The sequence below is a fragment of the Triticum aestivum genome, chromosome 4A (assembly GCF_018294505.1).
Source record: "Triticum aestivum cultivar Chinese Spring chromosome 4A, IWGSC CS RefSeq v2.1, whole genome shotgun sequence".
NCBI classification, from domain to species: domain Eukaryota; kingdom Viridiplantae; phylum Streptophyta; class Magnoliopsida; order Poales; family Poaceae; genus Triticum; species Triticum aestivum.
Window position 1 is genome coordinate 236588003 of NC_057803.1, and position 72089 is coordinate 236660091.

Below are 72089 nucleotides of genomic sequence, written 5' to 3' on the forward strand. Positions count from 1 at the left end.
TGTTGGAGGAGCATTGACAAGGACGAAAGACACGACAGTATGTTCATAAGAACCATGGCTTGTTCTGAATGCTGTCTTGGGGATATCTTGTTCACGAATGCGAATCTGATGATAACACATGCGGAGGTCAAGTTTGGAGAATACTTGGGCACCTTTAAGTTGCTCGAAAAGCTCATTGATGTTGGGAAGTGGGTACTTGTTCTTTATTGTCTTCTTGTTCAATGGGCGGTAGTCGACACAAAGTCGGACCGTGCCATCCTTCTTCTGGACAAAAAGAACACCACAACCCCATGGAGATGAACTTGGTCTGATCAGACCCAGACGCTCTTAATCATCGAGTTGTTTCTTCAATTCCTTCAATTCCTTTGGTCCAAGCTTGTAAGGACGCTTGCAACCAGTTTCCGTGCCAGGCTCAAGATCGATGAAGAATTCAACTAGCTGGTGAGGAGGCATTCCTCAAAGCTCTTTTGGAAAGACATGTTGATATTCACAAACGACTAGAATCTGAGAGATGGCATTCAACTCGCCCTTCTCCTTGAGAGAAAACAGCCGAATGGTTTCGTCACGAGCGGCATAAATGATCACATCCTCAGACGAGTGTGTCAACTGAATCTTCCTGGCAGCACAATCAAGCTGAGCCTTGTGCTTAGAAAGCCAGTCCATCCCGAGAATTAGATCAATATCAGAGTCACCAAGAACAATTGGAGAGGACAGAAATTTATAGTCTCCAAACTGGACAGAGACATCGGGAGCAACCAAGCTAGAAGTCATAAGCTTTCCCGGAGAAACAACTTGCATGAATTTGGACAAAACATCTGTGTCAACATTGTGCTCCGATGCAAATGGGAATGACATGAAAGAATGCGATGCACCAGTATCAAAAAGGACTTTTGCAGGAATATCATTAACAGGAAGATTACCCATGATCACTTCTGAAGAGTCCTCTGCCAGAGCTGTGTTCATCATGTTGACCTTTGGAGACTTGGGATTATGCTTGACCACTGCATTGCTGGCAAATCTCATAGGAGGAGGAGGAGGCGTAAGGCGCCTTTGGTTGAAGCATTTGTTTGCATAGTGCCCTTTCTGCTGACACTTGTTGCAAGTAACCTCTTAGAGCAGACGGTGATAAGGAGCACTTGACCTTGGAGTATGAGACTGCGCTTTGTTCTGATAGCCTAGGTTGGGTGGGTAGGAAGATCCATTGCCACCTTTACTCTTCTGCTGGTAAGGCTGACGAAACGGAGGAGGAGGAGGCAACCAGAATTTCTGTTACTTAGCTGCCACTTGAATTGAAGAAGAAGATGGAGTTGCATCCCTGATTCTCTTCTTAGAAGCATCACACTTGAGCTGAGCAGCTTCTTGCTTTAGTGCCATGTTGTAGAATTCATCATACTTAGTCGGCTCAAGAAGCACGAGAGCTAATTACAGATCTTCTCCGAGGCCACCTCTGAATTGATAAATCATGCTCTTTTCATCAGGGACGTCTTGTTTAGCGAAGCGAGCAAGCCTCTGAAATAGGATATTGTATTGGTAAACAGACATGCTGCCTTGCTTGAGATTGCGGAACTCCTCACGCTTACTCTCAGCAACACTTTGTGGAATGTGGTGAGCTTTGAAGTCTCGGCGGAAATCATCCGAGGTAATCACATGACCTCCTCTGGAATCTTTGTATTGTTGATACCACTCAGCAGCTTGGTCTTTGAGTTGAAACAAAGCAAACTTGACAAAGTCCTCAGGCCTGACATTGCTATACTCAAAATGTTTGCAGATATCCACGAGCCAGTCATCGGCGTCTGTGGCCTCGACACAGTTACTAAAGGACTTCGGCTGGTTTGCGAGGAACTGATTGAGGGTAGCAAACTGAGGTTGATTGTTGCCTTGGCCTTGATTTCCTTGGTTGCCTTGCCCTTGGTTGCACTCTTTCAAGAGTTGCAAAAGCATCTGAGTGTTGGCATTGGTGGCTACCATGACAGCTTGCCAAGCCTCCGGAGGTGGAGGTGGTGGCGGAGGGTTCAACTAATCCCCATCATTGCGGTCCGGATTCTGACGTGTTGGGGGAGCCATCCTGAAGAGGTTGACATCCGTTAGAATCTTGAAAGACATATATTCAAGCTGAATCAATGGATCAAAATTGCAACATATAGCCTTAACATTCGAACAAGAATAAACGAATGAATTCCAAAGTAAATCATCACACTTCCATAAGGTTGAGAAGCCACTTAGATAAATGTAGATGAATAAATCAACAAGGTATGGATATGAACAAATAATTGGTAAGGATTACCCAATCTCAAACCAAATATCTGCGGGAAGAAATACTAGAGCTACAAGAATTCCCACCTATAAACTCCCGAAACTTTCCGGTTATGCAATCAGGTGTTGGGGATACAGGGGAAGCATAATATCTCACCCAAAACTAGCAAATTCTACATCCAGTTGTATCCATCCTTCAAAACATAACCAAGAAACCTTCAGAAATCATTTACCTCAACCTTCGAAAAGCATCCATTATACGAGTTATGGCAATACTCCCGAACTCCCACCCCAGTACTGGGTGCCGTCGAGGTTATCTCACCAACAACTGCATAAAGGAGATTTTCGATGTCGGCAAACTCAGGTATTCCAGAACTGCAACGATAAAATTGTGACGACAACACCTTGGAGCTCAACTCCCCGGGACACTGCCACAACCCCTAAATGTCAGGAGGCACCAAGAACAATGTTCTCGTCACAAAACCATCGGAATGGTTCCAAGATACCCGCGTGATCCTAAAAAAATAGTGAAATTTGAGAAGAGAATGGTCAAAACTCTACGTCAGGAGGCCTCACCAGAGAGACAAAGGAACTAAGGAGTAAAAAGAATCCTACTCTCCGATATATATAATCCTAAGACTCAAAACATTTTGTTCTAGACTCAACAACGTCAGCGATTCGATCAAGCAGGGGGCTCCTATGTCAGGGAAGGCTCTGATTACCAACTTGTAACACCCACGATGCGGCTATATCTCCCATGTGTCGCAGCACGACTTAGAGGCTTAACCGCATGGTAGGCATGTCGCAAGAGGGGTAATCTTTACACATCCCATGTACTGAATAAGAAAGGGATAAAGAGTTGGCTTACAATCGCCACTTCACACAATACATAAATATATCATACATCATCCAGAATACAATCAAGGTCCGACTATGGAACCAAAATAAAGAAAGACAACCCCAAATGCTAGATCCCCGATCGACCCAACTGGGCTCCTCTACTGATCATCCAGAAAAGAAACATAGTAATGGCCCGAATCCTTGTGGAACTCCCACTTGAGTTCGGTAGCGTCTCCTGCATTGGCATCATCGGGACCTGCATCTGTTTGGAAGTATCTGTGAGTCAAGGGGACTCAGCAATCTCACACCCTCGTGATCAAGACTATTTAAGCTTAAAGGTAGGAAAGGTAGTGAGGTGGAGCTGTAGCAAGCACTAGCATATATGGTGGCTAACTTACGCAAAAGACAGCGAGAAGAGAAGCAAAGCACAGTCGAGAAGCTAAAACTGATCAAGAAGTGATCCTGAGACTACTTACGTTCAAGCATAACACGAGACCGTGTTATCTTCCTGGACTCCGCCGAAAAGAGACCATCACGGCTACACACGCGGTTGATTCATTCTAATTACATTAAGTGTCAGGTTCTCTACAACCGGACATTAACAAATTCCCATCTGCCCATAATCATGGGCACGGCTTTCGAAAGTTCAAAACCCTGCAGGGGTGTCCCAACTTAGCCCATCACAAGCTCTCATGGTCAACGAATGATGTTCCTTCTTGCGGGAAGACCCAATCAGTCTCGGAATCCCGGTTACAAGACATTCCGACAATGGTAAAATAAGACAAGCAAAGCCGCCCGATGTGCCGACAAATCCCGATAGGAGTCGCACGTATCTCGTTCTCAGAGCACACCGGATGAGACATCCTATGAGTAAAACCAGACCTCAAGTTGCCCCGAGGTGGCCCCGCAGTCTACTCGGTTCGGACCAACACTCAGAGGAGCACTGGCCTGGGGGATATAAATAAGATGACCCTTGAGTCTGCAGAACCCAAGGGAAGGTATATGGTGGTAGGTAGGCAAATGGTAAAACCAAGTTTGGGCCTTGCTGGAGGAGTTTTATTCAAGGCGAACTGTCAAGGGGTTCCCATAACACCCAACCACGTAAGGAACACAAAATCAAGGAACATAAGACCGGTATGACGGAAACTAGGGAGGCAAGAGTGGAACAAAACACCAGGCATAAGGCCGAGCCTTCAACCCTTTACCATGTATATAGGTGCATTAAAGTAAACAAGATATAATAATGATATCCCAACAATATCCATGTTCCAACATGGAACAAACTTCATCTCCACATGCAACTAGCAACGCTATAAGAGGGGTTGAGCAAAGCTGTAACATAGCCCAACAACGGTTTGCTAGGAAAGGTGTGTTAGAGGCTTGACATGGCAATATGGGAGGCATGATAAAGCAAGTGGTAGGTATCGCAGCATAGCAATACAGCAAGCAACTAGCAAGCAAAGATAGAAGTAATTTTGAGGGTATGGTCATCTTGCCTGCAAAGTTCTCCGAGTTGACGAAAGCTTGATCCTCGTTAGCATACTCAACAGGTTCCTCAATCACGTACTCGTCTCCGAGCTCTACCCAAAGCAACAACACAAGCAAATGACCAACAATCAATCACGGTGCAATGCACAAACAACATGATGCAAAACATGGCATGATATGCGAGAAGTGATATGCAATGCATATGCGTGCTTCGGAAGGGAAAGAATGAACACGGCATGAACTTGGCAAACCAAGTGTGGCTATGGAAAGGTGATATTATTTCGGTCGAAATCGATATAAAGAACACCGGAATCGGATGCACGGTTTGCAAATGGCAAGCAAAACAATAATGGCACAAATCTGCGATTAACAGCACGATGCCATCTAGAATGCAACAAGAAACTAAGCTACTGCACTCCAAGATATCAACAAGGCATCTGGAAGTGATCTACTCAAGATGCTTGAAAAAACATGAACACTGAGCTATGGCTAAAACACACAAGAGCAGATTCAAACAAGCATGGCAAAAGTGCAAAAGATATCAGCTTCACAGACTTGGTGAAAATACTAACATGTCAGGAATAACATCAGGAAGCAATGTTTAGAGCAAGCAAACAACATGCTACAGGAACATATCATAGCAAAACAAGGCATGGCATGAATCTACTAAATGCATAGAACAAAAGTCCCTTACTGATCATGAGTCACAAAGGCACAGAAAATATGATGGCACCCATGTAAACATAGCAAGGTTTATTAACAGATTCAGACGTGGCAGAAAAAACAGAGCATAGCATAAACAGAGTTATGAAGGCATCTTTGCGAGCTCGATTCACTCAACACAAGGCATTGAATGACAATATAAGCATAGAATCAGCAAGATGGCATGTTTATGAAGCTAACCAAGGCAAGATCAAGTTCATAGCATGCATGGATCAACTACAACAACCATGGCAAAATTGATTAACATGTAAACAATCTGCCAGGAACATTTTATAGCAAAAGTAGAGCAAGATTGAGACATGCTAGGGCACTCCATAATTGCAAACAATGGCATGAATTGATAGAGCATAACCATATGTCCAAATCATCTTTACTGAAGCAACTCAAAACAAGCATGTATCTCACTGTAGCATCATGTTTACATGGCATAAAAATAACAGCAGAACAGGGACTTCGCAAAATCCTAAGTCCTTGAAATCAGCAATATCACGAAGGCTACTTTGCATGCTTGTGCTAGGCACCACAAAGATCACAAAAATACATGGCAAGCACCCCTGTAAAGATGGCATGGCATAGATCAAAACACATGTAGAGCTGACGCCCATATGCAGTACACAACAAATGTGACAAAAATGACAAATCCTCATATTCTGATAAGAAACAGCACCTAACAATTTATAGCACTCTTGCATCAGTGATTTGTCATCAAGATGGACTCAAACAAGCATGACACAATGGAACAAAATGAAGAGCACATCATGATGAACATTTTGATATATCATGCATGCAAAACGGGGCTATGGTCATGGAGTTATGGCATGATGAACAGGGCATAAAAAGTAGCAGAAGAAAAGGACTTAGAGAAGAACAACCTCTCCAAAATCCGGATCTAGGGTTTTTTCTAGGCACGGAAGTCGAGGTTCGACGGGGAGGCGGCCGGAGTTGCGCCGGAGGAAGCGGACGGTGGTCGGCGTCGTAGGGCTCGCAGGAGAGCAGATCCGGGGAGGAGGAGAGGCGGCCGGCGCGGGACTCCGGGCGGCTAACGCGGCACCGGCGTGGAGGCGCGGGCGGCGAGCGCTGGCCGGCGACGGGGATGGCGCTAGGCGGCAGCGGCGAGGTGGCGGGCGAGGCGGTGGTCAGGCGGAGGAGGCGCAGGACGGGCGGCGGCCCCGGGCGTGGGCCGGGAGGCGCGGTGGTGCAGGCTTCGGGGGACCCGCGCGGGCCCTGGCGGGCCGGCGGGTGAGGTGCAGCAGCGGGGACGTACGACGTGACGTGGCATGCCGCGATTCGCCGGTGGCGGCGGCTCGAACGCGTCCGACTCGGACAGACGTGTCCGCTGGCGCGAGAAGAGGGAGAGCTAGGGTTTCATCTGCGCGAAAAATCCGGGAGGGGCACATATTTATATCTAGGAAGAGGTAGGAGTGTCCAAATGGGGTGTAGTTTTTGACCATGCGATCGTGATCCGGCAGCGGAGGACATGGAGATGGTTTGGAAGGTTTACTGGGCCATTTTGGAAGGTGTTGGGATGCAACATACACGATGCCTTTACGGTTTCCCGGTTAACCATTGGAGTATCAAACGGACTCCAAATGACACGAAATTTGACAGGCGGTCTACCGGTGGTGTACCAAGGCCGCTTGGCAAATCTGGGTCCATTCTGAGAATGTTTAACACCAGCTCACGAAAAGAGACAAAAAGGGAACGCCGATGCACGTGGGAGTGTCGGATTGCAAAACGGACAACGGGGAAAATGCTCGGATGCATGAGACGAACACGTATGCAAATGAGATGCACATGATGACATGATATGAAATGCATGACATGAACAAAATGCAAAATGAAGACAAACCCAACCACGAAGGGAATCTCATAACTTAAATCCGAAATGGCAAGAGTCAGAGTACAAATATGGCAAGTTACATTCGGGCTGTTACACTCTCTCTCAGGTAAAATAGCATAGAACATGTGCAGCAGTCCTGATTCATCATATAAGAGCATGCAGATGAACTTGTCTCCTAATTGTGGGTTGCGCTTCTGATTGCTACCCCCTAGTATTTCTCTGCGATCCTTCACAATTTCGCTCTAGTCTTTCACTATTAAGACTTGATCGGTTTTAGAAATCCTGAATGCACTCATGTTCAATGTAGGATGACTTGGTCATAAGCTAACCATTGCCACGCGACCTTTAGGCTCGATCCAATGAGGCATAACTATCATCGGCAGTCCCTGTTGAAGAACATCGTAGTAACATACTTAGCAATGAACTTATCTTAAAAAATAATGTATGCAAAAGATGCAGTGAGGACAAATAGTAAAAATCGTACCATCTTTCCTAAATAGGTGTGACCGTAGTTCAATACGAACACTATTGGTCGCACGTTTTGAGTACTAAGATTTTCAAGTCCAGGAAAACAATTTATCTTGACAGCATAAAGATCCTCAAGCCATGAAACAAAATGAATTATCTCCTCGCAGTTTAGTTCAGCCTAGAGACAGTAGTAGGTCATGTCTACCAAGCGACGGACATGGTTGCTTGATTGGAAATAAGTTGTCAATAGAAATTAGTTGATGCGGAGCATCCTACGGTCATCCCCATGGACCTACCATCGTCTCACGAACTGCCAAGAGGACCTATGACTACAGCTAGAGCTAGAGCTCTCGAGACCGAGGTGACTTCTCTCCTTAGTGACATTTCATATGATCCCATCGAGACATGGATACTACCTAAGTCCGAGATGTTGTGCATGATTAGGTACCAAGAGGACCCTCCCGAAGATGCACATGAAGACGTACAAGCCGCCAAGTCCACGGATGAAGAGGAACGTCGGAAGGAGAAGAAGACAGCTCTAGGACCCGGACATCCGGCCCCAAGCCCGGACATCCGACCGCTGAAGACTTCAACTATAGCAGCATTCCAGCCGCCGAGCATCTACAGGCCCCGGACATCCGGCTCCAGCCCGGACATCCGGCCTCACACCCAAATATCCGGACAAGCTCCAATAGAGAACAGAAGAGGACCCCCGCCAGCCCAGACATCTGGCCTTCCGTGAACGCCCGGATGTCCGGCCTCCCCTATCTGCGCATAGTGTAAGGGCCCGAGGCCCGTTTACCCCTTTGCCCACCTAGGCTATATATACTCTTATCCTACCTACGTTTTAGGGCCAGCATTGGTTTAGCTCATATTAGAGATAGAGCATTGCTCACCCACATCGTATCTACTCCATGAGAGAGACCGCGGCCCCTCTTCGGAGAAGATCCCTTTGGATTCAAGACCCCTTTAGGGGAAGAACCTCAACACCTCCTCGCGAAGAAGACCCGCTACCTTTGTATCATCCTTAGTTGTCCGTGGATCATGTGATCTCTTATGTACTCGAGGATCTAGCATATGTGTGACTATTTCTTGTTGGTTTAGTGATTTTCTCGTGTTTACTCTCGTTTTTCCCCTCGTGTTTTCCCTTGTGTTCTTCGTGTTCTTCGCGAGATCCGCTCCTTTTGTGAAAGATCGACCGATTAGGGTTCTACCCTACATCATCTTGGTATCTAAAGCCACATTGATCACGATTTCGGAGCCTCCCCGTTGTGTTTCTAGCCTTGTTTTTGTTGATTTTCTCCCTAATTCGAAAATTCCCCACAAAAATAGCCCCAAATTTTTTTTGCGATTTGTTGGTGTGATGAAGTTTTGTTGGATTAGATCCGTTGATTTTGTGTGTTGCAGGTAGATCTAGCTTTCCATCCACTTTTCCCCAATTTCCATCCACAAATTCCTCCTAATTTTGCCCAGATTTGCCACCTTCCACACGGAGTTCGTCTAGATCCAGAGCCCGGACATCTGGCCCGACAGCCCGGACATCCGGCACCCCGGACATCCGGCCTTCAAGCCCGGACATCCGGCCCCTGGCAGCATCACTTCTTCTCCACCGCCCATTTTCCATCCATATTTCGCCCAATTTTTTCCCAGTGCCCACATACACTTCCGCATACCACCACCACTTCCGCATAGCACCACCATATACCACATACACCACCATCGCTTAACACTACCAACTCTGACAATTTTGTCCTGTTTCACTTTGAGAATTTGAGTTGCGAGTCCGTGTCCTATTGTGTTTCCGCTATTTAGGTACGGCTCGACATCAACATCACCGCCGCTCATCTTCGCCATGGAGGCGTCATCAACAACAACCACCTCGACTACATCTTGGTACTCGTACAAACATTTTGACACCATACCGTACGCAAGAAGCGGTAACCTCACCTTGGTATTGAACATATCATTCTTGCCATTACTTTGATAGCCATCATAGCCTTACTCCTTTGTGTCGATTACCCATCTAGACTAGCTTTTGAGTATTGCCGGCAACGAGACTTATGCACATTAGTGATCATACTTCCCATAGCACACATACATCATTGGTGCATATCTTGGTATCATCTCTTGTGTCATAAGGTTGTCATCGCATACACAATTGCTATCTTGGTTCGTGAAGCATTGCATGAGAAAAGAGCTCAAACAACAAAGAGCCAAACAAGCTTTTAAACAAAAGGGAAAGATAAGCAAAGAGGTTTTAAGCAAGAACCATAGAATCATACAACATTAATATTGTCATACTAGATCATCTTGGATCACATCATCGAAACACCATACATAGAGCATACTTAGGATAGAAGTCGTTGCGTTTTTGCTTAGTTGGTTGTGCACAAGTCTTTGTATCCGCCAATTGTGCAATCGTGCTAGCGTCTCTCTAGTTTTATGCAACAAGAGCATTTTTGTGGATTCCACATTTTGGCTCACCCTTGGTTGCACGACCCCACTTATCTTTTTGCGTGTGTGTTTCCGTGTACCATATATTGCTTGGTATACTTGTTGCATTGCAAATTTCCGAATCTTTTCCAACATTATTGAAGCTCACTAACAATTACATCAAATTTTGTGCCACCATCCTAACCAAGCTCCACCATAAGCTTTTACTTGTGTAGGTGTGAGAAACCGACAAGAATTGGTACCAATTGTGTTATTTCCTTGTCCCACATTGGAGTGATCATTGATCCACCTTCAACTTCGGTCAAGGTACATTTGGTATACGTCCTTCCCTTTCTACCACGCACATTTTTCTATTTGAATGATGGATAGGACAAGTACTTCTACCAACCCACTCTTCATTGAGCACGACGACGACATGAACTCATACGTCACCAAGAGCCACCTCTTTGGTGCACAACGTTCTTTGCATCAAGAGCAACAAGCAATGAGTGAGCACATCGACAACCTCGCCGCCGACTTGCGACTCTCTGAACAACGTACAAGGGACAACTTCGACCATAAGCTCGACGATCACAAGCAAGATAATGATGCAAGAATGGACGAGATTCGTGCTTTGTTGCTCAACCGCTCTTCTTCCACTTCGTCCTCTGCAAGACGGGGCCGCTCAAGTCGACAGTCTGACTTCACCATCTCCGGTTCAAGTACTCCGACATCGAACACTCTTTGACGTGTCGCGTGCAATGATCGTCAACCAAGCCTCAATCCTCTACGCGAAACCGACTCTCAAGAGCACCGACAACGTCAAACCCAAGCGGCTTTTGCGCTAGCACGAGAACGGCAACGACAACACCAACATGAAGAGGAAGAGCGAGCGCGTCTACACCAAGATGCACAAGATGCCGAGGCACAACGCCAAGAACAACAACTCCGTGAAGCTCAAGCACTTGAGGTGCAACGCGCCCTCAGAGATTCAAGTCGATCCGTAGCCAACTGAGGCCGACAAGGTCATTAACATGAATAAGCACTTCGTGAAGAAGCTCACGAACGAAGAGTTCAAGCTCACGTGCAACATCAAGCTCGACAAGTACGTCCTCAAGCTCCTCAAGAACCCCAAGTTCACCAAGAGCATGAAGACAATGGAAATCCTCCATGACAAGAGCAACATGAGGTTGACAACCCTCCTCACCAAGAGCAACATGATTTTCCCAATCCTCAACAACATGGGCGTCATCATCCCCGACCCCAACACAATGAAGAGCAACGCCACGACAAGCTAAAGTTCACCATGCCCAAGTTCAATGGAAGCAACGATCCTGTAGAGTACCTTTCATCGGCATTGAAGGTCGACAAAATCTTTCGCTTGCACAACTATGACGAAGAGAAGAAGATCGCGATGGCATCCCTTGAGTTCCAAGACTATGTCCTCATTTGGTGGGAACAAGTTATCGAGCGCCACGAGGCAAGAGGTGAACCACCCATCACTACTTGGGCGCAAATGAAGGATATCATGAGAGCACGCTTCGTGCCTACCTACTACAACCGCGACCTCTTCAAGAAACTCCAACTACTCAAGCAAGGAACCAAGAGCGTTGAAGATTACTACAAGGAGATGGAGATTTCCATGATAAGAGCCAATGTCATGGAAGATGATGAGAAAACAATGGCACATTTCTTGAATGGACTCAATCATCCTATCAAGCAGATCGCCGACTTCCAACCATACTCGAACCTCATCGAGCTAGTGCATCAAGCTACCAAAGCGGAACGCCAAGTACAAGATGATTTCAAGTATGACAAGTTCTCATCCAAGACATACGACTTCTCCAACACCCAAGCTTCAACGACTCCAACACCGCCTTCATCAACAAAGCCGTCTACAACCAACGTCGACAAGTCGAGTTACAAGAAAACTTCGACTACCCCAAGTCATCCTACTACAAGCAACTTCAAGCCGAGAGCTTCATCATCATCAAACCCCACCGATGAGACCGTCAAGACAAGTTCCTTCAAATGTTTCACATGTGGAGGCCGAGGCCACAAGTCCTATGAGTGCACCAACAAGCGGACCATGATCCTCAACGACGACGGCACTTATTATTCAATGAGTGAAGGAGAAATGGAAGCCCTTGAGCAAGTGGCCATACACCGGCAAGTGAACAAAGAAGAAACGGAACAAGTCTTTTGCGATGAAGATCCAAGTCCCACTCTAGTTGTCTCCAAGGTCTTGACTCTTCAACATCACCAAGAAGAAGACCAAAGATGCCATATCTTTCATACCAAGGCTGGCATCAATGGAAGATCCGTCAAGGTCATCATCGATGGAGGGAGTTGTCATAACCTTGCAAGTGATGAACTTTGCTCCAAGCTCCAATTGCCCAAGACGAAGCACCCACATCCCTACAAAGTTCAATGGCTTAGCGACTCCGACACTATCCAAGTCGAGCATCGAGTACAAGTCTCCTTCAAAATTGGTGCCTACGACGACACTTTGGAGTGCGACGTCATAACAATGACCGTTTTCCACCTTCTTCTTGGACGCCCATGGAAATTTGATAGAGGTTTCATCCACAACGGCCGAACGAACCACTACATCTTCAAGATGAAAGGAAAGGAGTACATACTTTGCCCTATGTCTCCAAGCCAGTGATCGCCGACAAGCAAGCTACCCATCATGGAGATAATAGTGAGAGAGTGAGCCACCAAAAAGAGAGTGAGCGCCACAAGCCCAAATCGAGTGCCTCCATGATGAGCGACAAGAAGAACTTAGTTCTTTTGGCCACCAAAAGAGAGATAAGAGGAGTGTGTGAGAACCCATGTAGTGCCCTACACTATGTCCTCTTGTGCAAGGACAATGCAACACAAGCTAACACCTCTCACACTCTACCTTTAGTGTTGTCTTCTCTTTTGCAGGAATTTCAAGATGTTTTCCCCGACGAGCTACCTCCAGGACTACCTCCACTACGAGGCATCAAGCACCGCATCGACCAAATCCCCAGAGCACCTCTTCCGAACAAAGCTCCCTACTGCGTCAACCCCGAAGAAACCAAAGGAATACAAAGGCAAGTAAAGCATCTCATAGACCATGGACATGTGCGTGAAATTTTGAGTCCTTGTGCCGTAACGGTCATTCTTGTGCCAAAACGAGACGGTAGCTTTCGCATGTGCTCTGATTGTAGACCTATCAATGCTATCACCGTTCGCTATAGGTATCCCATTCCACGCCTTGATGATATGCTTGATGAACTTAGTGGTGCCACTATATTCTCCAAGATTGATCTTAAAAGTGGTTGCTATCAAATCCGCATACAAGAGGGTGATGAATGGAAAACCGCTTTAAAAACCAAGTTTGGGTTGTATGAGTGGTTAGTCATGCCCATGGGTCTATCGGAAGCACCAGGTAATTTTATGCGTCTTATGAATCATGTCTTTCGCCCTTACATTGATGTGTTTGTTGTGGTCTATTTTGATGATATCCTTGCACCGGGTACTTTTATGCGTCTTATGAATCATGTCTTTCGCCCTTACATTGGTGTGTTTGTTGTGGTCTACTTCAATGATATCCTTGTTTATAGAAAATCTCTTCAAGATCATGTCACCCATGTTTGAACAGTTTTGCAAACTCTTCGAAAAGAGCGTCTCTATGCTAACATGGAAAAGTGCCTTTTTGGCGTTGATAAGCTGGTTTTCTTGGGTTTTGTTGTTTCCTCTAAGGGTGTTCATGTCGATGACTCTAAGGTCAATGCTATTAAAACTTGGCCACAACCAACCAATTTGCATCAAGTGCGTAGCTTCCTTGGTTTAGCCGGTTTCTACCATAGATTTGTCAAGGACTTTAGCACCATTGCTTCCCCTTTGCATGCTTTGAGCAAGAAATATGCGCCTTTTGTTTGGGGACCATCCCAAGATACCGCTTTCAATGAGCTTAAGAATTTGCTTACTCATTCTCCCATGCTTGCATTACCCAACTTTGACAAGCCCTTTGAGATTCATTGTGATGCTAGTGGTAATGGCATAGGAGGTTTGCTAACGCAAGAGAAGCACCTCATAGCTTACTTTAGTGAGAAACTTTCCGGAGCGCAACTCAATTACCCCATCTATGACAAAGAGCTATATGCTTTAGTGCGAGTTTTGCACGAATGGGAACACTATCTTCGCCCTCATGAATTTATCATTCATACCGATCATGAAACGCTCAAATACCTTAAGGGTCAAACCAAGTTGAACAAGCGTCATGCTAAATGGAGTGAATTCATAGAGTCTTTTCCTTATGTCATCAAGTACATTAAAGGTAAGGAAAATATTGTGGCAGATGCCCTTTCCCACATATGCATGCTTGTTACTCAACTTGAATTGGATGTCATTGGCTTTGAGCATATAAAAGACTTGTATGAGCATGATCCTACTTTTGCTATTCCTTATAACAAATGTTTGAAGCATACCTTTTGGGAACACTATTGCACCAAAAATGGATATCTTATGAGAGCTAACAAGCTTTGTATCCCCGAGTCTTCTCTTCGTTTGTTGCTTTTGCAGGAATCTCATGGAGGTGGACTAATGGGACATTTTGGACGTGACAAGACTTTCGCTACGCTCTCCAAGAACTATTATTGGCCTAAGATGTTTCGCGACGTCAACCGCTTCACCAAACGATGCTCTACATGTCGCAAAGCTAAGTCTAAAGCTCAATCCCATGGCCTTTACATGCCTCTACCAATTCCATACAAACCATGGGAAGACATTAGCATGGATTTTGTACTTGGATTGCCTAGAGCTCAAAATGGCAAGGATTCGGTATTTGTTGTTGTGGACCGTTTCTCTAAGATGGCACATTTCATTCCTTGCAACAAGATAGACAATGCTTCACATGTTGCCAATCTCTTTTGTAGGGAAATATTACGTCTCCATGGAGTGCCAAAGACGATTGTCTTGGACCGCAACGTCAAGTTCCTAAGCTACTTTTGGAAGACCCTATGCGCCAAGCTCGGAATAAAGCTACTCTTCTCCACGGCTTACCATCCTCAAACCAACGGCCAAACGGAGGTGACCAACCGCACACTCGCCTCTCTACTTCGAGTGCTCATCAAGAAGAACATCAAGGAGTGGGAAGAGTGTCTACCTATTGCCGAGTTCACCTACAACCGCGCAAGACACTCAACAATCGGCAAGTCCCCCTTCGAGGTAGTCTACTGTAACGCCCCAAGACCGGAGCTTCAGATGCCTTCCAGAGTTTCCGGGTTCCGTCATGGGATTTGTTTGGTTCATTGCATTCATGTTTGCATCATGTGCATTGAATCATGTCATCATGCCATCATGTCATTTCTTTTTCTTAACTCAACCTAATAAAATCGGATGGATCTTCGGTCCATTTAAATCGAGGGATAGTCACATGGTGAAATTCTCTTTATAACATATCTCCCAATATGTTTAGGGAGCTATATAAAATATTCCATTTATTTGGAATTAACCTTAACACACTTTCATATTAAATCCCTTGGCCTTTTCTTCTTCAAGTTTTGACTATGTAACCTTGCCATTTGTTCTTTCATCATTTTCCGGAGCTCCACCAAGAATCCGAACATTTTTGGGCACTGCTAAATCCATGTTCTAGTCCCATTTGAATTAAATTCAAATGAGTTCAAATTTACATGCTTCAATCTTGGCCTTTTCTGTTTTTCTCGGAACAACTCATTTTTATGAGTCCAGGAAAAATTATCTGCTTGCTCATTTTTTCCCTAATCCTCTCTTTCTTTTTCTTCTTTCTAATTGTTTTTTCTGTTAAAAGAGTATTAGAGGGAGAGAGAAGAGAGCCAGCCCAACCGATCTCTAAGGCCCATCTTGCGGCCCATCTTACCAACCTAATAACCCTAAACCTCTCCCTGGCCCGACCCCCATCTCCTCATGATCTCCCTCTCCCTCGATTTCTTCCCAGCGCTGCCAGACCAAGCGTTGCTCGATCCCTCGATCCCCTCGTCCTCTCCCTCGCAAGCCCCTTGCGCTGCCACTCCCTCCTCTCGTTCTCTCCCTCTCCATCGCTCGTGTAGCCACCCGCAGGAGAGGAGAGGAGTGAGAACCCCCTCAAACCTAACCCCTGCGGTCCCGTGAGCTCGCCACCCTTGACCCGGCTCGCCCTCGACATCCCCTTGTCGGAGCCTTTCCTTCGCCTCTGCACCGGTCTTCCACGACAGCCACGCTGCACCCTCAGTGCCTCGCCTCCTGCAGTGGGTCCAGGAACTCCCTCGCCAGCCTCATCCTCTACTTCGCCCCCTTCTCTGCTCCCTCAGCCATGGCGCTCCGCCGCCCCTTGTCTCGCCCGCGCTAGCGACCAGCAGCAGGTCGCCGCTCCATGCCGTCCGCCCCACCTGCAGCTCCTCCACCTCGTCTCTGCGGCCTCCCCTTCTGCTCCCTGCATCCGTCCGGCCGTCCGTGTTGCTGCCGCTGGACACCAAGACCGGGGGCTCTTTAGCTGTTGCACGCTTGTAGTGCCTCCTCCCGAGCAGGTGCAGCTTGAACCGATGCCTCCGTGAAGCCCGAGTGGGAATGTTTGTGTGCACCGGTTATGCCAAGACCCAGACCGACAAGTACCATGACATCCGTCGATTGCCAAGTACCCCAATGCGTGGATACGCCAAGTTCCTCTTCGACCGATGCAAGTTCCGCTACCGTCGCCAAAACCCGAGACGAAGTGCCCCGACAAAGATTGGCAAGTCACAATATTGTCCTGGATATCGTCAAGTACCACGACGACCCTCGAAGAGTTCGTATTTGACAAGTTCGACTATGGAACAGGAACCACTACTTCCACTACCGCCGTCTTTGGAATCGCTAAGAACGTCAAGTTCCTCCACGACACCCGACGCCTAAAACGATCACCGAACCGGAAATAACGCCAAGTACCAGGACGAGGAGGACCGCCAAGTTCGTCTTCCGCCATCTCTGAAATCGTCAAGTACCGCTATGAGATGTGCAACTACTTCCACGACGAAACGAGAACAACTACCGCCGTTGAAGGCCGTCAAGTGAACATCTACTGACGACGTGTACGACCTACTCCGTGAACGTGCACCACTACGTCCGGAGACCGCGAACCCGTCAAGTTCGACAACGTTTGTGTACAACTACCGACGACGCGCATGTTGCCAAGTAACCTCTCTGGATCGTCATGTTCGACTACCGATAAACATGTACCACTACCATCGTCGAGATCGCAAGAACCTCTACCGTCGACCCTAGAGCATGCGAGATCGACTACTTCCACTACCGTCGTCGCGAGAACGCCTACTTCCCTCTATGAACGAGAACCGTCCCCTATGCACGCTCCGAAAGGTATAACCGCCGAGACGGCCGCCCATGAACTAATGCATGTGTGATGTATGAGATGCTCATGCTTGCTTCGTGATCGAATTGTCGGTGCATGTTGCCCCTCTGTTGCCTTATCACCATCGTCGACTCATGGGACACCCGGTATCCGGGAGTGCCCCATCATCTTGTATGACACGCTCTCGTCACACTTCCTTTTTTTGCCCCGGCATCTCAATCGAGTACCGGAACCGGAACGTTGCCATGGCACCGTTACCGTTATTGTTGCCGTGGCACCCCTTTTCTTTCCACCATGGTGACAAATGCTTCATAATGCTCTTGTCAACTTTTAATAAAAATTTCATAAACTTGTTCATGTCATCTGCATCATGATTACAACAATTAAAATGTTTAAATTGTTGTTGCAATTAATTACTAAATGCATATGGGGATTTACCGGATTTGTTATTTGTTATATCCGGCCCCATTTAAATTGTTTAGATGATATAGTTTTGTTATGCTTCACATCTTGCCATGTTAACCAACATTTAATATTGTTGAGTACCTAACCGAGAGTGAACTAAATAAGTCATGTGGTGTTTCGTCAATATGCAACGGAGTTGCATATTGAGCTCCACTTAATTTGTAGGATTGCTTGTGCACTTTGCCATGCCATGCCTCTTTAAACCGGACATGCATCATACTTGTTTGTGCATCATGCCATGTCTATGTGGTGGTTGTTTACTATGTTGTTTGCTTCTTTCCGGTGTTGCTTCTTCGGGTTGGTTCCGTTAACGTCGCGTTTGTGAGGACCCGTTCGACTACGTCCGTTTGTCTTCTCCATGGACTCGTTCTTCTTCCTTGCGGGATTTCAGGCAAGATGACCATACCCTCGAAATCACTTCTATCTTTGCTTGCAAGTTGCTCGCTATTTTGCTATGCCTATGCCGCGATACCTACAACTTGCTTATCATGCCTCCTATATTGTTGAACCAAGCCTCTAACCCACCTTGTCCTAGCAAACCATTATTTGGCTATGTTACCGCTTTGCTCAGCCCCTCTTATAGCATTGTTAGTTGAAGGTGAAGATTGGAGTTTGTTCCATGTTGGAACATGGATATTTTGTTGGGATATCACAATATCTCTTATTTAATTCATGCATCTATATACTTGGTAAAGGGTGGAAGGCTCGGCCTTATGCCTGGTGTTTTGTTCCACTATTGCCGCCCTAGTTTCCGTCATATCGGTGTTATGTTCCCGGATTTCGCGTTCCTTATGTGGTTGGGTTATAATGGGAACCCCTTGATAGTTCGCCTTGAATAAAACTCCTCCAACAATGCCCAACCTTGGTTTTACCATTTACACTAACAACCTACCACCTTCCCTTGGGTTCTGCAGACTCAAGGGTCATCTTTATTTTAACCCCCCCGGGCCAGTGCTTCTCTAAGTGTTGGTCCGAACCGAGCTGCCTGCGGGGCCACCTCGGGGAAACTTGAGGGTTGGTTTTACTCGTAGCTAGTCTCATCTGAGTGTGCCCTGAGAACGAGATATGTGCAGCTCCTATCGGGATTTGTTGGCACATTCAGGCAGTGTTGCTGGACTTGTTTTACCATTGTCGAGGATGTCTTGTAACCTGGATGCCAAGCCTGATCGGATTGTCTTGGGAGAAGGAATATCCTTCGCTGACCGTGAGAGCTTCTGGTGGGCTAAGTTGGGACACCCCTGCAGGGATTTAAACTTTCGAAAGCCGTGCCCGTGGTTATGGGCAGATGGGAATTTGTTAATGTCTGGTTGTAGAAAACCTAAAGTTAACCTTAATTAAAATACATCAACCGCGTGTGTTGCCGTGATGGTCTTTTCTCGGCGGGGTCCGGGAAGTGAACACGGTGTTGGAGTAATGTTTGACGTAAGTTGTTCTAGGATCACTTATTGATCATAGTTGTTCGACCGTGCCTTTGCTCTCTCTTCTCTCTCTCATTTGCGTATGTTAGCCACCATATATGCTAGTCGCTTGCTGCAGCTCCACCTCATACCTTTACCTTACCCATAAGCTTAAATAGTCTTGATCGCGAGGGTGTGAGATTGCTGAGTCCCCATGACTCACAGATACTTCCAAAACCAGCTTGCAGGTGCCGTTGAACCATGCAATGACGCAACCAAGCTCAAGGAGGAGCTCGATGAAGACTTTGTTCGTTGTGTTGTTTTCCGTTTCCAGTTGATCAGTAGTGGAGCCCGGTCGGGATGATCGGGATCTGTGTAGCTTTTGGGGTAGTCTTCTTTTATTTTGGTTCCGTAGTCGGACCTTGATTATATCTGGATGTTGTAATGCTTTATTCATGTATTGTGTGAAGTGGCGATTGTAAGCCAACTATGTATCTCTTTCCCTTATGTATTACATGGGTTGTGTGAAGATTACCTCACTTGCGACATTGCTTTCAATGCAGTTATGCCTCTAAGTCGTGCTTCGACACGTGGGAGATATAGCCGCATTGAGGGTGTTACATCTACGGATTCAACCCTTTGTCCCCATTGGACATTCTACCTCTACCACTACAAGAGCACATCAATATGGACGCAAGTGCACGTGTGAACCATCTCAAGAAGGTGCATGAACATACAAGGCACACCATCGAGCGCCAAGTACAATGACTTGCAACCAAGCGCAACATCAACAAGCACCCCCATGGTATTAAACATTGGAGATATTGTGTGGCTACACCTTCCAAGGACCGCTTCCCCCACGAATACAAGTACAAACTTCGACCACAAGCGGACAGACCCTTCAAGGTGCTTGAACGCTACAACAACAACGCCTACAAGATCGACCTCCCATGCGACAAGTACTCCATGAGCGACATCTTCAATGTCAAGGATCTCTCGCCCTACCATGGTGATGAGGATTTCGATCCGAGTTCGGATCTTCCCCAAGGGAGGGGAGATGATGCGGAGCATACTATGGTCATCCCCGTGGACCTACCATCGTCTCACGAAGTGCCAAGAGGACCTATGACTAGAGCTAGAGCTAGAGCTCTCGAGACCAAGGTGACTTCTCCCCTTAGTGACATTGCATATGATCCCCTCGAGACATGGCTACTACCTAAGTCCGAGATGTTGTGCATCATTAGATACCAAGAGGACCCTCTCGAAGATGCACGTGAAGATGGACAAGCCGCCAAGCCCACGGATAAAGAGGAACGCCGGAAGGAGAAGAAGACAGCTCTAGGTCCCGGACATCCGGCCCTAAGCCCAGACATCCGGCCGCTGAAGACTTCAACTACAGCAGCATTCCAGCTGCTGAGCATCTACAGGCCCCGGACATCCGGCCCCAGCCCAGAGATCCGGCCCTGGCCCGTAAATCCGTCCTCACGCCCGGATATCCGGACAAGCTGCAACAGAGAACATAAGAGGACCCCCGCCAGCCCGGACATCCGGCCCCTCCAACCCGGACATCCAGCCCCTCCAGCCCGGACATCCGGCCTTCCGCGAACGCCGGGACATCCGGCCCGACGCCCGGACATCCGGCCTCCCCTGTCTATGCACAGTGTAAGGGCCCGAGGCCCGTGTACCCCTTCGCCCACCTAGGCTATATATACTCTTCTCCTACCTATGTTTTAGGGTCAGCATTGGTTTAGCTCATATTAGATATAGAGCATTGCTCATCCACATCGGGTCTACTCCACGAGAGAGACCGCGGCCCCTCTTCGGAGAAGATCCCTTTGGATTCAAGACCCCTTTATGGGAAGAACCTCAAGACCTCCTCACGGAGAAGACCGGCTACCTTTGTATCGTCATTAGTTGTCTGTGGATCGTGTGATCTCTTATGTACTCGAGGATCTAGCATATGTGTGACTATTTCTTGCTGATTTAGTGATTTTCTCGCGTTTCCCCTCGTGTTCTTTGTGGGATCCGCTCCTTTCGTGAAAGATCGGCCGATTAGGGTTCTACCCTACAACATTACTTGTCAACTATTTTTGAATAAAAAAATATCCAAGACATAAATATGGTTGAGAAACTCACATAATGGTAGAACTGGAGGCGTCTGCACATCGACCCAATTGTCGATATTTCCTTCAGTATTATCTTCCGGACAAATATCAAAGGTGCTAAGCATATCAGGCTCAAATGCATAAGCCTTGCATAGTGCTCTCCAAGTTTTGCATTCAAAATACGTGTAGGTGTCTGCATTGTATAATTTTACATCGAAAGTATAACCATGCTCGGTCTTCAAGTGAACTCCCTTTACCTCCATAGTTTCCATAGGGCTGAAACCAATCTTATCCAAGAAAAAAATTCTTGCATGGCAGGGGATACGCTAGTAGAATAGTAAAAAATTAAAATTATAAGTTGAAGCAAAAGAAGTAGAAATCATGCTTAATTACGAAAAAAGACTTGTCATTGTGACTTACTGTATCCACTTCGAAGTTCTTGTCTAGCTTGATGCTGAAGTATCTATCATCAACTAGGAAATGTCTGTCGCACAGGCCACGCTCGTCTTCACAATATTCGCACATACCGAAATCCTTTTTGTCGTCAGACATTCCAGTTGAAATATTAATTGAAAATCGATCGAAAGCAACTACCAGGAAACTCAACACACAAATCCGGAGCACTCGATATTTTCTACATATTCTAGCACAAGTCATGCTTAAATTCATGAAAAAATCCAGCATGACCTTTGCTAAAATAGGACATATCGAGCGCTTGAAAGTTGCCGGAACAGAAATGAATCAACAGTCCGGCAAAACATAGGCCACTCAGATTTTTCCCATCGATACAAAGATGTTCATACACATACAATGACGCTTAAACTTGAAATTCCATCCGGATCAATTATCATAAGCATTCGCACATGAGCATACTCTATTCAACACACCGAGGAGTGGATAAAGAGGAGGTGGACTTTTAGCTCACCGACTCGGGTGTAGAGGAAGTAGAGGTAGCTTGGATGAAGATCACTCCTAGGAGACACGACTGTACAAAGCCTGCATATTCCATCGAGTAAAATTTTAGATAATCAAATCTCATATAGCATTCTTTGATCACAAAGTGATAAACTAGTTCTATTAACTACTTACTAAATAAACTAGTTCTATTAAGCACTTACTATAAATAAACTAATTCTATTAAGCACTTACTATAAATAAACTAGTTATATTAAGCACTTACTATAAATAAACTAGTTATATTAAACACCCACATTCTACCTATCTATACCGTAGTTCTAGCCCTAACATCTATCCATCCATCTATCTATATATCTATATTCTACAATATCTACATTTAAATTACCTACATTCTATTCAAACCACCTAAAATAGTCAAAAAAATATTCTATTAAAAAACCTACATTCTACAATGTCTACATTCTAAAATATGCATTTATTTTACCTACATTCTACAGGAACAGAGACAAGGAAGGGAGGAAGGAGGGGTAGGAAGGAGGGATGGAGGAGGGGGAGGAAGGAGGGAGGAGGCGGGGAAGGAGGAGCAAGGGGGAGGGGGAAGGAGGGAGGAGCCGGGAAGGAGGGGGAGGGAGGAGGAGGGGGTAGGAGGAGTTACCTCGGTGGCGGTGATGGCAGGGGGTCGATGGCGGCGGGATGAAGGGAGATGGAGGAGGGAGCTAGGGAGGGAGGGGGCGACGGTGGCGGGATGGAGGGAGATGGAGGAGGGAGCTACGGAGGGAGGGGGCGACGGTGGCGGTATGGAGGAGGGAGAGGATGTACGACGGAGGGGGCGACGGCGGCAGCAGCTGGCGGCACTACAGCGGCAGCGGACGATGGGGTGAGGGAGGGGATGGAGGAGGGAGTGGCGAGGGGAGAGTGAGGGGCGGGTGCAGAAGATATGATGGCTTTAGCAGTAGCGCTCTTTAGGGGAAAGCGCTACTACTAAACTCTATAGCAATAGCACTTTGTACTATAACGCGCTACTGCTAAGGCTAAGCATGTAAAAATAAACATCAAAATACATTGGTCATGAATAATCTTTTTGTGTAGAATCTAAACTTAGTTGCAAGAGGGGATGATACTTAGCAGCAGCCTGTGTTGGCAAAACGGGCTACTACTAAGTACATTAGCAGTAGCGCGTCTTTGGAAAGGGCGCTACTACTATACCTAGTCTGGAGGCAACGCCCTGGCAATTGTAGTAGCAGCGCTCTTTTCACATAGCGCGCTACTGCTATTGGGTTATTAGTAGCGCGGTTTTATTCAGAGCGCTACTAGTAAGTAGCAGTAGTGTCTGTTTTTAAACCGCGTTGCTGGTAAGATTTTGTGTATAAGATTTTCCCTGGTAGTGTTACTCCAAAAAGCATTATTATGCATAAAAACATCATAAATAACAGTATGAAAACATGATGCAAAATGGACGTATCACCGAGTGACTGAGTCTGTCAAGGTTTGGAAGTTACCTGAAGACTTACCACGAGTGATTGGGTGAGGTCTGTGTGACTTTAGCTCAAGGAGAATACAGTGAGGACTGTGTGTCCGGGACTGTGTGTCCTCGGGATTAAATACCTAGCCGCTCCAACCAGACGTACAACTATCACAACAGTTAGAACTAGTCTAGCAAATCACTGTCTTCATTGAGTTACTGATTTTATTTCCTCAACCCTTTCATTTCCTCAGTCATGTGTTGATGAACTTGATAGTTACTGTTTGAAGACTTTGACTGAAGACTTTATCAATTTCCTCAATCCTAATTCTTCAGTCATCTTATCTTCAGCCTGCTTATCCTGTTTTCATGCTACCCGTGCTCTGTGTATGTTTCATTTCATCATGCTACTGCTTTGTTATGCATGCAGCTGAGTACTTATTCCGCTGCTTGTAGTTCGTTGCTTAGGAAATTCCTCACTTTGAATTTCCTCAGTGACGAATTCATAAAAATTGATTATTCACCCCCCCCTCTAGTCGATATAAAGCACTTTTAGTTTGTCCTTTTTATGCATTATAATTATGTTTTATAAGCATTAATTTAATGTGTGTAATTCAAATTAGTGCACCAAAATGGATAAAATCATACATGTGTCCTTGGATGCATGTTTAGGTCCCATGCAAAGAATGGGAATGAATTACAACCGTCTCGGCGCCTGGCTCGGCCTCAGACATTGAGAATCTTGGTTTTTAAATCCCTGTAAATCCAAAACTCACCCAAAAATCATGAAACTTGGCATGGTGTCATGACATGGCACATATATGTCATGGAAAAAATTCTCCATTTTGGGGAAAGTTTTATTACAAGCCTCTTACAAATCGGAGCTTCTCTCAAGAAGCCTCGTGGTTCCAATAGGGAAATATGTCCCCCTTGTGGGCAAAACAATAATCGTTGCCTCTTCTTGCCTTGTATTTTTTTCTACACGCAACATGGAACGATAGGATATCCATGCTGAAATTTTTAATTATTCAGGGTTCGTTTGGCCTTTTTATACATTAATTGAGTTCCCTAGGAATTTAATGTCCATAATTCAAATCTAAACTACAAATACATGATCAAGTGCACCAAAATGGCGAGAAAAAATCATACATGTGTCCTTGGGTGCATTTTTAGGTCCCATGCAAGGAATGCGAATGAATTACAACCGTCTCGACGTCCTGGCTCGTCCTCAAACATTGGGAATCTTGGTTTTTAAATCCCCATAAACCCAAAACTCGCCAGAAAATCATGAAAGTTGGCATGGTGTCATGACATGGCACATATATGTCGTGGTAAAAAACTGTTCAATTTGGGCCAAGCTTTATTACAAACCTCTTACCGACCGGAGCCTCTCGCAAGAACCCTCGTGGTTTTGATAGGGAAACATGTCCCCCTTGTTGGTGAAATGATAATCGCTCTCTCTTCCCGGCTTGTATTTTCTTCTACAAGCAACATGGAATAGCGGGAGGTTTGCGCTGAACTTTGAAATTATTCAGGGTTCGTTTGACATTTTAATACATTAATTGAGTTTTCTAGGCATTTAATGTCCATAATTCAAATCTAAACTACAAATACATGCTCGAGTGCACCAAAATGGCTAGAAAAATCCTACATCTATCCTTGGGTGCATTTTTAGGTCCCATGCAAGGAATAGGAATAGGAATGAATTCAACCATCTCAGCATCCTGGCTCGGCCTCAAACATTGCGAATCTCGGTTTTTAAATCTACGTAAATCCAAAACCCACCAAAAAATCATGAAACTATGCATGGTGTCACGACATGGCACGTATATGTCATGGTAAAATATTGTTCAATTTGGGCGAAGCTTTATTACAAGCCTCTTACAAATCGGAGCTTCTCGCAACCCTCATGATTCCGGTAGGGAAACATCCCCCTCTAGTGGGCGAAACGATAATCGCCGCCACTTCTCGCCTTGTATTTTTTTCTCCAGGCAACATAGAATAACAGGAGTGTCGTGCTGAAATTTGAAACCATCCAGGGTTCGTTTGGCTATTTTATATACTAATAGTGTCTTCTATGCATTTAACGTCCATAATTCAAATTTGAACTACAAGCACATGCTCTAGTGAAGCAAAATGGGTGGGAAATCGTACATGTGTCCTTGGGTGCATGTTTAAGTCTCATTGAAGCAATTGGAATGAAGTACAAAAGTCTCGTCGTTCAGAAACATTTAGAATCTCAATTTTTAAATCCCAGCAAATCCAAAACTCACCCAAAAATCTTGAAACTTGGCATGGTTTCATGACATGGCGCATATATGTCATGGTAAAAAAATTGTCCAGTTTGAGACAAGGCGCACACATTAATAGCCAACGAAGTCCTTTCGAAACAAATAGCTGACACGTTAATAACGCAAATGGTTGTATTATATGAACCGTGTGTGTTCCCATAACCATTTTAGTGCGGCCATGTGTCCCTCTTTTCTTATGAGAGAGTATTACGTTCGTCCTCGTTCATTGATCATCTTTGTATTTTGTGCCAAAATTTAACCATAGTCGGTGGCGTGCATGCAGCTGGTTGATTAGACGGGACGATCGCGAGAAGTCCGCCATGCAGGCTCAACGAGACTCATGCGAGCAGTCCATCACGTAAGCTCGACGGGACGCGTGCGACCTGTCCACTGCACAGGCTTGATGGGACACATGGTAGCAGTCCACCATGCATGATCACCGGGAAGCGAGCTCTTTGACCTCCGTCCACCAGCCGCCCACCTCGCTCACAACCTCTGCATTAATGGCGGCCCAGCACTGTTTAACATGCGGTTAATTAAGGAACCTGGACAGAGGGTGTTTGCTTGTGATCCCATGGCCCTGCTCAATATTAGCATTTGCTTTGTTCGTGTTCTCAACTCATATTCTGTATAATTTAAATTGCCACATGCGGCAATGAATAATACAAAGACAAATAAAATGGTAACGGATAATACGACGACAAATTTACAATGGCGTGGATAATAATTGTCTTATCTATTCCGGATAATTTAAAATGCCACATGCAGCAACGTCTGGAAGACACGGGGGCAAGAGAAGAAGGAAATTGCAGACAACAATCTGGGTCGATACTGTCTCTACTCCTCGCCGGATCATCGGGCGACGAGATCCTCCAACTCCTTCTTCAATTCCTCACGACTTTGCTTGACAGCAGCCATGAATTCCTCCACCTCCAGCTCGCACTCGATCCAAAGATTCCTCAAGTCACTCATTAGTTCCTCGACAATCGCTTGCAGCGTCATCCCCGAGGCACTGCTCTGCTGATGCAGCTTCTTCCAACCAGCGGACTCCTCCTCTGTCTTGGTGAGCGCCTTGAGGAGCTTTGCATTGTCACCCATGAGTTGCTCGACGAGGCCGGTCACCTTCTCAACCGAGGTACCGCTAATCTCGAGCAGCTTCATCAAGCTGTTGACCAGCTCCTGCTGCTTAATTAGCCCAACAAGAATGTCGTCATCGCTGGCCAAGGACTTCAGCACCACCAGCTCGCCGCGATCGCCTAAGTGGTGCGTGTGCTCGTGAGAGCCCTTGTGTGCCGGTGAGAGCTCGTTTAAGGGCTCTGCAGCGCGCCAGGACTTCGTTGTTGCGGCTGCCGCATAGCGACAGAACCTCTCTAGTGCTTTGTGGCCTTGGTCTTTGCTCCCTGGTTATATGTCGACCCGAAACTCCTCCTATCGGTCATGGCAAAGAAGGATTGTGTTTTTGGTAATTGTGAAGTAATTTTCGAGTGGGTCATTTAGATTTGATTGGTGTGAACAAATTTGCAATTACTTATAGCGTGGTAATCTGGAATGTAATGAGAAACAAGCTCAAATTTTATTGATGGTTCCGGGCTCGAAGCCCGAAACGGTTCCAAGATGGTGTACGTGGGCCAAAATTTTCGGACGTGTACGTATCTGCCCACTATCACACATGGTCCAGATATCACCATCATGTCTGATGGATGGGTCGTCGCGCCTCCCACGCGGTGCGAGAAGGTTAACCAGAATTGCAATATGGAGGTGTGGTTGCTCATCGTTCAGGCGGCCGCAGTGCGCTCTGCTCGTCGTTTATTAGTTTCTGCATTGGGCGTCTGTGTTGGTATAGGTACTATACCTCCGTTGTGCTTTATTGAACCCCTTCGTATTTAGTATTACCAAAATTTGACCTCAAATTTAAATACGAATATATTGATGCATGTCATCAAAAATAATATTGTTGGACGGCTATTCCCTGCTATGTTCAACTGCTATATGCAATAATTATGCATGTGCTTGCTCGCTGTTTAGGAGGCCGCGGTGCGCTCTGCTCACCGTTTAGGCGCTGCTACGTCTTGAGCTTGCGTTGGTTTTCCCCGAAGAGGAAGGGACGATGCAGCAGAGTAGCGTAAGTATTTCCCTCGGTTTTGAGAACTAAGGTATCAATCTAGTAGGAGGCCACGCTCAAGTCCCTCATACCTGCACAAAACGATAGCTACTCGCAACCAACGCGATTAGGGGTTGTTAATCTCTTCACGATCACTTACGAGAGTGAGATCTGATAGATATAATATTTTTGGTATTTTTGGTATAAAGATGCAAAGTAAAAAGTAAAGGCAAAGTAAAGAAGCAAAGCAAGATTAAAGTGATGGAGATTGATATGATGAGAATAAACCCGGGGGCCATAGGTTTCACTAGTGGCTTCTCTCAAGAGCATAAGTATTCTACGGTGGGTGAACAAATTACTGTTGAGCAATTGACAGAATTGAGCATAGTTATGAGAATATCTAGGCATGATCATGTATATAGGCATCACGTCCGTGACAAGTAGACCGAAACGATTCTCCATCTACTACTATTACTCCACTCATCGACCGCTATCCAGCATGCATCTAGAGTATTAAGTTAAAAACAGAGTAATGCCTTAAGCAAGATGACATGATGTAGAGAGATAAATTCATGCAATATGAAATAAACCCCATCTTGTTATCCTCGATGGCAACGATGCAATACGTGCCTTGCTGCCCCTTCTGTCACTGGGAAAGGACACCGCAAGATCGAACCCAAAGTTAAGCACTTCTCCCATGGCAAGAACTACCAATCTAGTTGGCCAAACCAAACGGATAATTCGAAGAGACTTGCAAAGATAACCAATCATACATAAAAGAATTCAGAGAAGATTCAAATATTATTCATAGATAGACTTGATCGTAAACCCACAATTCATCGGTCTCAACAAACACATCGCAAAAATAAGATTACATCGAATAGATCTCCACGAGGGGGAGAACTTTGTATTGAGATTCAAAGAGAGAGAACAAGCCATCTAGCTACTAACTATGGACCCGAAGGTCTGAGGTAAACTACTCACACTTCATCGGAGAGGCTATGATGATGTAGAAGCCATCCGTGATGACGACCCTCTCCGGCGGAGCTCCGGAACAGGCCCCAATATGGGATCTCGTGGATACAAAAAGTTGCGGCGGTGGAATTAGGTTTTTGGCTCCTGTTCTAATCGTTTGGGAGTACGTATGTATATATAGGAGGAAGAAGTACATCGATGGAGCACCGAGGGGCCCACGAGGCAGGGGGCACGCCCTAGGGGGCGCCCCCCCCACCCTCGTGACCTCCTCTTTGACTCCTTGGAGTAGGGTCCAAGTCTCCTGGATCACGTTCGGTGAGAAAATCATGTTCCCAAAGGTTTTATTCCGTTTGGACTCCGTTTGATATTCTGTTTCTCCGAAACACTGAAATAGGCAAAAAACTACAATTCTGGGTTGGGCCTCTGGTTAATAGGTTAGTCCCAAAAATAATATAGAAGTGGAAAATAAAGCCCAATATAGTCCAAAACAGTAGATAATATAGCATGGAGCAATCAAAAATTATAGATACGTTGGAGATGTATCAGGCATCCCCAAGCTTAATTCCTGCTCGTCCTCGAGTAGGTAAATGGTAAAAAGAGAATTTTTGATGCGGAGTGCTACTTGTCATAATTTCAATGCAAATCTTCTTAATTGTGATATGAATATTCAGATTTGAAAGATTCAAGACAAAAGTTTATATTGACATAAAAATAATAATACTTCAAGCATACTAACAAAGCAATTATGTCTTCTCAAAATAACATGGCCAAAGAAAGTTATCCCTACAAAATCATATAGTCTGGCTATGCTCTATATTCACCACACAAAATATTTAAATCATGCACAACCTCGATGACAAGCCAAGCAATTGTTTCATACTCTAACTTTTTGAAAACTTTTTCAATCTTCACGCAATACATGAGCGTGAGCCATGGATATAGCACTATAGGTGGAATAGAGTGGTGGTTGTGGAGAAGACAAAAAGGAGAAGATAGTCTCACATCAACTAGGCGTATCAACGGGCTATGGAGATGCCCATGAATAGATATCAATGTGAGTGAGTATGGATTGCCATGCAACGGATGCACTAGAGCTATAAGTATATGAAAGCTCAAAAAGAAACTAAGTGGTGTGCATCCAACTTGCTTGCTCATGAAGACCTAGGGCAATTTGAGGAAGCCCATCATTGGAATATACAAGCCAAGTTCTATAATGAAAGATTCCCACTAGTATATGAAAGTGATAACATGAGAGACTCTCTACTATGAAGATCATGGTGCTACTTTGAAGCACAAGTGTGGTAAAAGGATAGTAACATTGTCCCTTCTCTCTTTTTCTCTCATTTTTTTATTTGGGCCTTTTCTCTTTTTTTTATATGGCCTCTTTTTATTTGGGCTTCTTTGGCCTCTTTTTTATATTTTTTATATTTTTTGTCCGGAGTCTCATCCCGACTTGTGGGGGAATCATAGTCTCCATCATTCTTTCCTCACTGGGACAATGCTCTAATAATGATGATCATCACACTTTTATTTTTCTTACAACTCAACAATTACAACTCGATACTTAGAACAAAATATGACTCTATGTGAATGCCTCCGGCGGTGTACCGGGATATGCAATATGACAATGATGGAGTGTGTCATAATAAACGGAACGATGGAAATTTGCCTGGCAATATATCTCAGAATGGCTATGGAAATGCCATAATAAGTAGGTATGGTGGCTGTTTTGAGGAAGGTATATGGTAGGTGTATGATACCGGCGAAAAGTGTGCGGTATTAGAGAGGCTAGCAAAGGTGGAAGGGTGAGAGTGCGTATAATTCATGGACTCAACATTAGTCATAAAGAACTCATATACTTATTGAAAAAATCTAGAAGTTATCAAAGCAAAGTATTACGCGCATGCTCCTAGGGGGATAGATTGGTAGGAAAAGACCATCGCTCGTCCCCGACCGCCACTCATAAGGAAGACAATCAATAAATAAATCATGCTCCGACTTCATCACATAACGGTTCACCATACGTGCATACTATGGGAATCACAAACTTTAACACAAGTATTCTTTAAATTCACAACTACTCAACTAGCATGACTTTAATATTATCACCTCCATATCTCAAAACAATTATCAAGCATCCAACTTTTCGTAGTATTCAACACACTCAAAAGAAAGTTTCACAAATCTTGAATACCAAGCATATTATTATTAAGCAAATTACCATGATATTAAGAGACTCTCAAAATAATTTAAGTGAAGCATGAGAGATCAATAGTTTCTTTAAAACAAATCCACCACCGTGCTCTAAAAGATCTAAGTGAAGCACATAGAGCAAAATTACATAGCTCAAAAGATATAAGTGAAGCACATAGAGTATTCTATAAAATTTTAAATCATGTATGGCTCTCTAAAAAGGTGTGTACAGCAAGGATAATTGTGGCATACTAACAAACAAAGACACAAATAATGCAAGACGCTCCAAGCAAAACACATATCATGTTGGTGAATAAAAATATAGCTCCAAGTAAATTACCGATGGAAGTGGACGAAACAGGGGATGCCTTCCGGGGCATCCCCAAGCTTTGAATTTTTGGTGTCCTTGGATTATCTTGGGGGTGCCATGGGCATCAACAAGCTTAGGCTCTTTCCACTCCTTGTTCCATAATCCATCAAAAGAATTCACCCAAAACTTGAAAACTTCACAACACAAAACTTAAAGTAGAAAACTCGTGAGCTCCGTTAGCAAAAGAAAACAAAAGACCACTTCAAGGTACTGTAATGAACTCATTATTTATTTATATTGGTGTTAAACCTACTGTATTCCAACTTCTCTATGGATTATAAACTATTTTACTAGCCATAGATTCATCAAAATAAGCAAACAACACACGAAAAACAGAATCTATCAAAAACAGAACAGTCTGTAGTAATCTGTAGCTAGCGCAAGATCTGGAACCCAAAAAATTCTAAAATAAATTTCTGGACGTGAGGAATTTATCTATTAATCATCTTCAAAAATAATTAACTAAATATCACTCTTCAAATAAAAATGACAGCAGTTCTTGTGAGCGCTAAAGTTTCTGTTTTTTACAGCAAGTTCAACAAGACTTTCCCCAAGTCTTCCCAACGGTTCTACTTGGCACAAACACTAATTAAACACAAAAAACACAACCAAAGAAGATGCTAAATAATTTATTTATTAGTAAACAGGAGCAAAATGCAAGGAGTAAAAATAAAATTGGGTTGCCTCCCAACAAGCGTTATCGTTTAACGCCCCTAGCTAGGCATAAAAGCGAGGATAGATCTAGGTATTGCCATAATAGTAAGATAGATTATTAAAACTCATTTCATATTCTCTACGTTCGGCAGCAAGTTTTCTTTGAGGCAAGCAAAAGTAATCAAAAGGACTAAATTTAATGGGACAAAAGTCCCCAAGATCAACCTTGGGAGGTATAGGTTCCTCCTTTGGTCCTTCATAATGCACAACCAATTCATCATTATAAGCATTCTTTTGACAGAACTTTGTAAGCCTATATTCAAGAGAATATCCTAGTTCATTATTTCGAATAGCCAAATCATCATTAAGTTCAGAAATTCTATCAATTAAAACATTGGTAGGAACCCTTTTTCTAAGATTTTCATTGAAAGCAACATAGTCTAGAGATTGAAAACGCATTATTTCTTCTTGATCAAAGAGGATAGCCTCTATGGGAGGACAGCAAGCGTCCACCCTATAATGCACAAAGATTTCTTTGGCTTCTTTTATTATGAATCTAAACTCATGAGCCAAAAAGATAGTAGCGGCACACTTAATAGAAGAATGCTCAATATTAGAAAATTCCAGAAAAATCCTTTGTATGGAAGGATGCATGTGCATGAATTGTCTTTCAAGTTCAACTACAAGCATGGCAATAGCGTCCGCAAGACTACTAGTTCTGTGAAGGATAGAACTACCCATAGAAGGTAAAGCACCGGCACAAGTAAAGAAATCTTGAATAACTCCTTCTCCAATAATATTACCACTACCAACACGGAATTTTTTTTGTATGAAAGATGGTAGGTTCTTTAGAAGGAGCATCAGAATTTTTCATGATATTATTATTGTCCATATCGACAATAATTTCCCCGATTTCAGACATAGAGGCAGAAGGTACAGGACTTGACATAACGACAAGCAAACAAACTAACACACAAGCAAACAAAGAGCAAACGGGCAAAAGAGGCAAATAGAGAGGGAGGATAGAGAGAGAGGGCGAACAAAATGGCAAGGGTGAAGTGGGGGAGAGGAAAACGAGAGGCAAATGGCAAATAATGTAATGCGAGAGATAGGGATTGTGATGGGTACTTGGTATGTTGACTTTTTGCGTAGACTCTTGTCAGGACCCCGATTCCAAGTCACATCGATCTAGCCGGTAACACCTCATTTCACTTTGCAGCCTCACGCATGGTATTCCCACGGATGTCACCTTACCATGGCCCAGGACCGTTTACGCCTTTTGGCTCATGTATATGATAGTGTCGCTAGCATCCATATGACAGAGAACCCGGGCAGACATGACTAGTCGTGAACCCAAAGTGGCACTAACTTACGGGGACAGGCATACATGAATCAACATCGAGCATGTCGGTCAGCAGCGTGCAAATCCGGGCTGCAGCACTGGGCTAACAGGACTTCGGTGAACCGGGCTGTAGCAGGCTAGGCAGGACTCCGGAGGTCACCGCGTGACATTTCCCCGAAGGGACAGACACAGGAACGAAGTGAATCACATGCCGGCCAGTCAAGTGTTCCGGAGCAGTAGTGTTGGGCTAGCAGGACTGCGGTGAACCGGGTTGTAGCGGACTACTATGGCTCAGGGAAGCACAAGACTACATTTCCCTATAAGAGAGGCTACCAAGGATAAACAACTAGGTTGTCGGATCCCACACATACCAAGCATTTCAATCATACACACAATATGCTCGATATGTGTAAATACAACATGGCATCACAACAAAACTCTACGACTCAAAGTATTAATTCATTAGGCTCTGAGGAGCGAGATATTACAAACATGGGTCTCATGACCAAACATACAGAGCATACAAGCAACAAGCACATGCGGAAGCTTAACATGTCTGAGTACAGACATCTACAATTGAAAAGGCTGAGAAGCCTGACTATCTACAAGACCCTCCCAAGGTACAAGATCGTAGCTGAGGTAACAAGCTAAACGTCGAAGTACACGTGGAACTACTAGCGAGACTGAAGTCTCTCTGCAATACATAAATTAAGCAAACGTGAGTACCCAGCAAGACTTACATCAGAACTAACTACATATGCATCGGTATCAATAATGGGCTGGTGGAGTTTAACTACAGCAGGCCAGCTCTGACTCGATGGCCATCCTGAACTACGACTTCAAGTAACTCTTTGAGGTGGCGCACATGAGTCCACATATTCACCATATCAATACACCACTATGAATCCGCTCCTGTCTCCCTACGAGAACGCCATCCATTGCACTCACGCTTATCTTGCGCATTTTAGAGTATCCACTTTCACTTGTCTATGAACTATGCCAGGGGTCCAAGTTTCCATATCCGAGGAATCCGGCTATTCGAATAGATAATGATAACCCTGTAGGGGTGTACTTCTTCACACACGCTCTCACCACTTATCACCATGTACACGTCATGTATCTCGGCAACCTTCAAGTGGAAGCCTGGCGAGGGTGTCGGCCACGACCTAACTAATCACACAAGTCTCTCGTCCAGGTTTATCGCCTATTCGAGTTCCATCCGCAAGGAGATCCGGCCGGGGTGTCACTCACGGCCCCAAACGATGTGTACAGGGTTCCCAAGCCCACCATCCGGGTGCCACTTGGTACACCGGGCCACTGTGCCTAGTCTGTCCCAAGCCCACCTGTACCGGGTGCCACTTGGTAGACTACTAACACTACCTACAAACACCAGAAACTAGTTGCAACTCCTGGACAGAGATCGAGTTGATTAATAAGTCGAGAGGGGTCGAGTTACTGGAACCCAAACACAGAACTCAGTTCCTGAGGACGGTTGCAATGAGACAACCCACCATGTACTCCTACATGGCCTCTCACCACTACCTTTACCAAATCGTGTTCACACACTTAGCTCTCAACGGTAGGACATGCTCACCACATTCCAATTCATCCCCGATGAATCGGACCTGACTCAACTCTAAGCAGTAGCAGGAATGACAAACAAGCATGAATGAGTAGGCACATCAGGGCTCAAACAACTCCTACTCATGCTAGTGGGTTTCATCTATTTACTGTGGAAATGACAGGTCATGCAGAGGAAAGGGGTTCAACTACCGTAGCATGTAACAGTTGAATCGCTGTTGTCCTAATGCAGTAGAAGAGAGCAAGAGCGAGAGAGTGGGATTGTATCGGAATGAACAAGGGGGTTTTGCTTGCCTGGCACTTTTGAAGATGATATAGCTCTTCATCGGTGTCATCGAACTCATCACCGAAACATACACCTACCGAGGGGGAACAACCACCGGCAAACAAGAGGGAACACAATCAATGCAATGCAACAATATGATGCATGATCATGACATGGCAATATGATGTGATTTGGCCTAATGCAAGTAGCAACACAATTAGGTGTAGTTGGTTTGAACCCAAGGTTCAAATTCAAACTCCACATATGGTTATTTAAATTCCATTCATTTGATTTGTCCTAAACAGTAGCTATAAGTTGTTCTAACATGCATGAAAATGGTAAAGATGGATAGATTGGATTTTTCTGATCATTTTTCATATATAATTTATCTTATTCGGAGTTACGGTTGAATTTCTATGATTTTTAGAAGTTTTAACTATTTTATGGAATTTTCTAAACCTTTTCTGATTTATTCAAATTTCAGAAAATAGTTACAGCGTCGGCATGACGTCAAGATGACATCATCAGGTCAACACAGCTGACCGGGGTCAAACCTGAGTTGTGGGTCCCACATTCCATGTCACTGTGCTGATTAGGTTTAGATTTAAACTAATCCAAAACTTAACAGGGGCTGGCCCCACCTGTCATGGACCCAGGGGGTCATTGGGTTAGTCCTAATCGGCGTTTTCGCCGGAGTTAGGCCGTCGGCCATGGACAGACGCGGCGGAGGTGCTCGGGAATCGCCCACAGGGCTCGGTTCGAGGTGTGCTTGGGCTCGTTGGAGAGCCCTCGCTGGCGCGCGTCGAACGGTGGTGGTGGCCAGGCCTGTGGTTGCCGGAACCGACGACGGCGAGCTCGTGGGCGGCGGCCGGAGCTCGAGTGTCGACGGAATCGACGACACGGCATGCCGGAGGACCAGCCGTTTACACCTACATGTTCTACGAGAGCTCACTTCAAGATGACGTCATTAGGTCAACACAACTGACCGGGGTCAAACCTGAGTTGTGGGTCCCACATTCCATGTCACTATGCTGATTAGGTTTAGATTTAAACTAATCCAAAACTTAACAGGGGCTGGCCCCACCTGTCATGGACCCAGGGGGTCATTGGGTTAGTCCTAATTGGCGTTTTCGTTGGAGTTAGGCCGCCGGCCATGGACAGACGCGGCGGAGGTGCTCGAGAATCACCCATAGGGCTCGGTTTGAGGTGTCCTTGGGCTCGTTGGAGAGCCCTCGCTGGCGCACGTCGAACGGTGGTGGTGGCTGGGCCTGTGGTTGCCGGAACCAACGGCGGCGAGCTCGTGAGCGGCGGACGGAGCTCGGGTGTCGACGGAATCGACGACACGGCACGCGGGAGGACCAGCGGTTTGCACCTACATGTTCTACGAGAGCTCACGAACCCAACGGAGACACGCACGAGACCATTGGGTCATCGGAGCCTCGTCGGTGACGAGCTCATGCGGCAGCGGCATACGGGACTCGCGCTCATCGGCGTTGCAGCGAGAAATCGACCATGGGGAGAGGGGGAGATGACGGCAGGGCTCACAGGGAGTCGAATGGGCGGCTCGTTTGGCTCGGGGAAGCATCGGAGCGAGCGGGCGGCGAAGGGGATCTCCGACGGACCGAGGTTGAAGAAGAGGTCAGGGGAGCCGCTGCAGGGCACGTCCGCTCGCGTGGCTTGGCGGAGATGGCGTAGAGGTCAGCTGCGGAGCTTCTTGGTGCATCGGAGAGGCGTGTGGAGGCCGGTGGCCGCGGTGGTGCATGTCGGCGCCGACGGGCCGCTCGGGTGCGTGCGAGGGAGAGAGAGCAGAGGAGGCGGAGGGGGTCCAGAGCGAGAGAGGGGGAGTGAGAGGGGGTCAGGGGGTGTCGTGGCGCTGTCTGGGCGCGACAAGAAGGACCCAGGCAGGCAGATGCCGGCGTGGCGCGCCGTGGCGCCGTGCTTGGCCTTGCCTCTGCCAGTAGGAAGAGGTTGAAGACAAGGATGCCCCTGGTGGGCTGGGCTGGTTTGTTGGGCTGCCAGGTAAGACGACCGAGGTGAGTCCTTCTATCTCTCTCTTTCTAATTCTGTCTCACTTTTCTATTTATTTTCATTTGTTTTGAATTAGTAAAAATACTAACTCATTTTGTAAAATCCTGACCAAAATTGTGGGCACTATTTGAATTATTTCCAACAACCCCCAATTGTTTTTAGAAGTATTGAAGCATTTAAAATATTTATAGACATTAAATGCTCCAATTCAAATACAATATGATTTAACTCAAAAATCCATAAATGTCCAAGAAATATGCTCATCATTTTTGGCAGAGGTTTTCACCTTTATCATAAATCATGAACATTTTCAAAGGGCATTTTGGGTTTATTGAAAATGATTTTATGTTGAACCTATTTGATTTGATCTGGTGCTAGGGTTTGATCAATCCCCATTTCAAATTCAAAAGAATTTAAACATGATGCAACACGTGACTAGCTAGGTCAGAGCATACCAAAACTAGGGATGTGACAACTCGCCCCCACTAAACAAGAATCTCGTCCCGAGATTCAAGAAATGGAGTAAGAAGACAGAGGGGTCACAAAACTATCACAGTCTTCTCGATCCAACTGCCCTTCTCGAAGATACCGATATATTGCATCACATTGCTCTTGGCGTCTCTGTCTTCGAGATCTTCATCCAACACGATGATGACGGAAGGAAGCTCTACAGGAAACGATCTTCTCAAAGATCGAGCAACTCAAGATCAACTCATGGAGTGAGACGTTGAAACATCTCTTGGGCTGAGACACAAAACACACATCGAGAGAGATGGGAGGTAATATATGACAAGGGTTCAAATTGGTGGGCAACAATTCCACGCTGGAGTAGGATGGTGACTGGTTTCAAATTAGCGAGGAGGTAATTGCCATGATTCCATAACAGAACACCTTAGGGAAAGGTGACTTGTAGAGCATTTCCCTTAAGTGGCAAAAAGAATTAGTTTTGATACAAAGATCATTGAAACTCTTTATGCCATCCTAAGATAATCACAAACGATCATTCAAGGAGGTTCGAAAGAATGGCATATATCGACCAGAATGGATGATGTGGACTACCTTGTTGAAGACAACGCAATGGATGATTTTTGCTTATCACCGGAAATGGAAAGGACCCATGGCAGGACCACTTTTGAAGATGATCCTGAACAACAACTACTGAGGTGCAAGCTGGGAACAAAATGCAAATGTTGGGAATGATTCTGGTAACTAGGGAAGAACTCAACAGTCGAGAGTGTTTCCAACGTTCCAATGGTTATAGAATCATTGAAGAAACTGAGAGCACAAGGATCCCTAAGGAACAACTTCAAGAATAGGTCACACTAAATCCTCATGGAGAAGATGGTCAAATAGCTCAATCAATATACTACAATGATAGATCTTCTGGCTAGGTGTGTCGGCCAGAACATCAACCTTGTCGGGGACCTACATCATAGATCTTGGAAAAGTTCCAACCATCATATCTGTCTGAGATTCAGATCTGGTTGGTAACAGGATAATCCAGACCCATCGAGTCTAGAAGAAAATGAAAGTTTGCAACACAAATCGACGAGATGGCGTTGCGAGATTCTCGGGAAATGGACTATGGTAGTAAGCTCCAAAACATGAGCTGGTTCTGCTAACACATATGTGAACATGTTGTCCAAGACAAGCATGGCCACAGAGTAGTCTTACAATAAAACACTGTCGAGTTCAGGTGGGGAACCAACATCAAGGATAATGAAGTCCTAACATAAGTCATGATTCTTAAGAAGGAACTTCTTCTCCTTGAGCAATTCAATCAGTGGCTTGGTGTGCTAGGGAATACATATGGAGTGGAGGTAATTAATCTACCAAACCATAGAATACCTTCGCACTTGCATAACTGACTTAGGATGATTCCAAAGGAAACAAAAACAATCTTTCTCGAACTCACGGCGGCAGCTTGCACCAAATGCACATGAATTCAAGGAAGTCACTTCTTCCATCCAAGCATAAGCTTCATGAACGGAACACGAAGGCATTTCTTACAAAGTTTTCAACACTAGGTTGATGTTCAACATGAATCACCGGGGAGACAAAATGCTGCTAATGGGCTGAACAACAACTCATCGTAATTTCCATATCACTGGAATTCCACCATTATGTGAACAATGTGATAGTATTGGTCAGACCAAAAGATGTAATGGTGTATGCTCGAGGGATCAACCACGAGTAAGACAACATTACGATTATTGCTGGTTCTGATTTGATTTGACGATAGCCCATGCACAAATCAAAGATTGGATAAGACAATGGCACCGATAATTGATCACGAGGATCAATCGATGAAGATATCATCTTTCTTCAACAAACACACAAACACAAGGATATCCCTTTGGAGATGAACTAAGCGGGACGAGCTTTCATATTCCAACTCTCCAAGTTGTTGTGTAGCTCAACCAACTAGCTCAGGGATATCCATCACAGATTCTTGGAGAAGGGGTGGTTTATAAGAAAACCAACTTGATCGCGAGCTCAACATAACGGTCAGGGGACAACCCGGTGATACTTCAGAGAGGATATTCGGAAAATCACGAACCACCGATATGATCAAGGGAGCGAGGGATTGACACAATCCTAACTCATTGATCGAAGAGTGCACCCAGAAATATGGACTAGGTAGCATGATCAATCTTAGGATGATGATTCAATAACCAGCACGCTAAGAATGAGAGTATTCTCCATTAACTACCAAGCAACGGAGTTGCTAGGAGTATTGATTTCGCACATCACAGTACACTTGTCGGCATTCCGATTACAATAACACGGAACTAAGGAATGAACAATGATGGCAAGAAGTATTACTGCGTCAAGAATTCATAAGAGGTGGTGCAATTCTCATGACACTCCTGACATAAAAATGGTAACACTCCAAGGTAGAGCAGAGCAAAAGCTGGATTGGCATTTTGATCTGCGGAATACAATTGTTTTGACCCAATCCTAGATATGGATGAAGTTTTGGAGTTTGTTTCTCCTAGTCATTCTGGAATAGGATGGCTTGATGGACCACAAGAATAATAAGCATCGATAACACGAATGCTCAACTAGTCCTGACTATCAATTGATAGATGAAGGTCAGAATATAACTGAAGGGGGACAACTCAGAGGAACATATAACTTTCTGAGTTGTGGATGCATAGATTAGTATGTCGAACCAAGTTCAACATGTTTCTTCCAGATAACCCATGCAGAGAGGTAGGACTGGCAGAGTCACAATTATGAATGGAGAACTCCTCAAGAATACTCTGATTGTGATCTTTTGGTTCAAATAACTTCTGCTATATTGGTTCATGGTATTTGGAAGAAGGAAATACCACGGACCTCGAGGACTATCGCAAAGGTTACTAATATCCTAAAGGAACGAGCAAACACTATCAACATGAGGTAAGTAGGGTGAATCTTGGGTTCAAACCCAGGAGTAGAATACCTACTACTACATGGCATCACGGGATGCTTTGAAGAATGATGGCCAGAATCATTACAATGGGGATACGAAAGCATTGCTAAATTATCGAGGACACCTAGGGTCATAATACTAACTCCAACATACATGTCGAGGCAATGGATTACCTCAACTTACCGGGTAGTGTGATTAATCTGGCTCAAAGGAACACCGGGAACGGGAAGGAAGGATTTGCAAATGCATCAGACTATTTAGAGACCTGGGATGACTCGAACGGCATAACGGCTGTAATTGCTCAAAAAGATTTGAGACAACCTGCAAAAATGGTGGCATAGCCACTCAACATCACAAACTCAAGGTTCTGAGGCCAGCTATGAACATATGTAAGTAGTAGGAACTGAACTGAGGCTTGAAGTCAACAATCCTAGGCAACTACAGTTTAGTAACATGTCATCCTGAGAGATACAAGAGAAGCCTAGTTCTTAACCCCCGTAGAAAAGAAGAGGTTGACTCAGAGCAGAAGGGCATAAGGTAAAGGAGTAAAAAGAGCCTTACGTTCCCATCCACAATCAATTCCCTTATATAACTAAAGCATTTCTAGACACGACTTCGACCAGCTTGGCTTGGTAATCCTACAGGCAGTCAGGCTCTGATACCAAAGTTGTCAGGACCCTGATTCCAAGTCACATTGATCTAGCCAGTAACACCTCATATCACTTTGCGGCCTCACACACGGTATTCCCACGGGTATGGCCTTACCATGGACCGGGACCGTTTGTGCCTTTTGGCTCACGTATATGATAGTGTCGCTAGCATCCATATGACAGAGAACCCGGGCCGACATGACTAGTCGTGAACCCAAAGTGGGACTAACTTACAGGGACAGGCATACATGAATCAACATCGAGCATGTCGGTCAGCAGCGTGCCAATCCAGGCTGTAGCACTGGGCTAACAGGACTCCGGTGAACCGGGCTGTAGCAGGCTAGGCAGGACTCCGGAGGTCGCCGCGTGACATTTCCCCGAAGGGACAGACATTGGAACAAAGTGAATCACATGCCGGCCAGTCAAGTGTTCCGGAGCAATAGTGCTGGGCTAGCAGGACTCCGGTGAACCGGGCTGTAGCGGACTACTATGGCTCATGGAAGCACAAGACTACATTTCGCCATAAGAGAGGCTACCAAGAATAAACAACTAGGTTGTCAGATCCCACACATACCAAGCATTTCAATCATACACACAATATGCTCCATATGTGTAAATACAACATGGCATCACAACAAAACTCTATGACTCAAAGTATTAATTCATTAAGCTCCGAGGAGCGAGATATTAGAAACATGGGTCTCGTGACCCAACATACAGAGCATACAAGCAACAAGCACATGCGGAAGCTTAACATGTCTGAGTACAGACATCTACAAATGAAAAAGGCTGAGAAGCTTGACTATCTACAAGACCCTCCCAAGGTACAAGATCGTAGCTAAGGTAACAAGCTAAATGTCGAAGTCCACGTGGAACTACTAGCGAGACTGAAGTCTCTCTGCAATACATAAATTAAGCAAACGTGAGTACCCAGCAAGACTTACATCAGAACTAACTACATATGCATCGGTATCAATAAAGGGCTGGTGGAGTTTAACTACAGCAGGCCAGCTCTGACTCGATGGCCATCCTGAACTACGACTTCAAGTAACTCTTTGAGGTGGCGCACATGAGTCCACATATTCACCATATCAATACACCACTATGAATCCGCTCCCGTCTCCCTACGAGAACGCCATCCATAGCACTCATGCTTATCTTGCGCATTTTAGAGTATCCACTTTCACTTGTCTATGAACTATGCAAGGGGTCCAAGTTTCCATATCCGAGGAATCCGGCTATTCGAATAGATAATGATAACCCTGTAGGGGTGTACTTCTTCACACACGCTCTCACCACTTATCACCATGTACACGTCATGTATCTCGGCAACCTTCAAGTGGAAGCCTGGCGAGGGTGTCGGCCACGACCTAACTAATCACACAAGTCTCTCGTCCAGGTTTATCGCCTATTCGAGTTCCATCCGCAAGGAGATCCGGCCGGGGTGTCACTCACGGCCCCAAACGATGTGTACAGGGTTCCCAAGCCCACCATCCGGGTGCCACTTGGTACACCGGGCCACTGTGCCTAGTCTGTCCCAAGCCCACCTGTACCGGGTGCCACTTGGTAGACTACTAACACTACCTGCAAACACCAGAAACTAGTTGCAACTCCTGGACAGAGATCGAGTTGATTAATAAGTCGAGAGGGGTCGAGTTACTGGAACCCAAACACAGAACTCAGTTCCTGAGGACGGTTGCAATGAGACAACCCACCATGTACTCCTACATGGCCTCTCACCACTACCTTTACCAAATCGTGTTCACACACTTAGCTCTCAACGGTAGGACATGCTCACCACATTCCAATTCATCCCCGATGAATCGGACCTGACTCAACTCTAAGCAGTAGCAGGAATGACAAACAAGCATGAATGAGTAGGCACATCAGGGCTCAAACAACTCCTACTCATGCTAGTGGGTTTCGTCTATTTACTGTGGAAATGACAGGTCATGCAGAGGAAAGGGGTTCAACTACCGTAGCATGTAACAGTTGAATCGCTGTTGTCCTAATGCAGTAGAAGAAAGCAAGAGCGAGAGAGTGGGATTGTATCGGAATGAACAAGGGGGTTTTGCTTGCCTGGCACTTTTGAAGATGATATAGCTCTTCATCGGTGTCATCGAACTCATCACCGAAACATACACCTACCGAGGGGGAACAACCACCGGCAAACAAGAGGGAACACAATCAATGCAATGCAACAATATGATGCATGATCATGACATGGCAATATGATGTGATTTGGCCTAATGCAAGTAGCAACACAATTAGGTGTAGTTGGTTTGAACCCAAGGTTCAAATTCAAACTCCACATATGGTTATTTAAATTCCATTCATTTGATTTGTCCTAAACAGTAGCTATAAGTTGTTCTAACATGCATGAAAATGGTAAAGATGGATAGATTGGATTTTTCTGATCATTTTTCATATATAATTTATCTTATTCGGAGTTACGGTTGAATTTCTATGATTTTTAGAAGTTTTAACTATTTTATGGAATTTTCTAAACCTTTTCTGATTTATTCAAATTTCAGAAAATAGTTACAGCGTCGGCATGACGTCAAGATGACATCATCAGGTCAACACAGCTGACCGGGGTCAAACCTGAGTTGTGGGTCCCACATTCCATGTCACTGTGCTGATTAGGTTTAGATTTAAACTAATCCAAAACTTAACAGGGGCTGGCTCCACCTGTCATGGACCCAGGGGGTCATTGGGTTAGTCCTAATCGGCGTTTTCGCTGGAGTTAGGCCGTCGGCCATGGACAGACGCGGCGGAGGTGCTCGGGAATCGCCCACAGGGCTCGGTTCGAGGTGTGCTTGGGCTCGTTGGAGAGCCCTCGCTGGCGCGCGTCGAACGGTGGTGGTGGCCAGGCCTGTGGTTGCCGGAACCGACGACGGCGAGCTCGTGAGCGGCGGCCGGAGCTCGGGTGTTGACGGAATCGACGACACGGCATGCCGGAGGACCAGCCGTTTACACCTACATGTTCTACGAGAGCTCACGAACCCAACGGAGGCACGCACGGGACCATTTGGTCACCGGAGCCTCGTCGGCGACGAGCTCGTGCGGCGGCGGCATACGGGACTCGCGGTCATCGGCGTTGCAGTGACAAATCGACCATGGTGAGAGGGGGAGATGACGGCGGGGCTCACAGGGAGTCGGATGGGCGGCTCGTTTGGCTCGGGGAAACGTCGGAGCGAGCGGGCGGCGAAGGGGATCTCCGGCGGACCGAGGTTGAAGAAGAGGTCAGGGGAGCCACTGCAGGGCGCGTCCGCTTGCGTGGCTTGGCGGAGATGGCGTAGAGGTCAGCTGCGGAGCTTCTTGGTGCGTCGGAGAGGCGTGTGGAGGCCGGTGGCCGCGGTGGTGCATGTCGGCAGCGACGGGCCGCTCGGGTGCGTACGAGGGAGAGAGAGCAGAGGAGGCGGAGGGGGTCCAGAGCGAGAGAGGGGGAGTGAGAGGGGGTCAGGGGGTGTCGTGGCGCTGTTTGGGCGCGACGAGGAGGACCCAGGCAGGCAGATGCCGGCGTGGCGCGCCGTGGCGCCGTGCTCGGCCTTGCCTCTGCAAGTAGGCAGAGGTTGAATACAAGGATGCCCCTGGTGGGCTGGGCTGGTTTGTTGGGCTGCCAAGTAAGACGATCCAGGTGAGTCCTTCTCTCTCTCTCTCTTTCTAATTATGTTTCTGTTTTCTATTTATTTTGATTTGTTTTGAATTAGTAAAAATACTACCTCATTTTGTAAAATCCTGACAAAAATTGTGGGCACTATTTGAATTATTTCCAACAACCCCCAATTGTTTTCAGAAGTATTGAAGCATTTAAAATATTTATAGACATTAAATGCTCCAATTCAAATACAATATGATTTAACTCAAAAATCCATAAATGTCCAAGAAATATGCTCATCATTTTTGGCAGAGGTTTTCACCTTTATCATAAATCATGAACATTTTCAAAGGGCATTTTGGGTTTATTGAAAATGATTTTATGTTGAACCTATTTGATTTGATCTGGTGCTAGGGTTTGATCAATCCCCATTTCAAATTCAAAAGAATTTAAACATGATGCAACACGTGACTAGCTAGCTCAGAGCATACCAGAACTAGGGATGTGACAATTCCCCGGCAACGGCGCCAGAAATCCTTCTTGCTACATCTTGAGCTTGCGTTGGATTTCCCCGAAGAGGAAGGGATGATGCAGCAGAGTAGCATAAGTATTTCCCTCAGTTTTGAGAACCAAGGTATCAATCCAGTAGGAGGCCATGCTCAAGTCCCTCGTACCTGCACAAAACGATAGCTACTCGCAACCTTAGGGGTTGTCAATCCCTTCAGGTCACTTACGAGAGTGAGATCTGATAGATATAATATTTTTGGTATTTTTGGTATAAAGATGCAAAGTAAAAAGTAAAAGCAAAGTAAAAAAGCAAAGCAAGATTAAAGTGATGGAGATTGATATGACGAGAATAGACCCGGGGGCCATAGGTTTCACTAGTGGCTTCTCTCAAGAGCATAAGTATTCTACGGTGGGTGAACAAATTACTGTTAAGCAATTGACAGAATTGAGCATAGTTATGAGAATATCTAGGCATGATCACGTATATAGGCATCACGTCCGTGACAAGTAGACCGAAACGATTCTGCATCTACTACTATTACTCCACTCATCGGCCGCTATCCAGCATGCATCTAGAGTATTAAGTTAAAAATAGAGTAACGCCTTAAGCAAGATGACATGATGTAGAGAGATAAATTCATGCAATATGAAATAAAACCCATCTTGTTATCCTCGATGGCAACGATGCAATACGTGCCTTGCTTCCCCTTCTGTCACTAGGAAAGGACACCGCAAGATCGAACCCAAAACTAAGCACTTCTCCCATGGCAAGAACTACCAATCTAGTTGGCCAAACCAAACGGATAATTCGAAGAGACTTGCAAAGATAACCAATCATACATAAAAGAATTCGGTGAAGATTCAAATATTATTCATAGATAGACTTGATCATAAACCCACAATTCATCGGTCTCAACAAACACACCGCAAAAAGAAGATTACATCGAATAGATCTCCACAAGAGAGGGGGAGAACTTTGTATTGAGATTCAAAGAGAGAGAAGAAGCCATCTAGCTACTAACTCTGGACCCGAAGGTCTGAGGTAAACTACTCACACTTCATCGAAGATGCTATGATGATGTAGAAGCCCTCCGTGATGACGGCCCTCTCCGGCGAAGCTCCGGAACAGGCCCCAAGATGGGATCTCGTGGATACAGAAAGTTGCGGTGGTGGAATTAGGTTTTTGGCTCCTGTTCTGATTGTTTGGGGGTACGTATGTATATATAGGAGGAAGAAGTACGTCGGTGGAGCACCGAGGGGCCCACGAGGCAGGGGGGCGCGCCCCCCACCCTCGTGACCTCCTCTTTGACTCCTTGGAGTAGGGTCCAAGTCTCCTGGATCACGTTCGGTGAGAAAATCACGTTCCCGAAGGTTTTATTCCGTTTGGACTCCGTTTGATATTATGTTTCTCCAAAACACTGAAATAGGCAAAAAACAGCAATTCTGGGTTGGGCCTCCGGTTAATAGGTTAGTCCCAAAAATAATATAAGTGGAAAATAAAGCCCAATATAGTCCAAAATAGTAGATAATATAGGATGGAGCAATCAAAAATTATAGATACGTTGGAGACGTATCAGGTGCCAAGGTGCGCTCGGGTCGCGTCCCTCCGCGCGCGCTCTGCTAGCGGTTGGGGCCGGCACACGATCACAATGAGGAAGCTTTAGTTATTTGATCTCATATTATGTTATTTAATTATACCTCTAGACCCGAAATCATCCAGCTCTGGAGGTATAATTAATTAACCTAAACTATGATCTCTGGCTCCCATTCCCATCACGCAACTCCATCTTTCGTCGGTCATTGGGAATAAGTTTGTATCTATGGGTAACTATCTAGCAAGTCGATCAGTAGCGAGTCGCCGCCGCCGGCCATTGCTGTGGTTATTTATAGCTAGGAGTTGTCTAGGGGATTGGGGATTTTACAATTCATCCATGTGGAGCACGGGAAGCCTTCGGTGGAGCGTGGAAGCCTTCCGTGGAGCGCGGGAAGACTAAGTGGAGCATACAACCCGACAACTGTATGCGGTGTCACGTGTTATCACACACGTGTTAACATAAGGAAACGTATGTGTAACTTACTATTCATCGCACACGAGTACTCGCATACGCATCGTGTGTGATACTCCTAACCTCCGCAAGCAACTAGTTTGAATTTTCAAAGTTTTTGGAAAACACAGAATTGCACACGAATTAACTGTAATAACCGTTTGTGCTATATTTTCTCAGCGTAGATAGTTCATCCGAGAGGGTTGTTTGCCGTGTATCACACACATCTTGTTTACACGAATCGTTTGTGTTCTTTTGGCTCATCGCAAACATTTCATCTATTTGAACTGTATGCCGCATATCACACACATCTTGTTAAGTTGAACCGTTTCTGTTTTGTTCCCTAATCGAAAACAGTTCATCCGAGTGAACCATATGCCGTATATCAAACACAACTTGATATGGCTAACCATTTTTGTTGCACTCCCTAATAGGAAACAGTCGATCCGAGAGAACTGTATGTCGTATATCCCACACACCTTTATATAGTTGCCTGTTTCTGTTGTTCTGCCTCATCACAAACAGTTCTTATGGATTAACCGTATGTCACGCATCGCACACGCAACTGTAATATGAATCATGTTTGATGTATCCACCACCGCAAACGGTTTGCATCTTTTTTGACGGTTTTTTCATCACTGTTTGCGATTAATGCATCTCAGACAGTTTCGTCGAAGGGTCTCTGATTGTACTGTCGCATTAGCAGCATCCTGTAGTAGTGACACATGGTCGGTTGACATCTAGGTATTACATGTCAAATCTAATTTATCTTCTTGGAGTACACACCAAGTATTCGATTTCCACCCATTGAAGGCCTCTGAGGTCCTTCCTTATTAACGGGCTGGTGGTCTAGCCCATACATAGGTCCAGCCAGGCTAGGACCCTCTAGTTCAGGACACCATCACCAAAGTAAAGATGTGGAATAAAATATTCTAATCCACTCATAGGTGATGTGGGCCCGTAAGCCACACAACACGGTTAGTAGTTTAGGAAGTAGTTTTTTAAGACTAGACTCAACTTTGACCAATGAGTTGGAGGGGTACCTACAGGTAGTTGGCTCCGATACCAACTTGTGACACCCCCGTTTATACTCGTGCATTAACCATACACGCATCATGCACGATCACGACGGAGACCCAAATTAATATCATGAAAGGAAATATTATCTGAGTACATACATAGTTAAACAAGTTTTGCCTTAAGAAAGCTGAGCAAAACAATGGCATTGGATCGAAAGGCGAGGCCTCCTTCCTGGGACCTCAGAACTACTCATGGCCATTGCTAACCAAGTAGTAGGCGTCGTCGGGATAACCTGCATCTATGGCGCTACCAGTTGTTGCAGCAACCAGGTCAAATGGAAAATATAGCAAAGCAATCGTAAGTTCTCATCCAAAGTACTCACAAAACTTACATCAGACCTATACTACATATGCATCGGTATCAAGGAATGGTGTATATCTATGGACTATACTACAAAAATGCCAAAACTAGAGGAAGAAAGCTCTATGTAACATAACTGCCTCCATCTTGCAACGAAATAAGAGAGATAGATCATCTTGTAGCAAAAGGAAGGAGTATGAGTGTATACGATACCAACTCAGTAATTAACACAACAAGACAATACCCTGAGATCCTTCCTCGCTGCGCGAGAAAAGATCTACGGGTATCCCATATTTATTGAGTAATGTATTACATCAAGTATCTGGTTCAAGTTGTATAAGATCAAGATACTCTCATATATCCAAGTGTCCTATTACCGTGGACATGGATATTTGAATAGTTTACTTACCTGCAGGGGTGCACCACATTACCCGATATGCTCAATTACCTCTGGCCCGACTCACTTTTCTACGTAGTGCCCAGCCTCGGATAATCGACACACCATAGTCCTACCAATACTTTGCAGAAAGGTCTCTGCCGGTCTACATCCTAAGCGCGAAGGGGTCATAGGCCAATTGCCGTAAGCACTCCGAGTCATCGTGAGCGGGGCCATGAACCAAACCACCTCTGCGTCGATGGCTTGCCCAGCCACGCTGCAATGCCGAACTGGACGTCTGACAGAGCTTTCGGGAGAATCGTATGACGCCGAGGGTCCCATATACCATTATCCTGCACGGCGGTTAGTGCATAGATGCCAATGGCAGTCTCAAATCAAATACCCAATCTTGTTAAGAGTGCTATTATGACATAGCCATGGATACCAACCAGGGACCAGGCCGACCTCTCTCCTAGGTGGCCTCTGCCTGCCCTGTCATTCCGCCAACAGTGAATCACTCGCGGGTGCTCTCCAAGCCGACCTGACTTTAATCATATCATCTATCATGTATCGTGTAAGGGTATATAATTTAAAACGATAATAGTCTTCGTCTTCGTCGGCATCTCGTTACAGTCCATCTTGCTCCATATTTGTAATGCCCCGGATACAACTTTCCATATTTGTAACTCCGACTCTTGCCTTTTCCGGAGATGCGATATGATATTCCCTTCGTGGTTGGTTTTTTGTCTTTGTTTTGCGTTTTGTTCATGTCATGCATTTCATATCATGTCATCATGTGCATCTCATTTGCATTCGTGTTTGTCTCACGCATCCGAGCATTTTCCCCGTTGTCCGTTTTGCAATCTGACGCTCCCACATGCACCCGGCGCACCCCTCTTGTCTCTTTTCGTGAGCAGGAGTTAAACGTTTTTGGAATGGGTCGAGATTTGTCAAGTGGCCTTGGTACACCACCGGTAGACCGCCTGTCAAATTTCGTTCCATTTGGAGGCCGTTTGATACTCCAACGGTTAACCGGGTAGCCGCAAAAGCCTCTTTGGTGTTGCAGCCCAACATCCCTCCAAAACAGCCCAATAACCCATCTAAACCACCTCCATGTCCTCCGTCGTCGGATCACGATCGTGTGGATGAAAACCGCACCTCATTTGGACACTCCAAACTCCCTCTACCTATGAATATGTACATCTCCCCCGAAATTCGGGTCGAAAACCCTAGTCTAGGTTCCTCCGCGCCACCGGACATGTCCGGGCGCCACTGGACGAAATCCCGCCGCTACTCCGCGCCAATCTGGATCTGCCATGTGTCCCACCGCCGCTGTCCTCCACCGAAGCCCATCGGGCCCGAGGCCGGCCGCCGCATCCTCTGCCCCCTTGTCGCCAGCGTGGAGTGCGCCTCCCCGTCGCCGGCGCCCCCCTCGCAACTCCGGCCGCCGTCCCTCACACCTCCGGCCATCCTCGATCTACGTGTGAAACCCTAGATATGGGATTCACGGGGTAAAATTCCTCCAGTCTTTAACCCCCTAATATTTTTATGCCCCTGTTCAACGCATCGTATGTCCATGACTGTGGCTCCAAATCATGCATATGATATGTCAAAATGTTCGTCTCGTTAAGCTCTTCATGCCAGTAGCATTTCCATGCATGTTACTTTCCACTATGATTCCATTTAAATTGTTGCAAGATTGCTACAAAATGTTAGCTGATGGTACTTATCAGATCATGATGATTTGGCATTTTTGTTGTATTTGATGTGTGCATCATATGAGCATGGGGTCTACATGTGCTTTGAACTACATCATGCCATCTTTACAGGGGTGCAAGTCTTGTATTTTTGTGATCTATGTGGTGACTAGAACAAGCATGCAAACTAGGCTTCGTGATGTTGTTGTTTTCAGGGACTTAGGATTTTGCTAAGTCCTTTTCTTGCTATTATTTTGATGCCATGTAAACTTTATGCTACATTGAGATCCATGCTTATTTTGGAATACTTCAGTGAGGATGTTTTGAACATGTGGTTATGCTCTATCCATTGATGCCCCTGTTTGCAATCATGGAGTGCTATAGTATGTCTTTTTCTTCCTATACGTTTGCTATAAAATGTTCCTGGCAGTTTGTTAACATGTTAAACAAAATTGTCATGGTTGTTGCTAGTGATCCATGCATCCTATGAACTTGCTCTTGCCATGGTTAGCTTCATGAACATGTCGTCTTGCCATTGGTATGCTTATGTTGTCATTTAGTGCTTTGTGGTGAGTGGCTTAAGCTCGCAAAGTTGCTATCATAATTCTGTTTATGCCATGCTCTGTTTTTCTTCCAAGTCTGAAACTGTTAATAAAACTTGCTATGTTTACATGGGTGCCATCATATCTTCTGTGCCTTTTTGGCTCATGTTCAGTAAGGGACTTTTGATCTATGCTTTTAGTAGAATCATTCCATGCCTTTGTTTGCTAAGATATGTGCTTGTAGCATGTTGTTTGCTTGCTCTAAACATTGCTTCCTGTTGTCGTTTTTGACATGTTAATATTTTCACTAAGTCTGTGATGCTGATATCTTTTGCACTTTTGCCATGCTTGTTTGAACCTGTTCTATTGTGATTTAGCCATAGCTCAGTGTTCATGTTTTGTCCAGCATCTCTTGTACATCACTGCCATATGCTTTGTTGTTATGTTGGAGTGCATTATCTTAGTTTCTTGTTGCATTCTAAGTGTCACCATGCTGTTAATTGCAGAATAGCATCAACCTTGTTCTGCTTGCCATTTGCAAACCGTGCATCCGTTTCTGGTGATCTTTATATCGGTTTCAACCGAAATCATCTCATCTTTCCAGTGGCATACATGGTTTTCCAATTTCATGCCTTGATCATTCTTTCCCTTCTGGAGCACGCATATGCATTGCATATCATGCCATGTATTGCATCATGTTGCTTGTGCATTGCACCGTGATTGATTGTTGTTTCATTGCTTATGTTCTTGCCTTGGGTAGAGCCGGGATACGAGTACGTGAACGAGGAACCTGTTGAGTACGCTAACGAGGATCAAGCTTTCGACAACTCTGAGAACTTTGTAGGCAAGATGACCATAACCTCGAAATCACTTCTATCTTTCCTTTGCTAGTTGTTCGTTCTACCGCTATGTCGCGCTACCTACCACTTGTTATATCATGCCTCCCATATTTCCATGTCAAGCCTCTAACCCACCTTCCTAGAAAACCGTTGTTTGGCTATGTTACCGCTTTTGCTCAGCCCCTCTTATAGCGTTGCTAGTTGCAGGTGAAGTTGGAGTTTGTTCCATGTTGGAACATGGATATGTTGGGATATCACATTATCTCTTATTTACTTAATGCATCTATATACTTGGTAGAGGGTGGAAGTCTCGGCCTTATGCCTGGTGTTTTGTTCCACTTTTGACGCCCTAGTTTCCGTCATACCGGTGTTATGTTCCTTGATTTTGTGTTCCTTACATGGTTGGGTGTTATGAGAACCCCTTGACAGTTCGCTTTGAATAAAACTCCTCCAGCAAGGCACGACCTTGGTTATACCATTTGCCTCACCACCACCTATACTTTTCCCTTGGGAGTCGCGCTCCCGAGGGTCATCTTTATTTTCCCCCCCCCCCCCCCGGGCCAGTGCTTCTCTAAGTGTTGGTCCGAAACGGGCAGCCTACGGGGGCCACCTCGGGGAAACTTGAGGGCTGGTTTTACTCTTAGCTTGACCTATCCGGTGTGCCCTGAGAAGGAGATATGTGCGACTCCTATCGGGATTGTCGGCACATCGGGCGGCTTTGCTGGTCTTGTTTTACCATTGTCGAAATGTCTTGTAACCGAGATTCCGAGACTGATCGGGTCTTCCCGGGAGAAGGAATATCCTTCATTGACCGTGAGAGCTTGTGATGGGCTAAGTTGGGACACCCCTGCAGGGTATAAACTTTCGAGAGCCGTGCGCGCGGTTATGTGGCAGATGGGAATTTGTTAATATTCGGTTGTAGAGAACTTGACACTCAACTTAATTAAAATGAATCAACCGCGTGTGTAGCCGTGATGGTCTCTTTCCGGCAGAGTCCGGGAAGTGAACACGGTCTTGTGTTATGCTTGAGCGTAAGTAGTTTCAGGATCACTTCTTGATCACTTCTAGCTTCTCGACCGTCGCGTTGCTTCTCTTCTCGCTCTTATTTGCGTATGTTAGCCACCATATATGCTAGTGCTTGCTGCAGCTCCACCACACTACCCTTCCCTACCCATAAGCTTAAATAGTCTTGATCTCGCGGGTGTCAGATTGCTGAGTCCTCGTGACTCATGAATACTTCCAAATAGTTGTAGGTGCCGAGGATACCAGTGCAGGTGATGCTACCGAACTCAAGTGGGAGTTCGACGAGGATTCGGGTCATTACTATGTTTCTTTTCTGGATGATCAGTAGTGGAGCCCAGTTGGGACGATCGGGGATCTAGCATTTGGGGTTGTCTTCCTTTATTTTGGTTCCGTAGTCGGACCTTTGATTGTACTTTTGGATGATGTACGAATTATTTATGTATTGTGTGAAGTGGCGATTGTAAGCCAACTCTTTATCCCTTTCTTATTCAGTACATGGGATTGTGTGAAGATTACCCCTCTTGCGACAAAACCACTATGCGGTTATGCCTCTAAGTCGTGCCTCGACACGTGGGAGATATAGCCGCATCGTGGGTGTTACAAGTTGGTAATCAGAGCCATCCCCGACTTAGGAGCCCCCTGCTTGATCGAATCGCTGACGTTGTTGAGTCTAGAACAAAAAAATTTGAGTCTTAGGATTATATTTGTCGGGGAGTAGGATTCTTTTTACTCCTCGGTCCCTTCATCTCTCTGGTGAGGCCTCCATACATAGAAGTTTTGACTCTCCTCTACTCAAATTTCACCAAAAAAATTAGGATCACACAGGTATCTTGGAATCGTTCTGATAGTCTTGTGATAAGAACATTGTTCTTGGTGCCTCCTGACATTTAGGGGTTGTGGTAGTGTCCCGAGGAGTTGAGCTCCGAGGTGTTGTCGTCACAATTTTATCGTTGCAGTTCTAGAATACATGAGTTCGTCGACATCAAAAATCTCTTTTATGTTGTTGTTGGTTAGATAACCTCAACGCCACCCAGTACTGGGGCGGGAGTTCGGGAGTATTGCTACGTCTTGAGCTTGCGTTGGTTTTCCACGAAGTGGAAGGGATGATGCAGCAGAGTAACGTAAGTATTTCCCTCGGTTTTTGAGAACCAAGGTATCAATCCAGTAGGAGCCCACGCTCAAGTCCCTCGTACCTGCACAAAGCGATCGCTACTTGCAACCAACGTGATTAGGGGTTGTCAAGCCCTTCACAGTCACTTACGAGAGTGAGATCTGATAGATAGAATATTTTTGGTATTTTTGATATAAAGATGCAAAGTAAAAAGTAAAGGCAAAGTAAATAGCAAAACAATGTAAACGTGATGGATATTGATATGATGAGAATAAACCCGGGGGCCATAGGTTTCACTAGTGGCTTCTCTCAAGAGCATAAGTATTCTACGGTGGGTGAACAAATTACTGTTGAGCAATTGACAGAATTGAGCATAGTTATGAGAATATCTAGGCATGATCATGTATATAGGCATCACGTCCGTGACAAGTAGACCGAAACGATTCTCCATCTACTACTATTACTCCACTCATCGACCGCTATCCAGCATGCATCTAGAGTATTAAGTTAAAAACAGAGTAACGCCTTAAGCAAGATGACATGATGTAGAGAGATAAATTCATGCAATATGAAATAAACCCCATCTTGTTATCCTCGATGGCAACGATACAATACGTGCCTTGCTGCCCCTTCTGTCACTGGGTAAGGACACCGCAAGATCGAACCCAAAGCTAAGCACTTCTCCCATGGCAAGAACTACCAATCTAGTTGGCCAAACCAAACGGATAATTCGAAGAGACTTGCAAAGATAACCAATCATGCATAAAAGAATTCAGAGAAGATTCAAATATTATTCATAGATAGACTTGATCATAAACCCACAATTCATCGGTCTCAACAAACACACCGCAAAAAGAACATTACATCGAATAGATCTCCACGAGAGAGGGGGAGAACTTTGTACTGAGATTCAAAGAGAGAGAATAAGCCATCTATCTACTAACTATGGACCCAAAGGTCTGAGGTAAACTACTCACACTTCATCGGAGAGGCTATGATGATGTAGAAGCCCTCCGTGATGACGGCCCTCTTCCGGCGGAGCTCCGGAACAGGCCCCAAGATGGGATCTCGTGGATACAGAAAGTTGCGGCGGTGGAATTAGGTTTTTGGCTCATGTTCTGATTGTTTGGGGGTACGTGTGTATAAATAGGAGGAAGGAGTATGTTGGTGGAGCACCGAGGGGCCCATGAGGCAGGGGGCGCGCCCTAGGGGGGCGCCCCCCACCCTCGTGACTGCCTCTTTGATCCCTTGTAGTAGGGTCCAAGTCTCCTGGATCATGTTCGGTGAGAAAATCACGTTTCCGAAGATTTTATTCCGTTTGGACTCCGTTTGATATTCTGTTTATCCGAAACACTGAAATAGGCAAAAAAACAGCAATTCTGGGCTGGGCCTCCGGTTAATAGGTTAGTCCCAAAAATAATATAAAAGTTGAAAATAAAGCCCAATATAGTCCAAAACAGTAGATAATATAGCATGGAGCAATCAAAAATTATAGATATGTTGGAGACGTATCAGGCATCCCCAAGCTTAATTCCTGCTCGTCCTCGAGTAGGTAAATGATAAAAAGAGAATTTTTGATGCGGAGTGCTACTTGGCATAATTTCAATGCAAATCTTCTTAATTGTGGTATGAATATTCAGATTAGAAAGATTCAAGACAAAAGTTTATATTGACATAGAAAATAATAATACTTCAAGCATACTAACAAAGCAATTATGTCTTCTCAAAATAACATGGCTAAAGAGAGTTATCCCTACAAAATCATATAGTCTGGCTATGCTCCATCTTCCCCACACAAAGTATTTAAATCATGCACAACCCCGATGACAAGCGAAGCAATTGTTTCATACTCTAACTTTTTCAAAACTTTTTCAATCTTCACGCAATACATGAGCGTGAGCCATGGATATAGCACTATAGGTGGAATAGAATGGTGGTTGTGAAGAAGACAAAAAGGGAGAAGATAGTTTCACATCAACTAGGCGTATCAATGGGCTATGGAGATGCCCATCAATAGATATCAATGTGAGTGAGTAGGGATTGCCATGCAACGGACGCACTAGAGCTATAAATGTATGAAAGCTCAACAAAAGAAACTAGTGGGTGTGCATCCAACTTGCTTGCTCACGAAGACCTAGGGCAATTTGAGGAAGCCCATCATCAGAATATACAAGCCAAGTTCTATAACGTAAAATTCCCACTAGTATATGGAAGTGACAACATATGAGACTCTCTATATGAAGAACATGGTGCTACTTTGAAGCACGAGTGTGGAAAAAGGATAGTAGCATTGCCCCTTTTTTATTTATTATTTATTTTTTGGGGCCTACTTTTTTTTCTTTGGCCTTTCTCTCTTTTTTTGGTTTTTTTATTGGGACAATGCTCTATTAAATGATGATCATCACACTTCTATTTATTTACAACTCAATGATTACAACTCGATACTAAAACAAAGTATGACTCTATATGAATGCCTCCGGCGGTGTACCAGGATATGCAATGAATCAAGAGTGACAAGTATGAAAGAATTATGAATGGTGGCTTTGCCACAAATACTATGTCAACTACATGATCATGCTAAGCAATATGACAATGATGGATGTGTCATGATGAACTAGATGGTGGAAAGTTGCATGGCAATATATCTCGGAATGGCTATGGAAATGCCATAATAGGTAGGTATGGTGGCTATTTTGAGGAAGGTATATGGTACGTGTATGATACCGGCGTAAGGTGCGCGGTATTAGAGAGGCTAGAAAAGGTGGAAGGGTGAGAGTGCGTATAATCCATGGACTCAACATTAGTCATAAAGAACTCATATACTTATTGCAAAAATCTAGAAGTTATCAAAGCAAAGTACTACGTGCATGCTCCTAGGGGGATAGATTGGTAGGAAAAGACCATCGCTCGTCCCCGACCGCCACTCATAAGGAAGACAATCAATAAATAAATCATGCTCCGACTTCATCACATAACGGTTCACCATACGTGCATGCTACGGGAATTCACAACTACTCAACTAGCATGACTTTAATATTATCACCTCCATATCTCAAAACAATTATCATGCTTCAATCTTTTCTTAGTATTCAATAAACTCAAAAGAAAGTTTCACAAATCTTGAATACCAAGCATATTATTATTAGGAAAATTACCATGCTATTAAGAGACTCTCAAATTAATTTAAGTGAAGCATGAGAGATCAATAGTTTCTTTAAAACGAATCCACCACCGTGCTCTAAAAGATCTAACTGAAGCACATAGAGCAAAATTATCTAGCTCAAAAGATATAAGTGAAACACATAGAGCAAAATTATCTAGCTCAAAAGATATAAGTGAAGCACATAGAGCAAAATTATCTAGCTCAAAGGATATAAGTGAAGCACATAGAGCAAAATTATCTAGCTCAAAGGATATAAGTGAAGCACATAGAGTATTCTATCAAATTTTAATTCATGTATGGCTCTCTAAAAAGGTGTGTACAGCAAGGATGATTGTGGTATACTAGCAAAAAAAGACACAAATAATACAAGACGCTCCAAGCAAAACACATATCATGTTGGTGAATAAAAATATAGCTCTAAGTAAATTACCGATGGAAGTGGACGGAAAGAGGGGATGCCTTCCGGGGCATCCCCAAGCTTTAACTTTTTGGTGTCCTTGTATTATCTTGGGGGTTCCATGGGCATCCCCAAGCTTATGCTCTTGCCACTCCTTGTTCCATGATCCATCAAAAGAATTCACCCAAAACTTGAAAACTTCACAAAACAAAACTCAAGATAGAAAACTCGTGAGCTCTGTTAGCGAAAGAAAACAAAAGACCACTTCAAGGTACTGTAATGAACTCATTATTTATTTATATTGGTGTTAAACCTACTGTATTCCAACTTATCCATGGATTATAAACTCTTTTACTAGCCATAGATTCATCAAAATAAGCAAACAACACACGAAAAACAGAATCTGTCAAAAACAGAACAGTCTGTAGTAATCTGTAGCTAGCGCAAGATCTGGAACCCCAAAAATTCTAAAATAAATTAATGGACTTGAGGAATTTATCTATTAATCATCTGAAGAAATAATTAACTAAATAGAACTCTCCAAATAAAAATGACAGCAGTTCTCGTGAGCGCTAAAGTTTCTGTTTTTACAGCAAGTTCAACAAGACTTTCCCCAAGTCTTCCCAACGGTTCTACTTGGCACAAACACTAATTAAACACAAAAAACACAACCAAAACAGAGGCTAAATAATTTATTTATTACTAAACAGGAGCAAAATAGCAAGGAATAAAAATAAAATTGGGTTGCCTCCCAACAAGCGCTATCGTTTAACGCCCCTAGCTAGGCATAACGAGCAAGAATAGATCTAGGTATTGCCATCTTTGGTAGGCAATCCATAAGTGGCTCTCATGATAGTTTCATATGGTAATTTTATTTTCTTTCTTGGAAAGTGTTCCATGCCCTTTTTTAATGGAAATTGAAATCTAATATTCCCTTCCTTCATATCAATAATCGCACCAACCGTTCTAAGGAAAGGTCTACCAAGAATAATAGGGCAAGAAGGATTGCAATCTATATCAAGAACAATGAAATCTACGGGCACATAATTCCTATTTGCAACAATAAGAACATCATTAATTCTTCCCATAGGTTTCTTAATAGTGGAATCCGCAAGATGCAAGTTTAGAGAGCAATCATCAAAATTACGGAAATCTAGTAAATCACACAAAGTCTTGGGAATAGTAGAGACACTAGCACCCAAATCACACAAAGCATAAAACTCATGATCTTTAATTTTAATTTTAATAGTTGGTTCCCACTCATCATAGAGTTTTCTAGGGATAGAAACTTTCAACTCAAGTTTTCTTCATAATATTGCATCAAGGAATCAACAATATGTTCGGTAAAGGCTTTATTTCGACTATAAGCATGTGGAGAATTTAGCACGGATTGCAACAAGGAAATACAATCAACCAAAGAGCAATTTTCATAATTAAATTCCTTGAATTCCAATATAGTGGGTTTAGCAACATCTAGATTTTTATTTCTTTCAATCCCACTTTCATCAATTTCATCATTAAGATCTAAATACTCCGAATTTTTAGAATGACTTCTAGGTAAAGGAATATCATATTCAGTTTCATCAAGATTCATATTGCAAAATAAAGATTTAATAGGAGACACATCAATAACTTTTTGATCTTCATCTTGATTTTCATAAGAATTAGAAGAACATGCTTTAATAAAGGCATCTTTGGAAGCACGCATCCTAGCGGTTCTTTCTTTACACTCATCAATTGAAATTCTCATGGCTTTTAGGGACTCATTAATACCATGCTTAGGTGGAATAGATCTAAGTTTCAAAGCATCAACATCAAGAGCAATTCTATCAACGTTCCTAGCCAAATCATCAATCTTAAGCAATTTTTCTTCAATCATAGCATTAAAATTCTTTTGCGAAGAAATAAATTCTTTAATATTAGATTCAAAATCAGAGGGCATCTTATTATAATTTCCATAAGAGTTGTTGTAATAATTCCCATAATTATTAGAAGGATTACTAGGATATGGCCTAGGATTAAAATTCCCCCTATAAGCGTTGTTACCAAAATTATTCCTACCAAAAAAATTCACATCCATAGATTCATTGTTATTCTCAATCAAAGTAGACAAAGGCATATCATTAGGATCAGAAGAAACACTCTTAGAAGCAAATAACTTCATAAGTTCATCCATCTTTCCACTCAACACATTAATTTCCTCTATCACATGCACTTTTTTGTTAGAAGTTCTTTCAGTATGCCATTGAGAATAATTAACCATAATATTATCTAGGAGTTTAGTAGCATCTCCTAAAGTGATTTCAATAAAAGTGCCTCCCGTGGCCGAATCTAAAAGATTTCTAGAAGCAAAATTCAATCCGGCATAAAAATTTTGTATAATCATCCACAAATTCAAACCATGAGTAGGGTAATTACGTATCATTAATTTCATTCTCTCCCAAGCTTGTGAAACATGTTCATGATCAAGTTGTTTAAAGTTCATAATATCGTTTCTAAGAGAGATGATCTTAGCGGGAGGAAAATACTTAGAGATAAAAGCATCTTTGCACTTGTTCCATGAATCAATACTATTCTTAGGCAAAGACAAAAACCAAGCTTTAGCACGATCTCTAAGAGAAAAAGGAAATAGCTTCAGTTTAATGACATCATTATTGACATATTTTTTTCTTTTGCATATCACATAAATCAATGAAGCTATTCAGATGAGTAGCGGCATCTTCACTAGGAAGGCCGGCGAATTGATCTTTCATAACAAGATTCAACAAAGCAGTATTAATTTCACAAGATTCAGCATCGGTAGGAGGAGCAATCGGAGTGCTAAGGAAATCATTATTATTGGTATTGGTGAAGTCACACAATTTGGTAGTATCTTGAGCCATCGCGACAAACAAGCAATCTAACACACGAACAAACAAAAAGCAAGCGGACAAAAGAGGCAAACAGAGAGGAGGATAGAGAGAGGGCAAATAAAACGGCAAGGGTGAATTGGGGGAGAGGAAAACGAGAGGCAAATGGCAAATAATGTAATGCGAGAGATAGGGATTGTGATGGGTACTTGGTATGTTGACTTTTTGCGTAGACTCCCCGGCAACAGCGCCAGAAATCCTTCTTGCTACGTCTTGAGCTTGCGTTGGTTTTCCCTGAAGAGGAAGGGATGATGTAGCAGAGTAGCGTAAGTATTTCCCTTAGTTTTTGAGAACCAAGGTATCAATTCAGTAGGAGCCCACGCTCAAGTCCCTCGTACCTGCACAAAGCGATAGCTACTCGCAACCAACGCGATTAGGGGTTGTCAAGCCCTTCACGGTCACTTACGAGAGTGAGATCAGATAGATAGAATATTTTTGGTATTTTTGATATAAAGATGCAAAGTAAAAAAGTAAAGGCAAAGTAAATAGCAAAACAATGTAAAAGTGATGGAGATTGATATGAGGAGAATAGACCCGGGGGCCATAGGTTTCACTAGTGGCTTCTCTCAAGAGCATAAGTATTCTATGGTGGGTGAACAAATTACTGTCGAGCAATTGATAGAATTGTGCATAATTATGAGAATATCTAGGCATGATCATGTATATAGGCATCACGTCCGTGAAAAGTAGGCCGAAACGATTCTCCATCTACTACTATTACTCCACTCATCGACCGCTATCCAGCATGCATCTAGAGTATTAAGTTAAAAATAGAGTAACGCCTTAAGCAAGATGACATGATGTAGAGAGATAAATTCATGCAATATGAAATAAACCCCATCTTGTTATCCTCGATGGCAACAATACAATACGTGCCTTGCTGCCCCTTCTGTCACTGGGTAAGGACACCGCAAGATTGAACCCAAAGCTAAGCACTTCTCCCATGGCAAAAACTACCAATCTAGTTGGCCAAACCAAACGGATAATTCGAAGAGACTTGCAAAGATAACCAATCATGCATAAAAGAATTCAGAGAAGATTCAAATATTATTCATAGATAGACTTGATCATAAACCCACAATTCATCGGTCTCAACAAACACACCGCAAAAAGAAGATTACATCGAATAGATCTCCACGAGAGAGGGGGAGAACTTTGTATTGAGATTCAAAGAGAGAGAAGAAGCCATCTAGCTACTAACTATGGACCTGAAGGTCTGAGGTAAACTACTCACACTTCATCGGAGAGGCTATGATGATGTAGAAGCCCTCCGTGATGACGACCCTCTTCCGGCGGAGCTCCGGAACAGGCCCCAAGATGGAATCTCGTGGATACAAAAAGTTGCAGTGGTGGAATTAGGTTTTTGGCTCCTGTTCTGATCGTTTGGGGGTACATGTGTATATATAGGAGGAAGGAGTACGTCGGTGGAGCACCGAGGGGCCCACGTGGCAGGGGGCGCGCCCTAGGGGGGGTGCACCCCCCACCCTCGTGACCGCCTCTTTGATCCCTTGCAGTAGGGTCCAAGTCTCCTGGATCACGTTCGGTGAGAAAATCACGTTTCCGAAGATTTTATTCCATTTGGACTCCATTTGATATTCTGTTTATCCGAAACACTGAAATAGGCAAAAAAAACAGCAATTCTGGGCTGGGCCTCCTGTTAATAGGTTAGTCCCAAAAATAATATAAAAGTGAAAAATAAAGCCCAATATAGTCCAAAACAGTAGATAATATAGCATGGAGCAATCAAAAATTATAGATATGTTGGAGACGTATCAAGTATTTCCATAACTCGTATAACGGATGCTTTTTGAAGGTTGAGGTACACGATTTCTGAAGGTTTCTTGGTTATGTGTTGAAGGATGGATACAGCTGGATGTAGGGATTGTTAGTTTGGGTGAGATATTATGCTTCCCCTGTATCCCCAACACCTGATTGCATAACCAGAAAGTTTTGGGAGTTTATAAGTGGGAATTCAAGTATCTCGGAGGATATCTTTCCAACAGACACATGATACGATATGGGATCTATCATATGTTTGTTTCCGGCTTATTTTGCAAGCCAATCCTTTGTTTTGTTTTGGTTTGTGGTATTCGAGTTGCTTCAAAGTCAAGTGTTGATTCCATACCTTTTCCTAAGCGGTGTTCTCATACTTTTGTGTGAATACCAATCCTTCTTGATCATCGAAGTTGTCATGTTAATTCTTTTCCAACCGGCGTGTTTCTCTTCAAGTGGATCCGATCATTTTTCCCATTCGCAAGATCCAATCTCAGTTTTCATCAACGGTGTTTGTTTCATCCGTCCCAAGTGGTCTTTGTTTTTGCTGCCCTCCCACCCTTTTTCCTTCAAGGACTCGGATTTCTTAATCAAGTATCCATCTTAATCATGTGAAGTCTCTTCATTCTTTTCCGTCAATGTTCTTATCCGGTGATTCTCAGGAGGATACTAACGAAGCTTCAAGTTCATCATTCTTCATTCTCTTTCTTCTCCGGTGGATTCAATTCAAGTTGTGTTGATCATTTCCTTTCCTCAGTACAAATGCTTTCTCATGTCGGTGCACCTTTTAATCATTCACTTCTCGCTATTCATTTGTTTTGGAGTGCTGAAGATATCTCAGAAGACTCATCTTTTCATTCAAGATCCATTCAACCTATTTCGAGGTTGTTATCTCATTCAAGCCATTTAATTCAACCGGCACAATCTTCCTTTTAAATCATTCAACGGTGTTTCTTTTGAGTGGGCCCTAACCCACAGGTCTTTTCCCAGGATCTTACCTAACCCTTCTATTTTTCCGGAGCTACTCTCAAATTCTTCTCCAAGTTTGACGTAAGAATGAATTATCATCAGTCAAATGCCTTCTCCAAGATCGTTTTCAAATTATTTTCATCATTGGTTCAACCTTTCTATTTTTCATTCCGGAGTGCCTCAACAATTCATGGTGGTGTTTCTCAGTATCTTTCTCAACATTTGAGGACCAAAGAAGAGTTTTCCTCCAAATCTTATCCGTTCTCTCAAAGATTTGTGATTCTAGCTTGATGCCATCCTCTCATAATTGTTTTCGATTGTGAGAATTCTTTTCACCCATCCGGAGCATTTCATGAGTTGTTTCCATTTCTTTCCCCCGAAGGCCATCTTTTCAAATATTACTCATTCTCAGCTTTCAGCTCTTGTTCTCCAAATCTTACCGGTGCATCGCTCAAATATCCTCTAATCAGTTCATGATCTCTTCGTTCTCTTGTATCTAAATTCTCTCATGTATCTTCGTTTATTTTCTAATTCTTCCCGGTGTTTCGCTATCTTTTCTTCATTCATTTTCGATTCTTATGGTGGTTCATTCAACATTCCTCTTCATACGTTATCATTTGTTCTTTCCAATCTTATCAGTGGATCGTTGAAGTCTTTTCTCAAGATTGCGCGATATCTCTCTTAATCCTTTCTATGAGAATAAGTAGTATGCCAAATCCGTTGCTTGTCATCAATTTAAATTGGTGAAGGATAAGCATAATGTAACTCTTATTATTGTTTCATCAAGTGAATTTAATTCCTTATTCCGGAGGTTCATCAAATTCTCGGTTTCAATTGTTTCATCTTTTCTTTTCCCAGAGTTCCAAGCTCTCTCAATTATATTATCACGAAGATCCATCTAAATCATCGCAAGGCTTCACCTTGTGTATTCAACTTCTCTTTCTGTAGCATGTTGTTTGCTTGCTCTAAACATTGCTTCATGTTGTTGTTTTTGACATGTTAGTATTTTCACTAAGTCTGTGATGCTAATATCTTTTGCACTTTTGCCATGCTTGTTTGAACCTGTTCTAGTGTGATTTAGTCGTAGCTCAGTGTTCATGTTTTGTCATGCATCTCTTGTACATCACTGCCATATGCTTTGTTGCTATGTTGGAGTGCAGTAGCTTAGTTTCTTGTTGCATTCTAAGTGCCATCGTGATGTTAATTGCAGAATAGCATCAACCTTGTTATGCTTGCCATTTGCAAACCGTGCATACATTTCCGGTGATCTTTATATCTATTTCAACCGAAATCATCTCATCTTTCCAGCGGCATACTTGGTTTGCCAAGTTGATGCCTAGATCATTCTTTCCCTTCCGGAGCACGCATATGCATTGCATATCATGTCTTGCATATCATGCCATGTATTGCATCATGTTGCTTGTGCATTGCACCGTGATTGATTGTTGTTCCATTGCTTGTGTTCTTGCCTTGGGTAGAGCCGGGAGACGAGTACGTGAACGAGGAACCTATTGAGTACGCTAACGAGGATCAAGCTTTCGACAACTCTGAGAACTTTGCAGGCAAGATGACCATACCCTCGAAATCACTTTTATCTTTGCTTTGCTAGTTGTTCGTTCTATCGCTATGTCGCGCTACCTACCACTTGTTATATCATGCCTCCCATATTGCCATGTCAAGCCTCTAACCCACCTTCGTAGCAAACCGTTGTTTTGATATGTTACCGCTTTTGCTCAGCCCCTCTTAAAGCGTTTCTAGTTGCAGGTGAAGTTGGAGTTTGTTCCATGTTGGAACATGGATATGTTGGGATATCACATTATCTCTTATTTAATTAATGCATCTATATACTTGGTAAAGGGTGGAAGGCTCGACCTTATGCCTGGTGTTTTGTTCCACTCTTGTCGCCCTAGTTTCTGTCAGACTGGTTTTATGTTCCTTGATTTTGCGTTCCTTACGCGGTTAGTTGTTATGGGAACCCCTTGATAGTTCGCTTTTAATAAAACTCCTTCAGCAAGGCCCAGCCTTGGTTTTACCATTTGCCCCACCACCACCTATACTTTTCCCTTGGGAGTCACGCTCTCGAGGGTCATCTTTATTTTAACCCCCCCCCCCCGGGGCCAGTGCTTCTCTAGTGTTGGTCCGAAACGGGCAGCCTGCGGGGCCACCTCGGGGGAACTTGAGGGCTGGTTTTACTCGTAGCTTGACCTATCCGGTGTGCCCTGAGAACGAGATACGTGCGACTCCTATTGGGATTGTCAGCACATCGGGTGGCTTTGCTGGTCTTGTTTTACCATTGTCGAAATGTCTTATAACCAGGATTCCGAGACTGATCCGGTCTTCCCGGGAGAAGGAATATCTGTCGTTGACCGTGAGAGCTTGTGATGGGCTAAGTTGGGACACCCCTACAGGGTATAAACTTTCGAGAGCCGTGCCCGCAGTTATGTGGCAGATGGGAATTTGTTAATATCCGGTTGTAGAGAACTTGACACTCAACTTAATTAAAATGAATCAACCGCGTGTGTAGCCGTGATGGTCTCTTTTTGGAGGAGTCCGGGAAGTGAACACGATCTTGTGTTATGCTTGAGCATAAGTAGTTTCAGGATCACTTCTAGCTTCTCGACCGTCGCGTTGCTTCTCTCCTCGCTCTTATTTGCATATGTTATCCACCATATATGCTAGTGCTTGCTGCAGGTCCACCTCACTACCTTCCCTACCCATAAGCTTAAATAGTCTTGATCTCGCGGGTGTGAGATTGTTGAGTCCTCGTGACTCACGGATACTTCCAAACAGTTGCAGGTGCCGATGATACCAGTGCAGGTGATGCTACCGAACTCAAGTTGGAGTTCGACGAGGATTCGGGTCGTTACTATGTTTCTTTTCCGGATGATCAGTAGTGGAGCCCAGTTGAGATGATCGGGGATCTAGCATTTGGGGTTGTCTTCCTTTATTTTGGTTCCGTAGTCGGACCTTTGATTGTACTTTGGATGATGTATGAATTATGTATGTATTGTGTGAAGTGGCGATTGTAAGCCAACTCTTTATCCCTTTCTTATTCAGTAGATGGGATTGTGTGAAGATTACCCCTCTTGCGAAAAAACCACTATGCGGTTATGCCTCTAAGTCGTGCCTCAAGACGTGGGAGATATAACCGCAACGTGGGTGTTACAATATTGTAGGCCACCGGAGTCCTGGGTCCACCGAAGTAACATATACAATATTTAGTATAAGGCATATCCGTGTTCATCGCCCGAAGGGATCTAGGTCCGATAATATAGCATGGCACACGGACAAGGGTGTAAGGCAACTGATGGAATACTATCATATCTATAGTAAGCATAGTAGGATTGTAGGTAAAGTATAAACAACGGTAGCAAAGATAGTCTATGCAACGGTATAGGATCTACCGATAAAGTAGTAACTATATCACTACTCTAATGCAAGCAGTAGAGAGAAGGAATAGGCAATATCAAAATGATCAAGGGGTTTTTGCTTGCCTAAAAGATCTGCTGAGAAGGACGGGTCGTCGGCAATGCAGTCGTACTCAAGGGTAGCGACGGTCTCGGGATCTATCGAAAACAAAGCAGATGGGGCAACTGATAAATAATTGAACAAATAAATGCAACAAAGGTGTATGTCATGGCAATGTGTTATGCTAGGGGTGCTCTAATGTGTTACTATGCATTATAAACAAAGAGGGAAAATCCAAGAATACTTTCCTAGCTCCGGGAATTATTGTCTGTATTGATTCAGGTGCAATTATTCAATGTTTTCTATGTTAGTGGCATTTTTCATGGACGTGGATGACATATTTTGATGCGCTATATTTTTTTGATAAACTTTCATATATAAATTATTATCATTTGACTTGTAGATTATTTTATATGAATATTCAAAGTTTAATGGAATATCTGAATTATTATTTATTTCAAAATTAATTGGCAAAATTTTATGGGTACACCGAAGTGTACCCGACACTATGTACATGTGGTTGATAGGTGGAGCCAGAGGGCCCTGTTGACCCAATCAACATTGACTGGTCCACTGAAAAACAGTATGAGTGGGGCCCGGTTGTCATAGACTTTACTTTAATTAAAAGGGTATTTCACCGGGGTGGTCCCATATGTCATTTTCTATTACACTAAATTAGCACTAAACTAATACTGTACTAACTAAAATCTAGCCCTAATCTAAATAGGGTTGGCCCTACACGGCAAGAACACAGTCAGCCACCAGGATGTGCTCGCTATGGCCTCGCGTGAGGTAGAGAGCAGCAGCGGTTGCAAGGAGAAGCAGCGCAACAGAGCAAGGAGCAGCAGCTAGCGGCAATAGAAGATAGCGGCAACAACAGGTAGCAAGAAGCAGTGGCACGCGATCAGCATTGGCAAGCAAGGCAGCAACATAGCAGGCAGCAGCAAGCACGCGGGCGCACACGCATGCACGGGTGGCATAGTGGTGCGGCCTGGGCAAGGCAATGCGTGCGGATGCAGCGAGAGTGGCGACCAGGCGTTACTCTGATAGGGGCTAGGAGCGGTCGGACAGGGGCTAGGTGCGGCCACAGGCCGGAACTTGGGCGGCGCGGGGCGGCGGCGTGACGAACAGAGGGGGGGAATGAAGGGAATGGGGTGTTGCTCACTAGGGGTGCTCGAGGACGAGGTTGGACGGAGCGGAGGGCTCCGGTGAGGTAGATCGGGCGCGGGGCAACGACGGTCGTAGGCGAGGAAGACGCGTCGATCCTGGCGATGTGTCGTGGCTCCGGTCGAATGGATCCCCATAGATGACGCAACAGAAGACGGCGGTCCTCTTCGGCACGGTCTCAGCTCGGTGAGGGAGGTGGCCATGGCGACAAGGTCATCCATGGCAGGCGGAGCTCAGACGGAGCGGGAGAGAGAAACGGCGTGAGGGAGGGGGAAGCTAGTGTTTCGGCCAGGGGTTTGCAGGGTCGTCTTGTAGGCGGCCAGGAAGGTCGGATGGCCACCACGCATGCCAAGGCACGACCATGGTCGTGGATGCGTGCCGCGATCCCCCTCTCTATTGTAAATCTTTCAGGTCAGAATGACGTCGGTAATTTTTCTCTTTTAAAGTATCTTGCATTTTAAGAAAGGCATTAGAATGACATCATATTATGAAATTAACATTAAAATAAGACAAATCAAAATGGGTAATTATGATGCAAAATGGACGTATCATCCTCTTCGTTATTGAAACGGAATGCCTTGTACTATTTCCACATCAATGTTGCCTTCGTCGTGTGCACGCAGCCCCCGCCAAGTCGCATAGTCTTGATCATGTCCCACATGACCTTGGCCGTCGACTTGAAGCAGAGCGTCGACACCATCTTGGGATGCACGGAACGACACAATGCTTCCATGGCCAGGCAATTGGCCTCCCGCTCATCCGTGCCAATGTTCACCGCAATCCACATGCTAGGGGCCTCAGTCATCACCTGCACCAGAGTGCTCAATCTGCCTAGTTTGTCTTTGTCAGCATAAACCACTACGCCGACCCGACGAACTCATGCACCACCGCTTTGAATGATCAGCTCGCCACTCTTTTTCTTGTCGTCGACGATGATTGTTGCACGTAGCATGCCCTTCCGTGAGGGCGACATGGCCACAGGTCCAGGAAGAACCCAAGGCTGTGATACCAAATGACCGCCGAAATCACCTAAAACTGACACGATTGACGCAATGGCTAAAGGTAGAAGAAGACTCAAGTGTTTGTGCTGTGTAAATGTTGCAACTTTATGCTTACTTTCTGTCTTTTATTCAACAAAAAACAGAAAAAATGATAGCGTCGTGCCATGATCTGATTCAGTCGTGCCAATCGTGCAGAAAAAACGATCCTGAGCAGGCCGCACAACGTCGTGCCATGACCGTACTGACCAGGAGGATTCTATATACACATACATACTCCTACAAATTTCATCTCTTTCGAGCGCGTAGCCGCCGGTTCTGGCAAGGCGGGCGAGGGAGGCTCCATCGCATCGCATGGCCTCCCCAGACGCATCATGCAAGGCGCCTCGACCCGCTGCCTGATCGTTAAAGTATATTCGATGGCACGTATCGATTCTTCTCTCTGACAATTCCCAGGCCATGAACGCGTGGGGGGTGACTCCCCGGGCGATTCCCAGGGTGCTTCCCCGGGGGACCGCGGAGGCCGCTGCCGCGCCATGCCTCCCCGCGGCGGCTCGGGCGGGCATTGGCGGCCGGTTTTGGGCTCTAATGGAGTCAGACAACGAGGAGGACGCCGGAGAAGGAGACAAGGCGATGCATTCGCCGCAGTCACCTACGCCTTCGGATCTGATAGGCGATCTATTTCATGCAGGTTATGATGAAGATGAGGTCGCCAATAACGTAGACACGATGGTGCCGGTGGAAGATCCGGCGCGGGTGGGGCTTCATCCGGACGAGAGGAAGGAATTGGTACGACGTGTCGTTCATCGGAGAAATGCGGCATCGGCGGTCAGGCCATGGAAGGGCCCTATTCCCAAGGTACGCCTTCCGAATCCTACTCTTCTCGACATGATAAGGCCGGAGTCATGGATTACGGTTAAGAAACGAAAGAACGGGAAGCGGAGGGGCGTGCATCTGGCGCCGGCGGCGGCCATGGCGTCCGCAGAGCCTTCCCAGATCGCTGAGATGCGATCGGCTCGTTTGAATTTTTTGGTGGGCTGCTATGGGCTGACTTTGTGTCGGTCGGGGAGGCGAGGAGATGGGCCTGGGATGGCTGGGTATGTGGCCCAGGCTAGACCGGACCTGAATCTTCTACGTAGCGACCCCCCATGCACGATTGCAGCGACATCTCTCTCTTCTGCTATCGCGCCGTCGACTGCTAGCACTAGGGTTCTTAGGCGAGGGACTCCGGGGTTCCCGCCGTATGGTTCGGGTCGGGCGAAGAGGATCACGCCGCTCCGGCCTATGGTTGGCCGCCGAGCGGCAGCGCCGCCGGCCAAGAAAACCGTCGCGGGGGTTCCCTCGGGTCGGGGCGGGGCTGCGCCGCCGACAGCTGTGTCTACCGGACGTGGGGCACCGGCGAGTGATGGCGTGGTGCCCGGCTTCCCTGGTCGTGGAGCAGGCAATCTGGGCGCCCACCGGCCAGGGCAAGTGCCGCCGCTGCCTTTGCTCGGTCGGGGCGGGCCGCGACCTCCGGCACCCGAAGTGGTTGCCGCGCCGACGGTTGTGGGCCGGGGCGGGACTCGGCCCCCGGCACCGGGCGTGATGACCGGTGTGCAACCGGCCACGGGTCGGGGCAGGACACGGTCCTCGGCGCCGGGCGCGGCGGCACCGAGTCGGGGTGGTGCGGTCTCAGGAGCTGCGCCATCTGTCGGCAACCAGCCTCGTGCCAAGCCTCCACCGCACTACGTCGCGCGGCCTGCTCAGGATCGTTCGGGATCTTTGCAAACGAGACAGAACTCCAACACGACAGAGTCCTTTGACCCGCCCCGAGGTCAGTGGGGAGATGACGGTTCGGACGCGTATGGAGAGGGACAGCATCGTGGGTCTTCATCCATGGGGGCGGCCGGGGCTATGCCTGGCAGAGTGACGGGTCTGCTGAGAGACCGTTCCTCGGCCCGGCAGGTGGTTTCGTTGAGGGGGCTTCCGGCCCGGATCACCGCGAGAGAGGAGGATTTCGTGGCCATCATGGTGGTCGGGGTGGGGGTTGTGGGAGGTTTCGTCGACCGCCCCCGCCCAGGGCAATTGATCCCGCGGCGTCTACAGCGGAGGATGAACATACACCCACCGAGCCCCAGCCGATGGAGGTAAATGCCGGGGCCAGTGTCGAGGTTCTTGAGGCTGGGACGATGGAGGAGGCTACTGAAAGGGCGTCCAAATATGCTCGAAAGAAGGAAATGATGCTTTGTTACCGCTGCGGGGAGAAGGGTCACTTCATTGCTGAATGTGTGGCCCAACTGTGCAAGACGTGTGGCAAGCCGATACACGATTCCGGGGAGTGCCCGTTGTTGCGGGACCTGCCTCCGACGCTGAACATTTATGGAGTCTATTGTGTTGAGCTCATGTTTTTCGAGTCCCCGGCGGCGAGAGAGGTCCCGGAGGATACCCTGAGCTTGACTACCGGGATTGTGAAAGCAACCCAGGGCGAGGTGACTGAGGCATAGATTGCGAGGAGGCTTCAGGAGTTGGCTCCCGGGGATTTTCGATGG